Here is a 72,089-nt window from a genome sequence, read left to right on the forward strand (position 1 = left end):
AACTACATCTAGGTGTTAATATGCCTTGTATGGTGGATGAAAGTTCGGTAATCCAGATGCTCACACTCATTAGAGCATGTTTGTCGAATTCGTGATGCATGAAACGTGTACGGAATACAGAGTGTCATATTGAAGGAAACAATGTAAATTACATGTCTATTGTGTAGATCTCGCTTGAAGAGAATTTTTCTACGAAATGTGCCTCATTTTCAAAACTGCCATTAGGAGAACCCTGTGAAATCTGAGAAAATGCTTCTAAGTGTCAATATGCCTTGAATGGTGAATGAAAGTCCGGTAATCCACATGTTAATAACAGTTTAGTAATTATTTTTCTAACCGTGATTCATGTAGCGTTTTTTGAAATGGAATTTCACCGTATTGAAACAATTTAAATTAAAATTCTATTGGGTAGAACTAGCTAGAATAGAATTTTTCTGCGAAAATTGCATGATTATCGAATCTGAAGTTTGGAGAAAGCTTCAAAATGAGAGTAAATATTTCTAGGTGTAAATATGACTTTATGTTGGAAGAAAGTTCGGTAATCCACATTTTCACAACATATTAAAGGATCTTTTTCTAATCCGTGATGCATATACCGTGTTTGGAACGTGGAATTTCACGGTGACTGAAACAATGTAAATTACTTCTCTATTGTGTAGAACTCGCTCCAAGAGAATTTTTCTGCAATAAATTCTTCATTTTTGAAACTGGCGTTTGGAAAACACTGCAAAATCTGAGAAAATACTTCTAAGTATCAATATTCAATCTATTGTGATGAAAGTTCGGTAATCCACATGCTAACAAATCTGTAGTGAATATTTTTCGAATCCATTATGCATGTAGCATGTTCGGAACATGGAATTTCATGGCCAGAGATTTTATGTAAATTACATTTCTCTTGGTTAGAAAACACTCCAAGAGATTTTTCCTGAGAAATCTGCCTGATTTTCGAAACTGGAATTAGGAAACACTGCGAACTCAGATGAATAGATTCTCGATGTACATATGCCTTGTATGGTGGATGAAATTTCGGCAATCCGCATGCTAACAACTCTGTAGTAAATATATGTCGAATCCGAGACACATGAAGCGTGTTCGGAACACAGAATATCACAGTAAGCGAATCTATGTAAAATAGATCTCTCGGGTAGAACTCGTTCCAAGAACTTTTTCTGCGAATTCTGCCTCATTTTCAAAACTGGCATTAGGAAAAAATTTCAAAATATGAGAAAATGCTTCAAAGTGTCAATATGGCTTTTATGGTGGATGAAACTTCGGTAATCCTTATGCTAACAAGTCTGAAGTGAATATTTGTCGAATCCGTGATGCATGTATTTTTTCGTATCACGGAATTTCACGATGATGGGTTCTACATAAATTGCATGTCTATTGGGTAGAACTCGCTCCAAGAGGATTTTTGTGTGAAAACTGCATGATTTAAAAACTGACATTAGGAGAAATATACTAAATCAGAAAATAATTTCCATGTATAAATATGCATTGTAAGGTGGATGAAAGTTCGGTAATATACATGTTCAAAACTCATTAAAGAATGTTTGTCGAATCCGTGATGCATGTAACGTGTTCAGAACACGGAATGTCACGGTGAGTGAAACTAGGTAAATTACATATCTTTGGGTTAGAACTCGCCCCAAGAGCATTTTCCTGCCAAATCTGCCTCATTTTCAAACCTGACATTAAAACTACTCTGTGAAATCTGAGAAAAGTCTTCAAAGTGTCAGTAAGCCATGTATGGCGGATGAAAGTGCTGTAATCCACTTGCTAACAACTCTGTATTGAATATTTGTCGAATCCGAGATGCATGTAGCGTGTTCGGAACATGGAATTTCATGGTGTGCCAATCCATGTAAATTACATGTCTATGGTTTTGAACCGGCTCCAAGAGGTTTTTGCCGTGAAATCTGCCTCAGTTTCGAAACTGGCGTTTGGAAAGCTCTGTGAAATCAGAGAAAATGCTTCTAAGCATCAATATGCGTTGTATTGTGATGAAAGTCCTGTAATCCACATGCAAACAACTCTGTAGTGTATTTGTTTCGAATCCTATCTGCATGTAGCGTGGGCGAAACACGGAATTTCACAGCGGGAGAATCTATGTAATTTACATATGTATTGCGTAAGACACGCTCAAAAAGATTTTTCCTTAGGAAACTGCCTGATTTTTGAAACTGCTATTAGGAAAAAGCTGCAAACTCAGAGTTAATGTTTCTAGGTGTAAATATGCCTTGTATGGTGGATGAAAGATCTGTAATACACATGTACACAACTCATTAAAAATGTTTCTCAAATCCGTGATTTTTGTAGTGTGTTCGGTACACGGAATGTCACGTTGAAGGAAAATATGTAAATTACACATCTATTGGTGAGAACCCGATCCAGGAGCATTTTACTGTAAAATCTACCTCTGTTTGGAAACTGGTGTTATGAAAACATTGCAAAACCTGAGCAAAAGTTTAAGGTGACAATATGTCTTCAATGGTTTATTAAAGATGTGTAATTCACATTCTAACAACTCAGGAGTGAATATTTGTTGAATCCATGGTGCATGTAACTTTTTCGGAACACGGAATGTTACGGTGAAGGTATCTATGGAAATGGGATGTCTATTGGATCGAACATGCAGCAAGAGAATTTTTCTGCGAAAACTGCCTGATTTTCGTAACTGACGTTAGGAAAAATCTGCGAAATTTAAGTAAATATTTCTAGGTGTGAATATGCCTTGTATAGTGGTTGAAACATCGGTAATCCACATGCTCACAGTCATTAAATAATGTTTGTCGAAGCCGTGATTAATGTAACTTTTTCGGAACACGCAATGTTTCGGTGAGTGAAACTCGGGAAATAACAATTCTACTGGATAGAACTGGCTTGAATTGAATTTTTCTGCGAAAATTTCATCATTTTCAAAACTGGATGTTAGGAAAAAACTGCAAAATCAGAATAACTACATCTAGGTGTTAATATGCCTTGTATGGTGGATGAAAGTTCGGTAATCCAGATGCTCACACTCATTAGAGCATGTTTGTCGAATTCGTGATGCATGAAACGTGTACGGAATACAGAGTGTCATATTGAAGGAAACAATGTAAATTACATGTCTAGTGTGTAGATCTCGCTTGAAGAGAATTTTTCTACGAAATGTGCCTCATTTTCAAAACTGCCATTAGGAGAACCCTGTGAAATCTGAGAAAATGCTTCTAAGTGTCAATATGCCTTGAATGGTGAATGAAAGTCCGGTAATCCACATGTTAATAACAGTTTAGTAATTATTTTTCTAACCGTGATTCATGTAGCGTTTTTTGAAATGGAATTTCACCGTATTGAAACAATTTAAATTAAAATTCTATTGGGTAGAACTAGCTAGAATAGAATTTTTCTGCGAAAATTGCATGATTATCGAATCTGAAGTTTGGAGAAAGCTTCAAAATGAGAGTAAATATTTCTAGGTGTAAATATGACTTTATGTTGGAAGAAAGTTCTGTAATCCACATTTTCACAACATATTAAAGGATCATTTTCTAATCCATGATGCATATACCGTGTTTGGAACGTGGAATTTCACGGTGACTGAAACAATGTAAATTACTTCTCTATTGGGTAGAACTCGCTCCAAGAGAATTTTTCTGCAATAAATTCTTCATTTTTGAAACTGGCGTTTGGAAAACACTGCAAAATCTGAGAAAATACTTCTAAGTATCAATATTCAATCTATTGTGATGAAAGTTCGGTAATCCACATGCTAACAAATCTGTAGTGAATATTTTTCGAATCCATTATGCATGTAGCATGTTCGGAACATGGAATTTCATGGCCAGAGATTTTATGTAAATTACATTTCTCTTGGTTAGAAAACACTCCAAGAGATTTTTCCTGAGAAATCTGCCTGATTTTCGAAACTGGAATTAGGAAACACTGCGAACTCAGATGAATAGATTCTCGATGTACATATGCCTTGTATGGTGGATGAAATTTCGGCAATCCGCATGCTAACAACTCTGTAGTAAATATATGTCGAATCCGAGACACATGAAGCGTGTTCGGAACACAGAATATCACAGTAAGCGAATCTATGTAAAATAGATCTCTCGGGTAGAACTCGTTCCAAGAACTTTTTCTGCGAATTCTGCCTCATTTTCAAAACTGGCATTAGGAAAAAATTTCAAAATATGAGAAAATGCTTCAAAGTGTCAATATGGCTTTTATGGTGGATGAAACTTCGGTAATCCTTATGCTAACAAGTCTGAAGTGAATATTTGTCGAATCCGTGATGCATGTATTTTTTCGTATCACGGAATTTCACGATGATGGGTTCTACATAAATTGCATGTCTATTGGGTAGAACTCGCTCCAAGAGGATTTTTGTGTGAAAACTGCATGATTTAAAAACTGACATTAGGAGAAATATACTAAATCAGAAAATAATTTCCATGTATAAATATGCATTGTAAGGTGGATGAAAGTTCGGTAATATACATGTTCAAAACTCATTAAAGAATGTTTGTCGAATCCGTGATGCATGTAACGTGTTCAGAACACGGAATGTCACGGTGAGTGAAACTAGGTAAATTACATATCTTTGGGTTAGAACTCGCCCCAAGAGCATTTTCCTGCCAAATCTGCCTCATTTTCAAACCTGACATTAAAACTACTCTGTGAAATCTGAGAAAAGTCTTCAAAGTGTCAGTAAGCCATGTATGGCGGATGAAAGTGCTGTAATCCACTTGCTAACAACTCTGTATTGAATATTTGTCGAATCCGAGATGCATGTAGCGTGTTCGGAACATGGAATTTCATGGTGTGCCAATCCATGTAAATTACATGTCTATGGTTTTGAACCGGCTCCAAGAGGTTTTTGCCGTGAAATCTGCCTCAGTTTCGAAACTGGCGTTTGGAAAGCTCTGTGAAATCAGAGAAAATGCTTCTAAGCATCAATATGCGTTGTATTGTGATGAAAGTCCTGTAATCCACATGCAAACAACTCTGTAGTGTATTTGTTTCGAATCCTATCTGCATGTAGCGTGGGCGAAACACGGAATTTCACAGCGGGAGAATCTATGTAATTTACATATGTATTGCGTAAGACACGCTCAAAAAGATTTTTCCTTAGGAAACTGCCTGATTTTTGAAACTGCTATTAGGAAAAAGCTGCAAACTCAGAGTTAATGTTTCTAGGTGTAAATATGCCTTGTATGGTGGATGAAAGATCTGTAATACACATGTACACAACTCATTAAAAATGTTTCTCAAATCCGTGATTTTTGTAGTGTGTTCGGTACACGGAATGTCACGTTGAAGGAAAATATGTAAATTACACATCTATTGGTGAGAACCCGATCCAGGAGCATTTTACTGTAAAATCTACCTCTGTTTGGAAACTGGTGTTATGAAAACATTGCAAAACCTGAGCAAAAGTTTAAGGTGACAATATGTCTTCAATGGTTTATTAAAGATGTGTAATTCACATTCTAACAACTCAGGAGTGAATATTTGTTGAATCCATGGTGCATGTAACTTTTTCGGAACACGGAATGTTACGGTGAAGGTATCTATGGAAATGGGATGTCTATTGGATCGAACATGCAGCAAGAGAATTTTTCTGCGAAAACTGCCTGATTTTCGTAACTGACGTTAGGAAAAATCTGCGAAATTTAAGTAAATATTTCTAGGTGTGAATATGCCTTGTATAGTGGTTGAAACATCGGTAATCCACATGCTCACAGTCATTAAATAATGTTTGTCGAAGCCGTGATTAATGTAACTTTTTCGGAACACGCAATGTTTCGGTGAGTGAAACTCGGGAAATAACAATTCTACTGGATAGAACTGGCTTGAATTGAATTTTTCTGCGAAAATTTCATCATTTTCAAAACTGGATGTTAGGAAAAAACTGCGAAATCAGAATAACTACATCTAGGTGTTAATATGCCTTGTATGGTGGATGAAAGTTCGGTAATCCAGATGCTCACACTCATTAGAGCATGTTTGTCGAATTCGTGATGCATGAAACGTGTACGGAATACAGAGTGTCATATTGAAGGAAACAATGTAAATTACATGTCTATTGTGTAGATCTCGCTTGAAGAGAATTTTTCTACGAAATGTGCCTCATTTTCAAAACTGCCATTAGGAGAACCCTGTGAAATCTGAGAAAATGCTTCTAAGTGTCAATATGCCTTGAATGGTGAATGAAAGTCCGGTAATCCACATGTTAATAACAGTTTAGTAATTATTTTTCTAACCGTGATTCATGTAGCGTTTTTTGAAATGGAATTTCACCGTATTGAAACAATTTAAATTAAAATTCTATTGGGTAGAACTAGCTAGAATAGAATTTTTCTGCGAAAATTGCATGATTATCGAATCTGAAGTTTGGAGAAAGCTTCAAAATGAGAGTAAATATTTCTAGGTGTAAATATGACTTTATGTTGGAAGAAAGTTCTGTAATCCACATTTTCACAACATATTAAAGGATCATTTTCTAATCCATGATGCATATACCGTGTTTGGAACGTGGAATTTCACGGTGACTGAAACAATGTAAATTACTTCTCTATTGGGTAGAACTCGCTCCAAGAGAATTTTTCTGCAATAAATTCTTCATTTTTGAAACTGGCGTTTGGAAAACACTGCAAAATCTGAGAAAATACTTCTAAGTATCAATATTCAATCTATTGTGATGAAAGTTCGGTAATCCACATGCTAACAAATCTGTAGTGAATATTTTTCGAATCCATTATGCATGTAGCATGTTCGGAACATGGAATTTCATGGCCAGAGATTTTATGTAAATTACATTTCTCTTGGTTAGAAAACACTCCAAGAGATTTTTCCTGAGAAATCTGCCTGATTTTCGAAACTGGAATTAGGAAACACTGCGAACTCAGATGAATAGATTCTCGATGTACATATGCCTTGTATGGTGGATGAAATTTCGGCAATCCGCATGCTAACAACTCTGTAGTAAATATATGTCGAATCCGAGACACATGAAGCGTGTTCGGAACACAGAATATCACAGTAAGCGAATCTATGTAAAATAGATCTCTCGGGTAGAACTCGTTCCAAGAACTTTTTCTGCGAATTCTGCCTCATTTTCAAAACTGGCATTAGGAAAAAATTTCAAAATATGAGAAAATGCTTCAAAGTGTCAATATGGCTTTTATGGTGGATGAAACTTCGGTAATCCTTATGCTAACAAGTCTGAAGTGAATATTTGTCGAATCCGTGATGCATGTATTTTTTCGTATCACGGAATTTCACGATGATGGGTTCTACATAAATTGCATGTCTATTGGGTAGAACTCGCTCCAAGAGGATTTTTGTGTGAAAACTGCATGATTTAAAAACTGACATTAGGAGAAATATACTAAATCAGAAAATAATTTCCATGTATAAATATGCATTGTAAGGTGGATGAAAGTTCGGTAATATACATGTTCAAAACTCATTAAAGAATGTTTGTCGAATCCGTGATGCATGTAACGTGTTCAGAACACGGAATGTCACGGTGAGTGAAACTAGGTAAATTACATATCTTTGGGTTAGAACTCGCCCCAAGAGCATTTTCCTGCCAAATCTGCCTCATTTTCAAACCTGACATTAAAACTACTCTGTGAAATCTGAGAAAAGTCTTCAAAGTGTCAGTAAGCCATGTATGGCGGATGAAAGTGCTGTAATCCACTTGCTAACAACTCTGTATTGAATATTTGTCGAATCCGAGATGCATGTAGCGTGTTCGGAACATGGAATTTCATGGTGTGCCAATCCATGTAAATTACATGTCTATGGTTTTGAACCGGCTCCAAGAGGTTTTTGCCGTGAAATCTGCCTCAGTTTCGAAACTGGCGTTTGGAAAGCTCTGTGAAATCAGAGAAAATGCTTCTAAGCATCAATATGCGTTGTATTGTGATGAAAGTCCTGTAATCCACATGCAAACAACTCTGTAGTGTATTTGTTTCGAATCCTATCTGCATGTAGCGTGGGCGAAACACGGAATTTCACAGCGGGAGAATCTATGTAATTTACATATGTATTGCGTAAGACACGCTCAAAAAGATTTTTCCTTAGGAAACTGCCTGATTTTTGAAACTGCTATTAGGAAAAAGCTGCAAACTCAGAGTTAATGTTTCTAGGTGTAAATATGCCTTGTATGGTGGATGAAAGATCTGTAATACACATGTACACAACTCATTAAAAATGTTTCTCAAATCCGTGATTTTTGTAGTGTGTTCGGTACACGGAATGTCACGTTGAAGGAAAATATGTAAATTACACATCTATTGGTGAGAACCCGCTCCAGGAGCATTTTACTGTAAAATCTACCTCTGTTTGGAAACTGGTGTTATGAAAACATTGCAAAACCTGAGCAAAAGTTTAAGGTGACAATATGTCTTCAATGGTTTATTAAAGATGTGTAATTCACATTCTAACAACTCAGGAGTGAATATTTGTTGAATCCATGGTGCATGTAACTTTTTCGGAACACGGAATGTTACGGTGAAGGTATCTATGGAAATGGGATGTCTATTGGATCGAACATGCAGCAAGAGAATTTTTCTGCGAAAACTGCCTGATTTTCGTAACTGACGTTAGGAAAAATCTGCGAAATTTAAGTAAATATTTCTAGGTGTGAATATGCCTTGTATAGTGGTTGAAACATCGGTAATCCACATGCTCACAGTCATTAAATAATGTTTGTCGAAGCCGTGATTAATGTAACTTTTTCGGAACACGCAATGTTTCGGTGAGTGAAACTCGGGAAATAACAATTCTACTGGATAGAACTGGCTTGAATTGAATTTTTCTGCGAAAATTTCATCATTTTCAAAACTGGATGTTAGGAAAAAACTGCAAAATCAGAATAACTACATCTAGGTGTTAATATGCCTTGTATGGTGGATGAAAGTTCGGTAATCCAGATGCTCACACTCATTAGAGCATGTTTGTCGAATTCGTGATGCATGAAACGTGTACGGAATACAGAGTGTCATATTGAAGGAAACAATGTAAATTACATGTCTAGTGTGTAGATCTCGCTTGAAGAGAATTTTTCTACGAAATGTGCCTCATTTTCAAAACTGCCATTAGGAGAACCCTGTGAAATCTGAGAAAATGCTTCTAAGTGTCAATATGCCTTGAATGGTGAATGAAAGTCCGGTAATCCACATGTTAATAACAGTTTAGTAATTATTTTTCTAACCGTGATTCATGTAGCGTTTTTTGAAATGGAATTTCACCGTATTGAAACAATTTAAATTAAAATTCTATTGGGTAGAACTAGCTAGAATAGAATTTTTCTGCGAAAATTGCATGATTATCGAATCTGAAGTTTGGAGAAAGCTTCAAAATGAGAGTAAATATTTCTAGGTGTAAATATGACTTTATGTTGGAAGAAAGTTCTGTAATCCACATTTTCACAACATATTAAAGGATCATTTTCTAATCCATGATGCATATACCGTGTTTGGAACGTGGAATTTCACGGTGACTGAAACAATGTAAATTACTTCTCTATTGGGTAGAACTCGCTCCAAGAGAATTTTTCTGCAATAAATTCTTCATTTTTGAAACTGGCGTTTGGAAAACACTGCAAAATCTGAGAAAATACTTCTAAGTATCAATATTCAATCTATTGTGATGAAAGTTCGGTAATCCACATGCTAACAAATCTGTAGTGAATATTTTTCGAATCCATTATGCATGTAGCATGTTCGGAACATGGAATTTCATGGCCAGAGATTTTATGTAAATTACATTTCTCTTGGTTAGAAAACACTCCAAGAGATTTTTCCTGAGAAATCTGCCTGATTTTCGAAACTGGAATTAGGAAACACTGCGAACTCAGATGAATAGATTCTCGATGTACATATGCCTTGTATGGTGGATGAAATTTCGGCAATCCGCATGCTAACAACTCTGTAGTAAATATATGTCGAATCCGAGACACATGAAGCGTGTTCGGAACACAGAATATCACAGTAAGCGAATCTATGTAAAATAGATCTCTCGGGTAGAACTCGTTCCAAGAACTTTTTCTGCGAATTCTGCCTCATTTTCAAAACTGGCATTAGGAAAAAATTTCAAAATATGAGAAAATGCTTCAAAGTGTCAATATGGCTTTTATGGTGGATGAAACTTCGGTAATCCTTATGCTAACAAGTCTGAAGTGAATATTTGTCGAATCCGTGATGCATGTATTTTTTCGTATCACGGAATTTCACGATGATGGGTTCTACATAAATTGCATGTCTATTGGGTAGAACTCGCTCCAAGAGGATTTTTGTGTGAAAACTGCATGATTTAAAAACTGACATTAGGAGAATTATACTAAATCAGAAAATAATTTCCATGTATAAATATGCATTGTAAGGTGGATGAAAGTTCGGTAATATACATGTTCAAAACTCATTAAAGAATGTTTGTCGAATCCGTGATGCATGTAACGTGTTCAGAACACGGAATGTCACGGTGAGTGAAACTAGGTAAATTACATATCTTTGGGTTAGAACTCGCCCCAAGAGCATTTTCCTGCCAAATCTGCCTCATTTTCAAACCTGACATTAAAACTACTCTGTGAAATCTGAGAAAAGTCTTCAAAGTGTCAGTAAGCCATGTATGGCGGATGAAAGTGCTGTAATCCACTTGCTAACAACTCTGTATTGAATATTTGTCGAATCCGAGATGCATGTAGCGTGTTCGGAACATGGAATTTCATGGTGTGCCAATCCATGTAAATTACATGTCTATGGTTTTGAACCGGCTCCAAGAGGTTTTTGCCGTGAAATCTGCCTCAGTTTCGAAACTGGCGTTTGGAAAGCTCTGTGAAATCAGAGAAAATGCTTCTAAGCATCAATATGCGTTGTATTGTGATGAAAGTCCTGTAATCCACATGCAAACAACTCTGTAGTGTATTTGTTTCGAATCCTATCTGCATGTAGCGTGGGCGAAACACGGAATTTCACAGCGGGAGAATCTATGTAATTTACATATGTATTGCGTAAGACACGCTCAAAAAGATTTTTCCTTAGGAAACTGCCTGATTTTTGAAACTGCTATTAGGAAAAAGCTGCAAACTCAGAGTTAATGTTTCTAGGTGTAAATATGCCTTGTATGGTGGATGAAAGATCTGTAATACACATGTACACAACTCATTAAAAATGTTTCTCAAATCCGTGATTTTTGTAGTGTGTTCGGTACACGGAATGTCACGTTGAAGGAAAATATGTAAATTACACATCTATTGGTGAGAACCCGCTCCAGGAGCATTTTACTGTAAAATCTACCTCTGTTTGGAAACTGGTGTTATGAAAACATTGCAAAACCTGAGCAAAAGTTTAAGGTGACAATATGTCTTCAATGGTTTATTAAAGATGTGTAATTCACATTCTAACAACTCAGGAGTGAATATTTGTTGAATCCATGGTGCATGTAACTTTTTCGGAACACGGAATGTTACGGTGAAGGTATCTATGGAAATGGGATGTCTATTGGATCGAACATGCAGCAAGAGAATTTTTCTGCGAAAACTGCCTGATTTTCGTAACTGACGTTAGGAAAAATCTGCGAAATTTAAGTAAATATTTCTAGGTGTGAATATGCCTTGTATAGTGGTTGAAACATCGGTAATCCACATGCTCACAGTCATTAAATAATGTTTGTCGAAGCCGTGATTAATGTAACTTTTTCGGAACACGCAATGTTTCGGTGAGTGAAACTCGGGAAATAACAATTCTACTGGATAGAACTGGCTTGAATTGAATTTTTCTGCGAAAATTTCATCATTTTCAAAACTGGATGTTAGGAAAAAACTGCGAAATCAGAATAACTACATCTAGGTGTTAATATGCCTTGTATGGTGGATGAAAGTTCGGTAATCCAGATGCTCACACTCATTAGAGCATGTTTGTCGAATTCGTGATGCATGAAACGTGTACGGAATACAGAGTGTCATATTGAAGGAAACAATGTAAATTACATGTCTATTGTGTAGATCTCGCTTGAAGAGAATTTTTCTACGAAATGTGCCTCATTTTCAAAACTGCCATTAGGAGAACCCTGTGAAATCTGAGAAAATGCTTCTAAGTGTCAATATGCATTGAATGGTGAATGAAAGTCCGGTAATCCACATGTTAATAACAGTTTAGTAATTATTTTTCTAACCGTGATTCATGTAGCGTTTTTTGAAATGGAATTTCACCGTATTGAAACAATTTAAATTAAAATTCTATTGGGTAGAACTAGCTAGAATAGAATTTTTCTGCGAAAATTGCATGATTATCGAATCTGAAGTTTGGAGAAAGCTTCAAAATGAGAGTAAATATTTCTAGGTGTAAATATGACTTTATGTTGGAAGAAAGTTCTGTAATCCACATTTTCACAACATATTAAAGGATCATTTTCTAATCCATGATGCATATACCGTGTTTGGAACGTGGAATTTCACGGTGACTGAAACAATGTAAATTACTTCTCTATTGGGTAGAACTCGCTCCAAGAGAATTTTTCTGCAATAAATTCTTCATTTTTGAAACTGGCGTTTGGAAAACACTGCAAAATCTGAGAAAATACTTCTAAGTATCAATATTCAATCTATTGTGATGAAAGTTCGGTAATCCACATGCTAACAAATCTGTAGTGAATATTTTTCGAATCCATTATGCATGTAGCATGTTCGGAACATGGAATTTCATGGCCAGAGATTTTATGTAAATTACATTTCTCTTGGTTAGAAAACACTCCAAGAGATTTTTCCTGAGAAATCTGCCTGATTTTCGAAACTGGAATTAGGAAACACTGCGAACTCAGATGAATAGATTCTCGATGTACATATGCCTTGTATGGTGGATGAAATTTCGGCAATCCGCATGCTAACAACTCTGTAGTAAATATATGTCGAATCCGAGACACATGAAGCGTGTTCGGAACACAGAATATCACAGTAAGCGAATCTATGTAAAATAGATCTCTCGGGTAGAACTCGTTCCAAGAACTTTTTCTGCGAATTCTGCCTCATTTTCAAAACTGGCATTAGGAAAAACTTTCGAAATATGAGAAAATGCTTCAAAGTGTCAATATGGCTTTTATGGTGGATGAAACTTCGGTAATCCTTATGCTAACAAGTCTGAAGTGAATATTTGTCGAATCCGTGATGCATGTATTTTTTCGTATCACGGAATTTCACGATGATGGGTTCTACATAAATTGCATGTCTATTGGGTAGAACTCGCTCCAAGAGGATTTTTGTGTGAAAACTGCATGATTTAAAAACTGACATTAGGAGAAATATACTAAATCAGAAAATAATTTCCATGTATAAATATGCATTGTAAGGTGGATGAAAGTTCGGTAATATACATGTTCAAAACTCATTAAAGAATGTTTGTCGAATCCGTGATGCATGTAACGTGTTCAGAACACGGAATGTCACGGTGAGTGAAACTAGGTAAATTACATATCTTTGGGTTAGAACTCGCCCCAAGAGCATTTTCCTGCCAAATCTGCCTCATTTTCAAACCTGACATTAAAACTACTCTGTGAAATCTGAGAAAAGTCTTCAAAGTGTCAGTAAGCCATGTATGGCGGATGAAAGTGCTGTAATCCACTTGCTAACAACTCTGTATTGAATATTTGTCGAATCCGAGATGCATGTAGCGTGTTCGGAACATGGAATTTCATGGTGTGCCAATCCATGTAAATTACATGTCTATGGTTTTCAACCGGCTCCAAGAGGTTTTTGCCGTGAAATCTGCCTCAGTTTCGAAACTGGCGTTTGGAAAGCTCTGTGAAATCAGAGAAAATGCTTCTAAGCATCAATATGCGTTGTATTGTGATGAAAGTCCTGTAATCCACATGCAAACAACTCTGTAGTGTATTTGTTTCGAATCCTATCTGCATGTAGCGTGGGCGAAACACGGAATTTCACAGCGGGAGAATCTATGTAATTTACATATGTATTGCGTAAGACACGCTCAAAAAGATTTTTCCTTAGGAAACTGCCTGATTTTTGAAACTGCTATTAGGAAAAAGCTGCAAACTCAGAGTTAATGTTTCTAGGTGTAAATATGCCTTGTATGGTGGATGAAAGATCTGTAATACACATGTACACAACTCATTAAAAATGTTTCTCAAATCCGTGATTTTTGTAGTGTGTTCGGTACACGGAATGTCACGTTGAAGGAAAATATGTAAATTACACATCTATTGGTGAGAACCCGCTCCAGGAGCATTTTACTGTAAAATCTACCTCTGTTTGGAAACTGGTGTTATGAAAACATTGCAAAACCTGAGCAAAAGCTTTAAGGTGACAATATGTCTTCAATGGTTTATTAAAGATGTGTAATTCACATTCTAACAACTCAGGAGTGAATATTTGTTGAATCCATGGTGCATGTAACTTTTTCGGAACACGGAATGTTACGGTGAAGGTATCTATGGAAATGGGATGTCTATTGGATCGAACATGCAGCAAGAGAATTTTTCTGCGAAAACTGCCTGATTTTCGTAACTGACGTTAGGAAAAATCTGCGAAATTTAAGTAAATAATTCTAGGTGTGAATATGCCTTGTATAGTGGTTGAAACATCGGTAATCCACATGCTCACAGTCATTAAATAATGTTTGTTGAAGCCGTGATTAATGTAACTTTTTCGGAACACGCAATGTTTCGGTGAGTGAAACTCGGGAAATAACAATTCTACTGGATAGAACTGGCTTGAATTGAATTTTTCTGCGAAAATTTCATCATTTTCAAAACTGGATGTTAGGAAAAAACTGAGAAATCAGAATAACTACATCTAGGTGTTAATATGCCTTGTATGGTGGATGAAAGTTCGGTAATCCAGATGCTCACACTCATTAGAGCATGTTTGTCGAATTCGTGATGCATGAAACGTGTACGGAATACAGAGTGTCATATTGAAGGAAACAATGTAAATTACATGTCTATTGTGTAGATCTCGCTTGAAGAGAATTTTTCTAGAAATGTGCCTCATTTTCAAAACTGCCATTAGGAGAACCCTGTGAAATCTGAGAAAATGCTTCTAAGTGTCAATATGCCTTGAATGGTGAATGAAAGTCCGGTAATCCACATGTTAATAACAGTTTAGTAATTATTTTTCTAACCGTGATTCATGTAGCGTTTTTTGAAATGGAATTTCACCGTATTGAAACAATTTAAATTAAAATTCTATTGGGTAGAACTAGCTAGAATAGAATTTTTCTGCGAAAATTGCATGATTATCGAATCTGAAGTTTGGAGAAAGCTTCAAAATGAGAGTAAATATTTCTAGGTGTAAATATGACTTTATGTTGGAAGAAAGTTCTGTAATCCACATTTTCACAACATATTAAAGGATCATTTTCTAATCCATGATGCATATACCGTGTTTGGAACGTGGAATTTCACGGTGACTGAAACAATGTAAATTACTTCTCTATTGGGTAGAACTCGCTCCAAGAGAATTTTTCTGCAATAAATTCTTCATTTTTGAAACTGGCGTTTGGAAAACACTGCAAAATCTGAGAAAATACTTCTAAGTATCAATATTCAATCTATTGTGATGAAAGTTCGGTAATCCACATGCTAACAAATCTGTAGTGAATATTTTTCGAATCCATTATGCATGTAGCATGTTCGGAACATGGAATTTCATGGCCAGAGATTTTATGTAAATTACATTTCTCTTGGTTAGAAAACACTCCAAGAGATTTTTCCTGAGAAATCTGCCTGATTTTCGAAACTGGAATTAGGAAACACTGCGAACTCAGATGAATAGATTCTCGATGTACATATGCCTTGTATGGTGGATGAAATTTCGGCAATCCGCATGCTAACAACTCTGTAGTAAATATATGTCGAATCCGAGACACATGAAGCGTGTTCGGAACACAGAATATCACAGTAAGCGAATCTATGTAAAATAGATCTCTCGGGTAGAACTCGTTCCAAGAACTTTTTTTGCGAATTCTGCCTCATTTTCAAAACTGGCATTAGGAAAAACTTTCGAAATATGAGAAAATGCTTCAAAGTGTCAATATGGCTTTTATGGTGGATGAAACTTCGGTAATCCTTATGCTAACAAGTCTGAAGTGAATATTTGTCGAATCCGTGATGCATGTATTTTTTCGTATCACGGAATTTCACGATGATGGGTTCTACATAAATTGCATGTCTATTGGGTAGAACTCGCTCCAAGAGGATTTTTGTGTGAAAACTGCATGATTTAAAAACTGACATTAGGAGAAATATACTAAATCAGAAAATAATTTCCATGTATAAATATGCATTGTAAGGTGGATGAAAGTTCGGTAATATACATGTTCAAAACTCATTAAAGAATGTTTGTCGAATCCGTGATGCATGTAACGTGTTCAGAACACGGAATGTCACGGTGAGTGAAACTAGGTAAATTACATATCTTTGGGTTAGAACTCGCCCCAAGAGCATTTTCCTGCCAAATCTGCCTCATTTTCAAACCTGACATTAAAACTACTCTGTGAAATCTGAGAAAAGTCTTCAAAGTGTCAGTAAGCCATGTATGGCGGATGAAAGTGCTGTAATCCACTTGCTAACAACTCTGTATTGAATATTTGTCGAATCCGAGATGCATGTAGCGTGTTCGGAACATGGAATTTCATGGTGTGCCAATCCATGTAAATTACATGTCTATGGTTTTCAACCGGCTCCAAGAGGTTTTTGCCGTGAAATCTGCCTCAGTTTCGAAACTGGCGTTTGGAAAGCTCTGTGAAATCAGAGAAAATGCTTCTAAGCATCAATATGCGTTGTATTGTGATGAAAGTCCTGTAATCCACATGCAAACAACTCTGTAGTGTATTTGTTTCGAATCCTATCTGCATGTAGCGTGGGCGAAACACGGAATTTCACAGCGGGAGAATCTATGTAATTTACATATGTATTGCGTAAGACACGCTCAAAAAGATTTTTCCTTAGGAAACTGCCTGATTTTTGAAACTGCTATTAGGAAAAAGCTGCAAACTCAGAGTTAATGTTTCTAGGTGTAAATATGCCTTGTATGGTGGATGAAAGATCTGTAATACACATGTACACAACTCATTAAAAATGTTTCTCAAATCCGTGATTTTTGTAGTGTGTTCGGTACACGGAATGTCACGTTGAAGGAAAATATGTAAATTACACATCTATTGGTGAGAACCCGCTCCAGGAGCATTTTACTGTAAAATCTACCTCTGTTTGGAAACTGGTGTTATGAAAACATTGCAAAACCTGAGCAAAAGTTTAAGGTGACAATATGTCTTCAATGGTTTATTAAAGATGTGTAATTCACATTCTAACAACTCAGGAGTGAATATTTGTTGAATCCATGGTGCATGTAACTTTTTCGGAACACGGAATGTTACGGTGAAGGTATCTATGGAAATGGGATGTCTATTGGATCGAACATGCAGCAAGAGAATTTTTCTGCGAAAACTGCCTGATTTTCGTAACTGACGTTAGGAAAAATCTGCGAAATTTAAGTAAATATTTCTAGGTGTGAATATGCCTTGTATAGTGGTTGAAACATCGGTAATCCACATGCTCACAGTCATTAAATAATGTTTGTCGAAGCCGTGATTAATGTAACTTTTTCGGAACACGCAATGTTTCGGTGAGTGAAACTCGGGAAATAACAATTCTACTGGATAGAACTGGCTTGAATTGAATTTTTCTGCGAAAATTTCATCATTTTCAAAACTGGATGTTAGGAAAAAACTGCGAAATCAGAATAACTACATCTAGGTGTTAATATGCCTTGTATGGTGGATGAAAGTTCGGTAATCCAGAAGCTCACACTCATTAGAGCATGTTTGTCGAATTCGTGATGCATGAAACGTGTACGGAATACAGAGTGTCATATTGAAGGAAACAATGTAAATTACATGTCTATTGTGTAGATCTCGCTTGAAGAGAATTTTTCTACGAAATGTGCCTCATTTTCAAAACTGCCATTAGGAGAACCCTGTGAAATCTGAGAAAATGCTTCTAAGTGTCAATATGCATTGAATGGTGAATGAAAGTCCGGTAATCCACATGTTAATAACAGTGTAGTAATGATTTTTCAAACCGTGATTCATGTAGCGCTTTTTGAAATGGAATTTCACTGTATTGAAACAATTTAAATTAAAATTCTATTGGGTAGAACTAGCTAGAATAGAATTTTTCTGCGAAAATTGCATGATTATCGAATCTGAAGTTTGGAGAAAGCTTCAAAATGAGAGTAAATATTTCTAGGTGTAAATATGCCTTTATGTTGGAAGAAAGTTCTGTAATCCACATTTTCACAACATATTAAAGGATCATTTTCTAATCCATGATGAATATACCGTGTTTGGATCGTGGAATTTCACGGTGACTGAAACAATGTAAATTACTTCTCTATTGGGTTGAACTCGCTCCAAGAGAATTTTTCTGCAATAAATGCTTCATTTTTGAAACTGGCGTTTGGAAAACACTGCAAAATCTGAGAAAATACTTCTAAGTATCAATATTCAATCTATTGTGATGAAAGTTCGGTAATCCACATGCTAACAAATCTTTAGTGAATATTTTTCGAATCCATTATGCATGTAGCATGTTCGGAACATGGAATTTCATGGCCAGAGATTTTATGTAAATTACATTTCTCTTGGTTAGAAAACACTCCAAGAGATTTTTCCTGAGAAATCTGCCTGATTTTCGAAACTGGAATTAGGAAACACTGCGAACTCAGATGAATAGATTCTCGATGTACATATGCCTTGTATGGTGGATGAAATTTCGGCAATCCGCATGCTAACAACTCTGTAGTAAATATATGTCGAATCCGAGATACATGAAGCGTGTTCGGAACACAGAATATCACAGTAAGCGAATCTATGTAAAATAGATCTCTCGGGTAGAACTCGTTCCAAGAACTTTTTCTGCGAATTCTGCCTCATTTTCAAAACTGGCATTAGGAAAAACTTTTGAAATATGAGAAAATGCTTCAAAGTGTCAATATGGCTTTTATGGTGGATGAAACTTCGGTAATCCTTATGCTAACAAGTCTGAAGTGAATATTTGTCGAATCCGTGATGCATGTATTTTTTCGTATCACGGAATTTCACGATGATGGGTTCTACATAAATTGCATGTCTATTGGGTAGAACTCGCTCCAAGAGGATTTTTATGTGAAAACTGCATGATTTAAAAACTGACATTAGGAGAAATATACTAAATCAGAAAATAATTTCCATGTATAAATATGCATTGTAAGGTGGATGAAAGTTCGGTAATATACATGTTCAAAACTCATTAAAGAATGTTTGTCGAATCCGTGATGCATGTAACGTGTTCAGAACATGGAATGTCACGGTGAGTGAAACTAGGTAAATTACATATCTTTGGGTTAGAACTCGCTCCAAGAGCATTTTCCTGCCAAATCTGCCTCATTTTCAAACCTGACATTAAAACAAATCTGTGAAATCTGAGAAAAGTCTTCAAAGTTTCTGTAAGCCATGTATGGTGGATGAAAGGGCTGTAATCCACTTGCTAACAACTCTGTATTGAATATTTGTCGAATCCGAGATGCATGTAGCGTGTTCGGAACATGGAATTTCATGGTGTGATAATCCATGTAAATTACATATCTATGGTTTTGAACTGGCTCCAAGAGGTTTTTGCCGTGAAATCTGCCTCAGTTTCGAAACTGGCGTTTGGAAAGCTCTGTGAAATCAGAGAAAATGCTTCTAAGCATCAATATGCGTTGTATTGTGATGAAAGTCCTGTAATCCACATGCAAACAACTCTGTAGTGTATTTGTTTCGAATCCTATCTGCATGTAGCGTGTGCGAAACACGGAATTTCACAGCGGGAGAATCTATGTAATTTACATATGTATTGCGTAAGACACGCTCAAAAAGATTTTTCCTTAGGAAACTGCCTGATTTTTGAAACTGCTATTAGGAAAAAGCTGCAAACTCAGAGTTAATGTTTCTAGGTGTAAATATGCCTTGTATGGTGGATGAAAGATCTGTAATACACATGTACACAACTCATTAAAAATGTTTCTCAAATCCGTGATTTTTGTAGTGTGTTCAGTACACGGAATGTCACGTTGAAGGAAAATATGTAAATTACACATCTATTGGTGAGAACCCGCTCCAGGAGCATTTTACTGTAAAATCTACCTCTGTTTGGAAACTGGTGTTATGAAAACATTGCAAAACCTGAGCAAAAGCTTTAAGGTGACAATATGTCTTCAATGGTTTATTAAAGATGTGTAATTCACATTCTAACAACTCAGGAGTGAATATTTGTTGAATCCATGGTGCATGTAAATTTTTCGGAACACGGAATGTTACGGTGAAGGTATCTATGGAAATGGGATGTCTATTGGATCGAACATGCAGCAAGAGAATTTTTCTGTGAAAACTGCCTGATTTTCGTAACTGACGTTAGGAAAAATCTGCGAAATTTAAGTAAATAATTCTAGGTGTGAATATGCCTTGTATAGTGGTTGAAACATCGGTAATCCACATGCTCACAGTCATTAAATAATGTTTGTCGAAGCCGTGATTAATGTAACTTTTTCGGAACACGCAATGTTTCGGTGAGTGAAACTCGGGAAATAACAATTCTACTGGATAGAACTAGCTTGAATTGAATTTTTCTGCGAAAATTTCATCATTTTCAAAACTGGATGTTAGGAAAAAACTGCGAAATCAGAATAACTACATCTAGGTGTTAATATGCCTTGTATGGTGGATGAAAGTTCGGTAATCCAGATGCTCACACTCATTAGAGCATGTTTGTCGAATTCGTGATGCATGAAACGTGTACGGAATACAGTGTGTCATATTGAAGGAAACAATGTAAATTACATGTTTATTGTGTAGATCTCGCTTGAAGAGAATTTTTCTGCGAAATGTGCCTCATTTTCAAAACTGCCATTAGGAGAACCCTGTGAAATCTGAGAAAATGCTTCTAAGTGTCAATATGCCTTCAATGGTGAATGAAAGTCCGGTAATCCACATGTTAATAACAGTGTAGTAATGATTTTTCAAACCGTGATTCATGTAGCACTTTTTGAAATGGAATTTCACCGTATTGAAACAATTTAAATTAAAATTCTATTATGTAGAACTAGCTAGAATAGAATTTTTCTGCGAAAATTGCATGATTATCGAATCAGAAGATTGGAGAAAGCTTCAAAATGAGAGTAAATATTTCTAGGTGTAAATATGCCTTTATGTTGGAAGAAAGTTCGGTAATCCACATTTTCACAACATATTAAAGAAGCTTTTTCTAATCCGTGATGCATATACCGTGTTTTTAACATGGAATTTCACGGTGACTGAAACAATGTAAATTACTTCTCTATTGGGTAGAACTCTCTCCAAGAGAATTTTTCTGCAGTAAATGCTTCATTTTTTAAATTGGCGTTTGGAAAACGCAGCAAAATCTGAAAAAATACTTCTAAGTATCAATATTCAAACTATTGTGATGAAAGTTCGGTAATCCACATGCTAACAAATCTGTAGAGAATATTTTTCGAATCCATTATGCATGTAGCATGTTCGGAACACGGAATTTCATGGTCAGGGATTTTATGTAAATTACATTTCTCTTGGTTAGAAATCACTCCAAGAGATTTTTCCTGAGAAATCTGCCTGATTTTCGAAACTGCATTTAGGAAACACTGCGAACACAGATGAATAGATTCTCGGTGTAAATATGCCTTGTAGGGTGGATGAAAGTTCGGTAATCTGCATGCTAACAACTCTGTAGTGAATATTTGTCGAATCCGAGATACATGAAGCGTGTTTGGGACACAGAATATCACGGTGAGCGAATCTATGTAAAATGCATGTCACTTGGGTAGAACACGCTCCAAGAGCTTTTTCTGTGAATTCTGCCTCATTTTCAAAACTGGCATTAGGAAAAACTTTCGAAATATGAGAAAATGCTTCAAAGTGTCAATATGGCTTTTATGGTGGATGAAACTTCGGTAATCCTTATGCTAACAACTCTGTAGTGAATATTTGTCGAATCCGTGATGCATGTATTTTTCGGATCACGGAATTTCACGATGATGTGTTCTACGTAAATTGCATGTCTATTGGGTAGAACTCGCTCCAAGAGGATTTTTATGTGAAAACTGCATGATTTAAAAACTGACACTAGGAGAAATATACTAAATCAGAATATAATTTCCATGTATAAATATGCATTGTAAGGTGGATGAAAGTTCGGTAATACACATATTCACAACTCATTAATGAATGTTTTTCGCATCCTTGATGCATGTAACGTGTTCAGAACACGGAATATCACGGTGAGTGAAACTAGGTATATTACATATCTTTTGGTTAGAACTCGCTCCAAGAGCATTTTCCTGCCAAATCTGCCTCATTTTCAAACCTGGCATTTAAACTAAACTGTGAAATCTGAGAAAAGTATTCAAAGAGTCAGTAAGCAATCTATGGTCAATGAAAGTGATGTATTCCACTTGCTAACAACTTTGTAGTGAAAATTTTTGAATCCGAGATGCATGAAACGTGTTCGGAACACGGAATTTCATTGTGTGCGAATCCATGTAAATTAAATGTCTATTGTTTTGAACCGGCTCCAAGAGGTTTTTGCCGTGAAATCTGCCTCAGTTTCGAAACTGGCGTTTGGAAAGCACTGTGAAATCAGAGAAAATGCTTCTCAGCATCAATATGCCTTGTATTGTGATGAAAGTCCTGTAATCCACATGCAAACATCTCTGTAGTGTATTTTTGTCGAATCCTATCTGCAAGTATCGTGTGCGAAACACGGAATTTCACAGCGGGAGAATCTATGTAATTTACATATGTGTTGCGTAAGACACGCTCAAAAAGATTTTTCCTTAGGAAACTGCCTGATTTTTGAAACTGCTATTAGGAAAAAGCTGCAAACTCAGAGTTAATGTTTCTAGGTGTAAATATGCCTTGTATGGTGGATGAAAGATCTGTAATACACATGTACACAACTCATTAAAAATGTTTCTCAAATCAGTGATGTTTGTAGTGTGTTCTATACACGGAATGTCACGTTGAAGGAAAATATGTAAATTACACATCTATTGGTGAGAAACCGCTCCAGGAGCATTTTACTGTAAAATCTACCTCTGTTTGGAAACTGGTGTTATGAAAACACTGCAAAACCTGAGCAAATGCTTTAAGGTGACAATATGTCTTCAATGGTTTATTAAAGATGTGTAATTCACATTCTCACAACTCAGGAGTGAATATTTGTTGAATCCATGGTGCATGTATCTTTTTCGTAACACGGAATGTTACGGTGATGGTATCTATGGAAATTTGATGTGTATTGGATCGAACATGCAGCAAGAGAATTTTTCTGCGAAAACTGCCTGATTTTCGTAACTGACGTTAGGAAAAATCTGCGAAATCTAAGTAAATATTTCTAGGTGTGAATATGCCTTGTATTGTGGTTGAAACATCGGTAATCCACATGCTCACGTTCATTAAATAATGTTTGTCGAAGCCGTGATTAATGTAACTTTTTCGGAACACGCAATGTTTCGGTGAGTGAAACTCGGGAAATAACAATTCTACTGGATAGAACTGGCTTGAATTGAATTTTTCTGCGAAAATTTCATCATTTTCAAAACTGGATGTTAGGAAAAAACTGCGAAATCAGAATAACTACATCTAGGTGTTAATATGCCTTGTATGGTGGATGAAAGTTCGGTAATCCAGATGCTCACACTCATTAGAGCATGTTTGTCGAATTCGTGATGCATGAAACGTGTACGGAATACAGAGTGTCATATTGAAGGAAACAATGTAAATTACATGTCTAATGTGTAGATCTCGCTTGAAGAGAATTTTTCTACGAAATGTGCCTCATTTTCAAAACTGCCATTAGGAGAACCCTGTGAAATCTGAGAAAATGCTTCTAAGTGTCAATATGCATTGAATGGTGAATGAAAGTCCGGTAATCCACATGTTAATAACAGTGTAGTAATGATTTTTCAAACCGTGATTCATGTAGCGCTTTTTGAAATGGAATTTCACCGTATTGAAACAATTTAAATTAAAATTCTATTATGTAGAACTAGCTAGAATAGAATTTTTCTGCGAAAATTGCATGATTATCGAATCTGAAGTTTGGAGAAAGCTTCAAAATGAGAGTAAATATTTCTAGGTGTAAATATGACTTTATGTTGGAAGAAAGTTCTGTAATCCACATTTTCACAACATATTAAAGGATCATTTTCTAATCCATGATGCATATTCCGTGTTTGGAACGTGGAATTTCACGGTGACTGAAACAATGTAAATTACTTCTCTATTGGGTAGAACTCGCTCCAAGAGAATTTTTCTGCAATAAATGCTTCATTTTTGAAACTGGCGTTTGGAAAACACTGCAAAATCTGAGAAAATACTTCTAAGTATCAATATTCAATCTATTGTGATGAAAGTTCGGTAATCCACATGCTAACAAATCTGTAGTGAATATTTTTCGAATCCATTATGCATGTAGCATGTTCGGAACATGGAATTTCATGGCCAGAGATTTTATGTAAATTACATTTCTCTTGGTTAGAAAACACTCCAAGAGATTTTTCCTGAGAAATCTGCCTGATTTTCGAAACTGGAATTAGGAAACACTGCGAACTCAGATGAATAGATTCTCGATGTACATATGCCTTGTATGGTGGATGAAATTTCGGCAATCCGCATGCTAACAACTCTGTAGTAAATATATGTCGAATCCGAGATACATGAAGCGTGTTCGGAACACAGAATATCACAGTAAGCGAATCTATGTAAAATAGATCTCTCGGGTAGAACTCGTTCCAAGAACTTTTTCTGCGAATTCTGCCTCATTTTCAAAACTGGCATTAGGAAAAACTTTCGAAATATGAGAAAATGCTTCAAAGTGTCAATATGGCTTTTATGGTGGATGAAACTTCGGTAATCCTTATGCTAACAAGTCTGAAGTGAATATTTGTCGAATCCGTGATGCATGTATTTTTTCGTATCACGGAATTTCACGATGATGGGTTCTACATAAATTGCATGTCTATTGGGTAGAACTCGCTCCAAGAGGATTTTTGTGTGAAAACTGCATGATTTAAAAACTGACATTAGGAGAAATATACTAAATCAGAAAATAATTTCCATGTATAAATATGCATTGTAAGGTGGATGAAAGTTCGGTAATATACATGTTCAAAACTCATTAAAGAATGTTTGTCGAATCCGTGATGCATGTAACGTGTTCAGAACACGGAATGTCACGGTGAGTGAAACTAGGTAAATTACATATCTTTGGGTTAGAACTCGCTCCAAGAGCATTTTCCTGCCAAATCTGCCTCATTTTCAAACCTGACATTAAAACAAATCTGTGAAATCTGAGAAAAGTCTTCAAAGTTTCTGTAAGCCATGTATGGTGGATGAAAGTGCTGTAATCCACTTGCTAACAACTCTGTATTGAATATTTGTCGAATCCGAGATGCATGTAGCGTGTTCGGAACATGGAATTTCATGGTGTGCCAATCCATGTAAATTGCATGTCTATGGTTTTGAACCGGCTCCAAGAGGTTTTTGCCGTGAAATCTGCCTCAGTTTCGAAACTGGCGTTTGGAAAGCTCTGTGAAATCAGAGAAAATGCTTCTAAGCATCAATATGCGTTGTATTGTGATGAAAGTCCTGTAATCCACATGCAAACAACTCTGTAGTGTATTTGTTTCGAATCCTATCTGCATGTAGCGTGTGCGAAACACGGAATTTCACAGCGGGAGAATCTATGTAATTTACATATGTATTGCGTAAGACACGCTCAAAAAGATTTTTCCTTAGGAAACTGCCTGATTTTTGAAACTGCTATTAGGAAAAAGCTGCAAACTCAGAGTTAATGTTTCTAGGTGTAAATATGCCTTGTATGGTGGATGAAAGATCTGTAATACACATGTACACAACTCATTAAAAATGTTTCTCAAATCCGTGATTTTTGTAGTGTGTTCGGTACACGGAATGTCACGTTGAAGGAAAATATGTAAATTACACATCTATTGGTGAGAACCCGCTCCAGGAGCATTTTACTGTAAAATCTACCTCTGTTTGGAAACTGGTGTTATGAAAACATTGCAAAACCTGAGCAAAAGCTTTAAGGTGACAATATGTCTTCAATGGTTTATTAAAGATGTGTAATTCACATTCTAACAACTCAGGAGTGAATATTTGTTGAATCCATGGTGCATGTAAATTTTTCGGAACACGGAATGTTACGGTGAAGGTATCTATGGAAATGGGATGTCTATTGGATCGAACATGCAGCAAGAGAATTTTTCTGCGAAAACTGCCTGATTTTCGTAACTGACGTTAGGAAAAATCTGCGAAATTTAAGTAAATAATTCTAGGTGTGAATATGCCTTGTATAGTGGTTGAAACATCGGTAATCCACATGCTCACAGTCATTAAATAATGTTTGTCGAAGCCGTGATTAATGTAACTTTTTCGGAACACGCAATGTTTCGGTGAGTGAAACTCGGGAAATAACAATTCTACTGGATAGAACTGGCTTGAATTGAATTTTTCTGCGAAAATTTCATCATTTTCAAAACTGGATGTTAGGAAAAAACTGCGAAATCAGAATAACTACATCTAGGTGTTAATATGCCTTGTATGGTGGATGAAAGTTCGGTAATCCAGATGCTCACACTCATTAGAGCATGTTTGTCGAATTCGTGATGCATGAAACGTGTACGGAATACAGAGTGTCATATTGAAGGAAACAATGTAAATTACATGTCTATTGTGTAGATCTCGCTTGAAGAGAATTTTTCTGCGAAATGTGCCTCATTTTCAAAACTGCCATTAGGAGAACCCTGTGAAATCTGAGAAAATGCTTCTAAGTGTCAATATGCATTGAATGGTGAATGAAAGTCCGGTAATCCACATGTTAATAATAGTGTAGTAATAATTTTTCTAACCGTGATTCATGTAGCGTTTTTTGAAATGGAATTTCACCGTATTGAAACAATTTAAATTAAAATTCTATTATGTACAACTAGCTAGAATAGAATTTTTCTGCGAAAATTGCATGATTATCGAATCAGAAGATTGGAGAAAGCTTCAAAATGAGAGTAAATATTTCTAGGTGTAAATATGACTTTATGTTGGAAGAAAGTTCTGTAATCCACATTTTCACAACATATTAAAGGATCATTTTCTAATCCATGATGCATATACCGTGTTTGGAACGTGGAATTTCACGGTGACTGAAACAATGTAAATTACTTCTCTATTGGGTAGAACTCGCTCCAAGAGAATTTTTCTGCAATAAATGCTTCATTTTTGAAACTGGCGTTTGGAAAACACTGCAAAATCTGAGAAAATACTTCTAAGTATCAATATTCAATCTATTGTGATGAAAGTTCGGTAATCCACATGCTAACAAATCTGTAGTGAATATTTTTCGAATCCATTATGCATGTAGCATGTTCGGAACATGGAATTTCATGGCCAGAGATTTTATGTAAATTACATTTCTCTTGGTTAGAAAACACTCCAAGAGATTTTTCCTGAGAAATCTGCCTGATTTTCGAAACTGGAATTAGGAAACACTGCGAACTCAGATGAATAGATTCTCGATGTACATATGCCTTGTATGGTGGATGAAATTTCGGCAATCCGCATGCTAACAACTCTGTAGTAAATATATGTCGAATCCGAGATACATGAAGCGTGTTCGGAACACAGAATATCACAGTAAGCGAATCTATGTAAAATAGATCTCTCGGGTAGAACTCGTTCCAAGAACTTTTTCTGCGAATTCTGCCTCATTTTCAAAACTGGCATTAGGAAAAACTTTCGAAATATGAGAAAATGCTTCAAAGTGTCAATATGGCTTTTATGGTGGATGAAACTTCGGTAATCCTTATGCTAACAAGTCTGAAGTGAATATTTGTCGAATCCGTGATGCATGTATTTTTTCGTATCACGGAATTTCACGATGATGGGTTCTACATAAATTGCATGTCTATTGGGTAGAACTCGCTCCAAGAGGATTTTTGTGTGAAAACTGCATGATTTAAAAACTGACATTAGGAGAAATATACTAAATCAGAAAATAAATTCCATGTATAAATATGCATTGTAAGGTGGATGAAAGTTCGGTAATATACATGTTCAAAACTCATTAAAGAATGTTTGTCGAATCCGTGATGCATGTAACGTGTTCAGAACACGGAATGTCACGGTGAGTGAAACTAGGTAAATTACATATCTTTGGGTTAGAACTCGCTCCAAGAGCATTTTCCTGCCAAATCTGCCTCATTTTCAAACCTGACATTAAAACAAATCTGTGAAATCTGAGAAAAGTCTTCAAAGTTTCTGTAAGCCATGTATGGTGGATGAAAGTGCTGTAATCCACTTGCTAACAACTCTGTATTGAATACTTGTCGAATCCGAGATGCATGTAGCGTGTTCGGAACATGGAATTTCATGGTGTGCCAATCCATGTAAATTACATGTCTATGGTTTTGAACCGGCTCCAAGAGGTTTTTGCCGTGAAATCTGCCTCAGTTTCGAAACTGGCGTTTGGAAAGCTCTGTGAAATCAGAGAAAATGCTTCTAAGCTTCAATATGCGTTGTATTGTGATGAAAGTCCTGTAATCCACATGCAAACAACTCTGTAGTGTATTTGTTTCGAATCCTATCTGCATGTAGCGTGGGCGAAACACGGAATTTCACAGCGGGAGAATCTATGTAATTTACATATGTATTGCGTAAGACACGCTCAAAAAGATTTTTCCTTAGGAAACTGCCTGATTTTTGAAACTGCTATTAGGAAAAAGCTGCAAACTCAGAGTTAATGTTTCTAGGTGTAAATATGCCTTGTATGGTGGATGAAAGATCTGTAATACACATGTACACAACTCATTAAAAATGTTTCTCAAATCCGTGATTTTTGTAGTGTGTTCGGTACACGGAATGTCACGTTGAAGGAAAATATGTAAATTACACATCTATTGGTGAGAACCCGCTCCAGGAGCATTTTACTGTAAAATCTACCTCTGTTTGGAAACTGGTGTTATGAAAACATTGCAAAACCTGAGCAAAAGCTTTAAGGTGACAATATGTCTTCAATGGTTTATTAAAGATGTGTAATTCACATTCTAACAACTCAGGAGTGAATATTTGTTGAATCCATGGTGCATGTAAATTTTTCGGAACACGGAATGTTACGGTGAAGGTATCTATGGAAATGGGATGTCTATTGGATCGAACATGCAGCAAGAGAATTTTTCTGTGAAAACTGCCTGATTTTCGTAACTGACGTTAGGAAAAATCTGCGAAATTTAAGTAAATAATTCTAGGTGTGAATATGCCTTGTATAGTGGTTGAAACATCGGTAATCCACATGCTCACAGTCATTAAATAATGTTTGTCGAAGCCGTGATTAATGTAACTTTTTCGGAACACGCAATGTTTCGGTGAGTGAAACTCGGGAAATAACAATTCTACTGGATTGAACTAGCTTGAATTGAATTTTTCTGCGAAAATTTCATCATTTTCAAAACTGGATGTTAGGAAAAAACTGCGAAATCAGAATAACTACATCTAGGTGTTAATATGCCTTGTATGGTGGATGAAAGTTCGGTAATCCAGATGCTCACACTCATTAGAGCATGTTTGTCGAATTCGTGATGCATGAAACGTGTACGGAATACAGTGTGTCATATTGAAGGAAACAATGTAAATTACATGTCTATTGTGTAGATCTCGCTTGAAGAGAATTTTTCTGCGAAATGTGCCTCATTTTCAAAACTGCCATTAGGAGAACCCTGTGAAATCTGAGAAAATGCTTCTAAGTGTCAATATGCCTTGAATGGTGAATGAAAGTCCGGTAATCCACATGTTAATAACAGTGTAGTAATGATTTTTCAAACCGTGATTCATGTAGCGCTTTTTGAAATGGAATTTCACCGTATTGAAACAATTTAAATTAAAATTCTATTATGTAGAACTAGCTAGAATAGAATTTTTCTGCGAAAATTGCATGATTATCGAATCAGAAGATTGGAGAAAGCTTCAAAATGAGAGTAAATATTTCTAGGTGTAAATATGCCTTTATGTTGGAAGAAAGTTCGGTAATCCACATTTTCACAACATATTAAAGAAGCTTTTTCTAATCCGTGATGCATATACCGTGTTTTTAACATGGAATTTCACGGTGACTGAAACAATGTAAATTACTTCTCTATTGGGTAGAACTCTCTCCAAGAGAATTTTTCTGCAGTAAATGCTTCATTTTTTAAATTGGCGTTTGGAAAATGCAGCAAAATCTGAAAAAATACTTCTAAGTATCAATATTCAAACTATTGTGATGAAAGTTCGGTAATCCACATGCTAACAAATCTGTAGAGAATATTTTTCGAATCCATTATGCATGTAGCATGTTCGGAACACGGAATTTCATGGTCAGGGATTTTATGTAAATTACATTTCTCTTGGTTAGAAATCACTCCAAGAGATTTTTCCTGAGAAATCTGCCTGATTTTCGAAACTGCATTTAGGAAACACTGCGAACACAGATGAATAGATTCTCGGTGTAAATATGCCTTGTAGGGTGGATGAAAGTTCGGTAATCTGCATGCTAACAACTCTGTAGTGAATATTTGTCGAATCCGAGATACATGAAGCGTGTTTGGGACACAGAATATCACGGTGAGCGAATCTATGTAAAATGCATGTCACTTGGGTAGAACACGCTCCAAGAGCTTTTTCTGTGAATTCTGCCTCATTTTCAAAACTGGCATTAGGAAAAACTTTCGAAATATGAGAAAATGCTTCAAAGTGTCAATATGGCTTTTATGGTGGATGAAAGTTCGTTAATCCTTATGCTAACAACTCTGTAGTGAATATTTGTCGAATCCGTGATGCATGTATTTTTTCGGATCACGGAATTTCACGATGATGTGTTCTACGTAAATTGCATGTCTATTGGGTAGAACTCGCTCCAAGAGGATTTTTATGTGAAAACTGCATGATTTAAAAACTGACACTAGGAGAAATATACTAAATCAGAATATAATTTCCATGTATAAATATGCATTGTAAGGTGGATGAAAGTTCGGTAATACACATATTCACAACTCATTAATGAATGTTTTTCGCATCCGTGATGCATGTAACGTGTTCAGAACACGGAATATCACGGTGAGTGAAACTAGGTATATTACATATCTTTTGGTTAGAACTCGCTCCAAGAGCATTTTCCTGCCAAATCTGCCTCATTTTCAAACCTGGCATTTAAACTAAACTGTGAAATCTGAGAAAAGTATTCAAAGAGTCAGTAAGCAATCTATGGTCAATGAAAGTGATGTATTCCACTTGCTAACAACTTTGTAGTGAAAATTTTTGAATCCGAGATGCATGAAACTTGTTCGGAACACGGAATTTCATTGTGTGCGAATCCATGTAAATTAAATGTCTATTGTTTTGAACCGGCTCCAAGAGGTTTTTGCCGTGAAATCTGCCTCAGTTTCGAAACTGGCGTTTGGAAAGCACTGTGAAATCAGAGAAAATGCTTCTAAGCATCAATATGCCTTGTATTGTGATGAAAGTCCTGTAATCCACATGCAAACAACTCTGTAGTGTATTTTTGTCGAATCCTATCTGCAAGTAGCGTGTGCGAAACACGGAATTTCACAGCGGGAGAATCTATGTAATTTACATATGTATTGCGTAAGACACGATCAAAAAGATTTTTCCTTAGGAAACTGCCTGAATTTTTAACTGCTATTAGGAAAATGCTGAAAACTCAGAGTTAATGTTTCTAGGTGTAAATATGCCTTGTATGGTGGATGAAAGATCTGTAATACACATGTACACAACTCATTAAAAATGTTTCTCAAATCAGTGATGTTTGTAGTGTGTTCTATACACGGAATGTCACGTTGAAGGAAAATATGTAAATTACACATCTATTGGTGAGAAACTGCTCCAGGAGCATTTTACTGTAGAATCTACCTCTGTTTGGAAACTGGTGTTATGAAAACACTGCAAAACCTGAGCAAATGCTTTAAGGTGACAATATGTCTTCAATGGTTTATTAAAGATGTGTAATTCACATTCTCACAACTCAGGAGTGAATATTTGTTGAATCCATGGTGCATGTATCTTTTTCGTAACACGGAATGTTACGGTGATGGTATCTATGGAAATTGGATGTGTATTGGATCGAACATGCAGCAAGAGAATTTTTCTGCGAAAACTGCCTGATTTTCGTAACTGACGTTAGGAAAAATCTGCGAAATCTAAGTAAATATTTCTAGGTGTGAATATGCCTTGTATTGTGGTTGAAACATCGGTAATCCACATGCTCACGTTCATTAAATAATGTTTGTCGAAGCCGTGATTAATGTAACTTTTTCGGAACACGCAATGTTTCGGTGAGTGAAACTCGGGAAATAACAATTCTACTGGATAGAACTGGCTTGAATTGAATTTTTCTGCGAAAATTTCATCATTTTCAAAACTGGATGTTAGGAAAAAACTGCGAAATCAGAATAACTACATCTAGGTGTTAATATGCCTTGTATGGTGGATGAAAGTTCGGTAATCCAGATGCTCACACTCATTAGAGCATGTTTGTCGAATTCGTGATGCATGAAACGTGTACGGAATACAGAGTGTCATATTGAAGGAAACAATGTAAATTACATGTCTATTGTGTAGATCTCGCTTGAGGAGAATTTTTCTACGAAATGTGCCTCATTTTCAAAACTGCCATTAGGAGAACCCTGTGAAATCTGAGAAAATGCTTCTAAGTGTCAATATGCATTGAATGGTGAATGAAAGTCCGGTAATCCACATGTTAATAACAGTGTAGTAATGATTTTTCAAACCGTGATTCATGTAGCACTTTTTGAAATGGAATTTCACCGTATTGAAACAATTTAAATTAAAATTCTATTATGTAGAACTAGCTAGAATAGAATTTTTCTGCGAAAATTGCATGATTATCGAATCTGAAGTTTGGAGAAAGCTTCAAAATGAGAGTAAATATTTCTAGGTGTAAATATGACTTTATGTTGGAAGAAAGTTCTGTAATCCACATTTTCACAACATATTAAAGGATCATTTTCTAATCCATGATGCATATTCCGTGTTTGGAACGTGGAATTTCACGGTGACTGAAACAATGTAAATTACTTCTCTATTGGGTAGAACTCGCTCCAAGAGAATTTTTCTGCAATAAATGCTTCATTTTTGAAACTGGCGTTTGGAAAACACTGCAAAATCTGAGAAAATACTTCTAAGTATCAATATTCAATCTATTGTGATGAAAGTTCGGTAATCCACATGCTAACAAATCTGTAGTGAATATTTTTCGAATCCATTATGCATGTAGCATGTTCGGAACATGGAATTTCATGGCCAGAGATTTTATGTAAATTACATTTCTCTTGGTTAGAAAACACTCCAAGAGATTTTTCCTGAGAAATCTGCCTGATTTTCGAAACTGGAATTAGGAAACACTGCGAACTCAGATGAATAGATTCTCGATGTACATATGCCTTGTATGGTGGATGAAATTTCGGCAATCCGCATGCTAACAACTCTGTAGTAAATATATGTCGAATCCGAGATACATGAAGCGTGTTCGGAACACAGAATATCACAGTAAGCGAATCTATGTAAAATAGATCTCTCGGGTAGAACTCGTTCCAAGAACTTTTTCTGCGAATTCTGCCTCATTTTCAAAACTGGCATTAGGAAAAAATTTCAAAATATGAGAAAATGCTTCAAAGTGTCAATATGGCTTTTATGGTGGATGAAACTTCGGTAATCCTTATGCTAACAAGTCTGAAGTGAATATTTGTCGAATCCGTGATGCATGTATTTTTTCGTATCACGGAATTTCACGATGATGGGTTCTACATAAATTGCATGTCTATTGGGTAGAACTCGCTCCAAGAGGATTTTTATGTGAAAACTGCATGATTTAAAAACTGACATTAGGAGAAATATACTAAATCAGAAAATAATTTCCATGTATAAATATGCATTGTAAGGTGGATGAAAGTTCGGTAATATACATGTTCAAAACTCATTAAAGAATGTTTGTCGAATCCGTGATGCATGTAACGTGTTCAGAACATGGAATGTCACGGTGAGTGAAACTAGGTAAATTACATATCTTTGGGTTAGAACTCGCTCCAAGAGCATTTTCCTGCCAAATCTGCCTCATTTTCAAACCTGACATTAAAACAAATCTGTGAAATCTGAGAAAAGTCTTCAAAGTTTCTGTAAGCCATGTATGGTGGATGAAAGGGCTGTAATCCACTTGCTAACAACTCTGTATTGAATATTTGTCGAATCCGAGATGCATGTAGCGTGTTCGGAACATGGAATTTCATGGTGTGATAATCCATGTAAATTACATATCTATGGTTTTGAACTGGCTCCAAGAGGTTTTTGCCGTGAAATCTGCCTCAGTTTCGAAACTGGCGTTTGGAAAGCTCTGTGAAATCAGAGAAAATGCTTCTAAGCATCAATATGCGTTGTATTGTGATGAAAGTCCTGTAATCCACATGCAAACAACTCTGTAGTGTATTTGTTTCGAATCCTATCTGCATGTAGCGTGTGCGAAACACGGAATTTCACAGCGGGAGAATCTATGTAATTTACATATGTATTGCGTAAGACACGCTCAAAAAGATTTTTCCTTAGGAAACTGCCTGATTTTTGAAACTGCTATTAGGAAAAAGCTGCAAACTCAGAGTTAATGTTTCTAGGTGTAAATATGCCTTGTATGGTGGATGAAAGATCTGTAATACACATGTACACAACTCATTAAAAATGTTTCTCAAATCCGTGATTTTTGTAGTGTGTTCGGTACACGGAATGTCACGTTGAAGGAAAATATGTAAATTACACATCTATTGGTGAGAACCCGCTCCAGGAGCATTTTACTGTAAAATCTACCTCTGTTTGGAAACTGGTGTTATGAAAACATTGCAAAACCTGAGCAAAAGCTTTAAGGTGACAATATGTCTTCAATGGTTTATTAAAGATGTGTAATTCACATTCTAACAACTCAGGAGTGAATATTTGTTGAATCCATGGTGCATGTAAATTTTTCGGAACACGGAATGTTACGGTGAAGGTATCTATGGAAATGGGATGTCTATTGGATCGAACATGCAGCAAGAGAATTTTTCTGTGAAAACTGCCTGATTTTCGTAACTGACGTTAGGAAAAATCTGCGAAATTTAAGTAAATAATTCTAGGTGTGAATATGCCTTGTATAGTGGTTGAAACATCGGTAATCCACATGCTCACAGTCATTAAATAATGTTTGTCGAAGCCGTGATTAATGTAACTTTTTCGGAACACGCAATGTTTCGGTGAGTGAAACTCGGGAAATAACAATTCTACTGGATAGAACTAGCTTGAATTGAATTTTTCTGCGAAAATTTCATCATTTTCAAAACTGGATGTTAGGAAAAAACTGCGAAATCAGAATAACTACATCTAGGTGTTAATATGCCTTGTATGGTGGATGAAAGTTCGGTAATCCAGATGCTCACACTCATTAGAGCATGTTTGTCGAATTCGTGATGCATGAAACGTGTACGGAATACAGTGTGTCATATTGAAGGAAACAATGTAAATTACATGTTTATTGTGTAGATCTCGCTTGAAGAGATTTTTTCTGCGAAATGTGCCTCATTTTCAAAACTGCCATTAGGAGAACCCTGTGAAATCTGAGAAAATGCTTCTAAGTGTCAATATGCCTTCAATGGTGAATGAAAGTCCGGTAATCCACATGTTAATAACAGTGTAGTAATGATTTTTCAAACCGTGATTCATGTAGCGCTTTTTGAAATGGAATTTCACCGTATTGAAACAATTTAAATTAAAATTCTATTATGTAGAACTAGCTAGAATAGAATTTTTCTGCGAAAATTGCATGATTATCGAATCAGAAGATTGGAGAAAGCTTCAAAATGAGAGTAAATATTTCTAGGTGTAAATATGCCTTTATGTTGGAAGAAAGTTCGGTAATCCACATTTTCACAACATATTAAAGAAGCTTTTTCTAATCCGTGATGCATATACCGTGTTTTTAACATGGAATTTCACGGTGACTGAAACAATGTAAATTACTTCTCTATTGGGTAGAACTCTCTCCAAGAGAATTTTTCTGCAGTAAATGCTTCATTTTTTAAATTGGCGTTTGGAAAACGCAGCAAAATCTGAAAAAATACTTCTAAGTATCAATATTCAAACTATTGTGATGAAAGTTCGGTAATCCACATGCTAACAAATCTGTAGAGAATATTTTTCGAATCCATTATGCATGTAGCATGTTCGGAACACGGAATTTCATGGTCAGGGATTTTATGTAAATTACATTTCTCTTGGTTAGAAATCACTCCAAGAGATTTTTCCTGAGAAATCTGCCTGATTTTCGAAACTGCATTTAGGAAACACTGCGAACACAGATGAATAGATTCTCGGTGTAAATATGCCTTGTAGGGTGGATGAAAGTTCGGTAATCTGCATGCTAACAACTCTGTAGTGAATATTTGTCGAATCCGAGATACATGAAGCGTGTTTGGGACACAGAATATCACGGTGAGCGAATCTATGTAAAATGCATGTCACTTGGGTAGAACACGCTCCAAGAGCTTTTTCTGTGAATTCTGCCTCATTTTCAAAACTGGCATTAGGAAAAACTTTCGAAATATGAGAAAATGCTTCAAAGTGTCAATATGGCTTTTATGGTGGATGAAAGTTCGTTAATCCTTATGCTAACAACTCTGTAGTGAATATTTGTCGAATCCGTGATGCATGTAGCTTTTTCGGAACACGGAATTTCACGATGATGTGTTCTACGTAAATTGCATGTCTATTGGGTAGAACTCGCTCCAAGAGGATTTTTATGTGAAAACTGCATGATTTAAAAACTGACACTAGGAGAAATATAATAAATCAGAATATAATTTCCATGTATAAATATGCATTGTAAGGTGGATGAAAGTTCGGTAATACACATATTCACAACTCATTAATGAATGTTTTTCGCATCCGTGATGCATGTAACGTGTTCAGAACACGGAATATCACGGTGAGTGAAACTAGGTATATTACATATCTTTTGGTTAGAACTCGCTCCAAGAGCATTTTCCTGCCAAATCTGCCTCATTTTCAAACCTGGCATTTAAACTAAACTGTGAAATCTGAGAAAAGTATTCAAAGAGTCAGTAAGCAATCTATGGTCAATGAAAGTGATGTATTCCACTTGCTAACAACTTTGTAGTGAAAATTTTTGAATCCGAGATGCATGAAACGTGTTCGGAACACGGAATTTCATTGTGTGCGAATCCATGTAAATTAAATGTCTATTGTTTTGAACCGGCTCCAAGAGGTTTTTGCCGTGAAATCTGCCTCAGTTTCGAAACTGGCGTTTGGAAAGCACTGTGAAATCAGAGAAAATGCTTCTAAGCATCAATATGCCTTGTATTGTGATGAAAGTCCTGTAATCCACATGCAAACAACTCTGTAGTGTATTTTTGTCGAATCCTACCTGCATGTAGCGTGTGCGAAACACGGAATTTCACAGCGGGAGAATCTATGTAATTTACATATGTATTGCGTAAGACACGCTCAAAAAGATTTTTCCTTAGGAAACTGCCTGATTTTTGAAACTGCTATTAGGAAAAAACTGCAAACTCAGAGTTAATGTTTCTAGGTGTAAATATGCCTTGTATGGTGGATGAAAGATCTGTAATACACATATACACAACTCATTAAAAATGTTTCTCAAATCCGTGATTTTTGTAGTGTGTTCGGTACACGGAATGTCACGTTGAAGGAAAATATGTAAATTACACATCTATTGGTGAGAACCCGCTCCAGGAGCATTTTACTGTAAAATCTACCTCTGTTTGGAAACTGGTGTTATGAAAACATTGCAAAACCTGAGCAAAAGTTTAAGGTGACAATATGTCTTCAATGGTTTATTAAAGATGTGTAATTCACATTCTAACAACTCAGGAGTGAATATTTGTTGAATCCATGGTGCATGTAACTTTTTCGGAACACGGAATGTTACGATGAAGGTATCTATGGAAATGGGATGTCTATTGGATCGAACATGCAGCAAGAGAATTTTTCTGCGAAAACTGCCTGATTTTCGTAACTGACGTTAGGAAAAATCTGCGAAATTTAAGTAAATATTTCTAGGTGTGAATATGCCTTGTATAGTGGTTGAAACATCGGTAATCCACATGCTCACAGTCATTAAATAATGTTTGTCGAAGCCGTGATTAATGTAACTTTTTCGGAACACGCAATGTTTCGGTGAGTGAAACACGGGAAATAACAATTCTACTGGATAGAACTGGCTTGAATTGAATTTTTCTGCGAAAATTTCATCATTTTTAAAACTGGATGTTAGGAAAAAACTGCGAAATCAGAATAACTACATCTAGGTGTTAATATGCCTTGTATGGTGGATGAAAGTTCGGTAATCCAGATGCTCACACTCATTAGAGCATGTTTGTCGAATTCGTGATGCATGAAACGTGTACGGAATACAGAGTGTCATATTGAAGGAAACAATGTAAATTAAATGTCTATTGTGTAGATCTCGCTTGAAGAGAATTTTTCTGCGAAATGTGCCTCATTTTCAAAACTGCCATTAGGAGAACCCTGTGAAATCTGAGAAAATGCTTCTAAGTGTCAATATGCATTGAATGGTGAATGAAAGTCCGGTAATCCACATGTTAATAATAGTGTAGTAATAATTTTTCTAACAGTGATTCATGTAGCGTTTTTTGAAATGGAATTTCACCGTATTGAAACAATTTAAATTAAAATTCTATTATGTAGAACTAGCTAGAATAGAATTTTTCTGCGAAAATTGCATGATTATCGAATCTGAAGTTTGGAGAAAGCTTCAAAATGAGAGTAAATATTTCTAGGTGTAAATATGACTTTATGTTGGAAGAAAGTTCTGTAATCCACATTTTCACAACATATTAAAGGATCATTTTCTAATCCATGATGCATATACCGTGTTTGGAACGTGGAATTTCACGGTGACTGAAACAATGTAAATTACTTCTCTATTGGGTAGAACTCGCTCCAAGAGAATTTTTCTGCAATAAATGCTTCATTTTTGAAACTGGCGTTTGGAAAACACTGCAAAATCTGAGAAAATACTTCTAAGTATCAATATTCAATCTATTGTGATGAAAGTTCGGTAATCCACATGCTAACAAATCTGTAGTGAATATTTTTCGAATCCATTATGCATGTAGCATGTTCGGAACATGGAATTTCATGGCCAGAGATTTTATGTAAATTACATTTCTCTTGGTTAGAAAACACTCCAAGAGATTTTTCCTGAGAAATCTGCCTGATTTTCGAAACTGGAATTAGGAAACACTGCGAACTCAGATGAATAGATTCTCGATGTACATATGCCTTGTATGGTGGATGAAATTTCGGCAATCCGCATGCTAACAACTCTGTAGTAAATATATGTCGAATCCGAGATACATGAAGCGTGTTCGGAACACAGAATATCACAGTAAGCGAATCTATGTAAAATAGATCTCTCGGGTAGAACTCGTTCCAAGAACTTTTTCTGCGAATTCTGCCTTATTTTCAAAACTGGCATTAGGAAAAACTTTCGAAATATGAGAAAATGCTTCAAAGTGTCAATATGGCTTTTATGGTGGATGAAAGTTCGTTAATCCTTATGCTAACAAGTCTGAAGTGAATATTTGTCGAATCCGTGATGCATGTATTTTTTCGTATCACGGAATTTCACGATGATGGGTTCTACATAAATTGCATGTCTATTGGGTAGAACTCGCTCCAAGAGGATTTTTATGTGAAAACTGCATGATTTAAAAACTGACATTAGGAGAAATATACTAAATCAGAAAATAATTTCCATGTATAAATATGCATTGTAAGGTGGATGAAAGTTCGGTAATATACATGTTCAAAACTCATTAAAGAATGTTTGTCGAATCCGTGATGCATGTAACGTGTTCAGAACACGGAATGTCACGGTGATTGAAACTAGGTAAATTACATATCTTTGGGTTAGAACTCGCTCCAAGAGCATTTTCCTGCCAAATCTGCCTCATTTTCAAACCTGACATTAAAACAAATCTGTGAAATCTGAGAAAAGTCTTCAAAGTTTCTGTAAGCCATGTATGGTGGATGAAAGTGCTGTAATCCACTTGCTAACAACTCTGTATTGAATATTTGTCGAATCCGAGATGCATGTAGCGTGTTCGGAACATGGAATTTCATGGTGTGCCAATCCATGTAAATTACATATCTATGGTTTTGAACTGGCTCCAAGAGGTTTTTGCCGTGAAATCTGCCTCAGTTTCGAAACTGGCGTTTGGAAAGCTCTGTGAAATCAGAGAAAATGCTTCTAAGCATCAATATGCGTTGTATTGTGATGAAAGTCCTGTAATCCACATGCAAACAACTCTGTAGTGTATTTGTTTCGAATCCTATCTGCATGTAGCGTGTGCGAAACACGGAATTTCACAGCGGGAGAATCTATGTAATTTACATATGTATTGCGTAAGACACGCTCAAAAAGATTTTTCCTTAGGAAACTGCCTGATTTTTGAAACTGCTATTAGGAAAAAGCTGCAAACTCAGAGTTAATGTTTCTAGGTGTAAATATGCCTTGTATGGTGGATGAAAGATCTGTAATACACATATACACAACTCATTAAAAATGTTTCTCAAATCCGTGATTTTTGTAGTGTGTTCGGTACACGGAATGTCACGTTGAAGGAAAATATGTAAATTACACATCTATTGGTGAGAACCCGCTCCAGGAGCATTTTACTGTAAAATCTACCTCTGTTTGGAAACTGGTGTTATGAAAACATTGCAAAACCTGAGCAAAAGCTTTAAGGTGACAATATGTCTTCAATGGTTTATTAAAGATGTGTAATTCACATTCTAACAACTCAGGAGTGAATATTTGTTGAATCCATGGTGCATGTAAATTTTTCGGAACACGGAATGTTACGGTGAAGGTATCTATGGAAATGGGATGTCTATTGGATCGAACATGCAGCAAGAGAATTTTTCTGCGAAAACTGCCTGATTTTCGTAACTGACGTTAGGAAAAATCTGCGAAATTTAAGTAAATAATTCTAGGTGTGAATATGCCTTGTATAGTGGTTGAAACATCGGTAATCCACATGCTCACAGTCATTAAATAATGTTTGTCGAAGCCGTGATTAATGTAACTTTTTCGGAACACGCAATGTTTCGGTGAGTGAAACTCGGGAAATAACAATTCTACTGGATAGAACTGGCTTGAATTGAATTTTTCTGCGAAAATTTCATCATTTTCAAAACTGGATGTTAGGAAAAAACTGCGAAATCAGAATAACTACATCTAGGTGTTAATATGCCTTGTATGGTGGATGAAAGTTCGGTAATCCAGATGCTCACACTCATTAGAGCATGTTTGTCGAATTCGTGATGCATGAAACGTGTACGGAATACAGTGTGTCATACTGAAGGAAACAATGTAAATTACATGTCTATTGTGTAGATCTCGCTTGAAGAGAATTTTTCTGCGAAATGTGCCTCATTTTCAAAACTGCCATTAGGAGAACCCTGTGAAATCTGAGAAAATGCTTCTAAGTGTCAATATGCCTTGAATGGTGAATGAAAGTCCGGTAATCCACATGTTAATAACAGTGTAGTAATGATTTTTCAAACCGTGATTCATGTAGCGCTTTTTGAAATGGAATTTCACCGTATTGAAACAATTTAAATTAAAATTCTATTATGTAGAACTAGCTAGAATAGAATTTTTCTGCGAAAATTGCATGATTATCGAATCAGAAGATTGGAGAAAGCTTCAAATTGAGAGTAAATATTTCTAGGTGTAAATATGCCTTTATGTTGGGAGAAAGTTCGGTAATCCACATTTTCACAACATATTAAAGAATCTTTTTCTAATCCGTGATGCATATACCGTGTTTTTAACATGGAATTTCACGGTGACTGAAACAATGTAAATTACTTCTCTATTGGGTAGAACTCTCTCCAAGAGAATTTTTCTGCAGTAAATGCTTCATTTTTTAAACTGGCGTTTGGAAAACGCAGCAAAATCTGAGAAAATACTTCTAAGTATCAATATTCAAACTATTGTGATGAAAGTTCGGTAATCCACATGCTAACAAATCTGTAGAGAATATTTTTCGAATCCATTATGCATGTAGCATGTTCGGAACACGGAATTTCATGGTCAGGGATTTTATGTAAATTACATTTCTCTTGGTTAGAAATCACTCCAAGAGATTTTTCCTGAGAAATCTGCCTGATTTTCGAAACTGCATTTAGGAAACACTGCGAACACAGATGAATCGATTCTCGGTGTAAATATGCCTTGTAGGGTGGATGAAAGTTCGGTAATCTGCATGCTAACAAATCTGTAGTGAATATTTGTCGAATCCGAGATACATGAAGCGTGTTTGGGACACAGAATATCACGGTGAGCGAATCTATGTAAAATGCATGTCACTTGGGTAGAACACGCTCCAAGAGCTTTTTCTGTGAATTCTGCATCATTTTCAAAACTGGCATTAGGAAAAACTTTCGAAATATGAGAAAATGCTTCAAAGTGTCAATATGGCTTTTATGGTGGATGAAAGTTCGTTAATCCTTATGCTAACAACTCTGTAGTGAATATTTGTCGAATCCGTGATGCATGTATTTTTTCGGATCACGGAATTTCACGATGATGTGTTCTACGTAAATTGCATGTCTATTGGGTAGAACTCGCTCCAAGAGGATTTTTATGTGAAAACTGCATGATTTAAAAACTGACACTAGGAGAAATATAATAAATCAGAATATAATTTCCATGTATAAATATGCATTGTAAGGTGGATGAAAGTTCGGTAATACACATATTCACAACTCATTAATGAATGTTTTTCGCATCCGTGATGCATGTAACGTGTTCAGAACACGGAATATCACGGTGAGTGAAACTAGGTATATTACATATCTTTTGGTTAGAACTCGCTCCAAGAGCATTTTCCTGCCAAATCTGCCTCATTTTCAAACCTGGCATTTAAACTAACCTGTGAAATCTGAGAAAAGTATTCAAAGGTTCAGTAAGCAATCTATGGTCAATGAAAGTGATGTATTCCACTTGCTAACAACTTTGTAGTGAAAATTTTTGAATCCGAGATGCATGAAACGTGTTCGGGACACGGAATTTCATTGTGTGCGAATCCATGTAAATTAAATGTCTATTGTTTTGAACCGGCTCCAAGAGGTTTTTGCCGTGAAATCTGCCTCAGTTTCGAAACTGGCGTTTGGAAAGCACTGTGAAATCAGAGAAAATGCTTCTAAGCATCAATATGCCTTGTATTGTGATGAAAGTCCTGTAATCCACATGCAAACAACTCTGTAGTGTATTTTTGTCGAATCCTATCTGCAAGTAGCGTGTGCGAAACACGGAATTTCACAGCGGGAGAATGTATGTAATTTACATATGTATTGCGTAAGACATGCTCAAAAAGATTTTTCCTTAGGAAACTGCCTGATTTTGAAACTGCTATTAGGAAAAAGCTGCAAACTCAGAGTTAATGTTTCTAGGTGTAAATATGCCTTGTATGGTGGATGAAAGATCTGTAATACACATGTACACAACTCATTAAAAATATTTCTCAAATCAGTGATGTTTTTAGTGTGTTCTATACACGGAATGTCACGTTGAAGGAAAATATGTAAATTACACATCTATTGGTGAGAAACCGCTCCAGGAGCATTTTACTGTAAAATCTACCTCTGTTTGGAAACTGGTGTTATGAAAACACTGCAAAACCTGAGCAAATGCTTTAAGGTGACAATATGTCTTCAATAGTTTATTAAAGATGTGTAATTCACATTCTCACAACTCAGGAGTGAATATTTGTTGAATCCATGGTGCATGTATCTTTTTCGTAACACGGAATGTTACGGTGATCGTATCTATGGAAATTGGTTGTGTATTGGATCGAACATGCAGCAAGAGAATTTTTCTGCGAAAACTGCCTGATTTTCGTAACTGACGTTAGGAAAAATCTGCGAAATCTAAGTAAATATTTCTAGGTGTGAATATGCCATGTATTTTGGTTGAAACATCGGTAATCCACATGCTCACAGTCATTAAATAATGTTTGCCGAAGCCGTGATTAATGTAACTTTTTCGGAACACGCAATGTTTCGGTGAGTGAAACTCGGGAAATAAAATTCTACTGGATAGAACTGGCTTGAATTGAAGTTTTCTGCGAAAATTTCATGTTTTTCGAAATTGGATGTTAGAAAAAATCTGCGAAATCAGAATAACTACATCTAGGTGTAAATATGCCTTGTATGGTGGATGAAAGTTTGGTAATCCAGATGCTCACACTCATTAGAGCATGTTTCTCGAATTCGTGATGCATGAAACGTGTACGGAATACAGAGTGTCATATTGAAGGAAACAATGTAAATTACATGTCTATTGGGTAGAACACGCTTGAAGAGAATTTTTCTGCGAAATGTGCCTCATTTTCCAAACTGCCATTAGGAGAACACTGTGAAATCTGAGAAAATGCTTCTAAGGGTCAATATGCCTTGAATGGTGAATGAAAGTCCGGTAATCCACATGTTAATAACAGTGTAGTAATTATTTTTCAAACCGTGATTCATGTAGTGTTTTTTGAAATGGAATTTCACCGTAATGAAACAATTTAAAATAAATTCTATTGGGTAGAACTAGCTAGAATAGAATTTTTCTGCGAAAATTGCATGATTATCGAATCTGAAGTTTGGAGAAAACTTCAAAATAAGAGTAAATATTTCTTGGTGTAAATTTGACTTTATGTGGAAGAAAGTTTTGTAATCCATATTTTCACAACATATTAAAGAATCTTTTTCTAAACCGTGATGCATATACCGTGTTTGGAACGTGGAATTTCACGGTGACTGAAACAATGTAAATTACTTCTCTATTTGGTAGAACTCGCTCCAAGAGAATTTTTCTGTGAAAACTGCATTATTTTTTAAACTGGCGTTTGGAAAACGCGGCAAAATCTGAGAAAATACTTCTAAGTATCAATATTCAAACTATTGTGATGAAAGTTTGGTAATCCACATGCTAACAATTCTGTAGAGAATATTTTTAGAATCCATTATGCATGTAGCATGTTCGGAACACGGAATTTCATGGTCAGGGATTTTATGTAAATTACATTTCTCTTGGTTAGAAATCACTCCAAGAGATTTTTCCTGAGAAATCTGCCTGATTTTCGAAACTGGATTTAGGAAACACTGCGAACTCAGATGAATACATTCTCGGTGTAAATATGCCCTGTAGGGTGGATGAAAGTTCGGTAATCTGCATGCTAACAACTCTGTAGTGAATATTTGTCAAATCTGAGATACATGAAGCGTGTTTGGGACACAGAATATCACGGTGAGCAAATCTATGTAAAATGCATGTCACTAGGGTAGAACACGCTCCAAGAGCTTTTTCTGCGAATTCTGCCTCATTTTCAAAACTGGCATTAGGAAAAACTTTCGAAATATGAGAAAATGATTCAAAGTGTCAATATGGCTTTTATGGTGGATGAAAGTTCGTTAATCCTTATGCTAACAACTCTGTAGTGAATATTTGTCGAATCCGTGATGCATGTAGCTTTTTCGGAACACGGAATTTCACGATGACAGGTTCTATGTAAATTTAATGTCTATTGCGTAGAACTCGCTCCAAGAGGATTTTTCTGCGAAAACTGCATGATTTAAATACTGACATTAGGTGAAACATACTAAATCAGAAAAAACATTCTATGTATAAATATGCATTGTAAGGTGGATGAAAGTTCGGTAATACACATGTTCACAACTCATTAAAGAATTTTTTTCGAATCCATGATGCATGTAACTTGTTCAGAACACGGAATGTCACGGTGAGTGAAACTAGGTATATTACATATCTTTTGGTTAGAACTCGCTCCAAGAGCATTTTCCTGCCAAATCTGCCTCATTTTCCAACCTGGCATCTAAACTAACCTGTGAAATCAGAGAAAAGTATTCAAAGAGTCAGTAAGCAATCTATGGTCAATGAAAGTGATGTATTCCACTTGCTAACAACCCTGTAGTGAAAATTTTTGAATCCGAGATGCATGAAGCGTTTTCGGAACACGGAATTTCATGGTGTGCGAATCCATGTAAATTAAATGTCTATTGTTTTGAACCCGCTCCAAGAGGTTTTTGCCGTGAAATCTGCCTCAGTTCCGAAACTGGCGTTTGGAAAGCTCTGTGAAATCAGAAAAAATGCTTCTAAGCATCAATATGCCTTGTATTGTGATGAAAGTCCTGTAATCCACATGCAAACAACTCTGTAGTGTATTTTTGTCGAATCCTATCTGCATGTAGCGTGTGCGAAACACGGAATTTCACAGCGGGAGAATCTATGTAATTTACATATCTATTGGGTAGAACACGCTCCAACAATTTTTTCCTTAGGAAACTCCCTGATTTTGAAACTGCTATTATGAAAAATCTGCAAACTCAGAGTTAATGTTTCTAGGTGTAAATATGCCTTGTATGGTGGATGAAAGTTCTGTAATACACATGTACACAACTCATTAAAAATGTTTCTCAAATCCGTGATGAATGTAGTGTATTCAGTATACGGAATGTCACGTTGATGGAAACTATGTAAATTACATATCTATTGGTGAGAAACACTCCAGGAGCATTTTACTGTAAAATCTACCTCTGTTTGGAAACTGGTGTTATGAAAACACTGCAAAATCTGAGCAAAATTTTAAGGTGACAATATTTCTTCAATGGTATATTAAATATGTGTAATTCACATTCTAACAACTCAGGAGTGAATATTTGTTGAATCCATGGTGCATGTAACTTTTTCGGAACACGGGATGTTACGGTGACGGTATCTATGAAAATGGGGTGTCTATTGGATCGAACATGCAGCAAGAGAATTTTTCTGCGAAAACTGCCTGATTTTCATAACTAAATTTAGGAAAAATCTGCGAAATTTAAGTCAATGTTTCTAGGTGTCAATATGCCTTGTATTGTGGTTGAAACATCGGTAATCCACATGGTCATGGTCATTAAATAATGTTTGTCAAAGCCGTGATTAATGTAACGTTTTTTGAACACGGAATGTCTCGGTGAGTGAAACTCGGAAAATAACAATTCTACTGGATAGAACTCGCTTGAATTGAATTTTTCTGCGAAAATTTCATGATTTTCGGAAGTGGATGTTAGGGAAAACCTGCGAAATCAGAATAACTACATCTAGGGTTAAATATGCCTTGTATGTTGAATGAAACTTTGGTAATCCACATGCTCACACTCATTAGAGAATGTTTGTCGAATTCATGATGCATGTAACGTGTACGGAATACAGTGTGTCATATTGAAGAAAACAATATAAATTACATGTCTATTGGGTAGAACTCGCTTGAAGAGTTTTTTTCTGCGAAATGTGCCTCATTTTCAAAACTGCCATTAGGAGAACCCTGTGAAATCTTAGAAAATGCTTCTAAGTGTCAATATGCATTGAATGGTGAATGAAAGTCCGGTAATCCACATGTTAATAACAGTGTAGTAATGATTTTTCAAACCGTGATTCATGTAGCGCTTTTTGAAATGGAATTTCACCGTAATGACACAATTTAAATTAAAATTCTATTGGGTAGAACTAGCTAGAATAGAATTTTTCTGCGAAAATTGCATGATTATCGAATCTGAAATTTGGAGAATGCTTCAAAATGAGAGTAAATATTTCTAGGTGTAAATATGCCTTTATGTTGGAAGAAAGTTTGGTAATCCACATTTTCACAACATATTAAAGAAGCTTTTTCTAATCCGTGATGCATATACCGTGTTTTTAACATGGAATTTCACGGTGACTGAAACAATGTAAATTACTTCTCTATTGGGTAGAACTCTCTCCAAGAGAATTTTTCTGCAGTAAATGCTTCATTTTTTAAACTGGCGTTTGGAAAACGCAGCAAAATCTGAGAAAATACTTCTAAGTATCAATATTCAAACTATTGTGATGAAAGTTTGGTAATCCACATGCTAACAAATCTGTAGAGAATATTTTTCGAATCCATTATGCATGTAGCATGTTCGGAACACGGAATTTCATGGTCAGGGATTTTATGTAAATTACATTTCTCTTGGTTAGAAATCACTCCAAGAGATTTTTCCTGAGAAATCTGCCTGATTTTCGAAACTGCATTTAGGAAACACTGCGAACACAGATGAATAGATTCTCGGTGTAAATATGCCTTGTAGGGTGGATGAAAGTTCGGCAATCTGCATGCTAACAACTCTGTAGTGAATATTTGTCGAATCCGAGATACATAAAGCATGTTTGGGACACAGAATATCACGGTGAGGGAATCTATGTAAAATGCATGTCACTTGGGTAGAACACGCTCCAAGAGCTTTTTCTGCGAATTCTGCCTCATTTTCAAAACTGGCATTAGGAAAAACTTTCGAAATATGAGAAAATGCTTCAAAGTGTCAATATGGCTTTTATGGTGGATGAAAGTTCGTTAATCCTTATGCTAACAACTCTGTAGTGAATATTTGTCGAATCCGTGATGCATGTAGCTTTTTCGGAACACGGAATTTCACGATGACAGGTTCTATGTAAATTGAATGTCTATTGGGTAGAACTCGCTCCAAGAGGATTTTCTGCGAAAACTGCATGATTTAAAAACTGACATTAGGTGAAATCTACTAAATCAGAAAAAACATTCTATGTATAAATATGCATTGTAAGGTGGATGAAAGTATGGTAATACACATGTTCACAACTAATTAAAGAATGTTTTTCGAATCCGTGATGCATGTAACTTATTCAGAACACGGAATGTCACGGTGAGTGAAACTAGGTATATTACATATCTTTTGGTTAGAACTCGCTCCAAGAGCATTTTCCTGCCAAATCTGCCTCATTTTCCAACCTGGCATTTAAACTAACCTGTGAAATCTGAGGAAAGTATTCAAAGAGTCAGTAAGCAATCTATGGTCAATGAAAGTGATGTATTCCACTTGCTAACAACCCTGTAGTGAAAATTTTTGAATCCGAGATGCATGAAGCGTGTTCGGAACACGGAATTTCATGGTGTGCGAATCCATTTAAATTAAATGTCTATTGTTTTGAACCCGCTCCAAGAAGTTTTTGCCGTGAAATCTGCCTCAGTTCCGAAACTGGCGTTTGGAAAGCTCTGTGAAATCAGAGAAAATGCTTCTAATCATCAATATGCCTTGTATTGTGATGAAAGTCCTGTAATCCACATGCAAACAACTCTGTAGTGTATTTTTGTCGAATCCTATCTGCATGTAGCGTGTGCGAAACACGGAATTTCACAGCGGGAGAATCTATGTAATTTACATATCTATTGGGTAGAACACGCTCCAACAGTTTTTTCCTTAGGAAACTCCCTGATTTTGAAACTGCTATTAGGAAAAAGCTGCAAACTCAGAGTTAATGTTTCTAGGTGTAAATATGCCTTGTATGGTGGATGAAAGTTCTGTAATACACATGTACACAACTCATTAAAAATGTTTCTCAAATCCGTGATGAATGTAGTGTATTCAGTATACGGAATGTCACGTTGATGGAAACTATGTAAATTACATATCTATTGGTGAGAAACCGCTCCAGGAGCATTTTACTGTAAAATTTACCTCTGTTTGGAAATTGGTGTTATGAAAACACTTCAAAATCTGAGCAAAATTTAAAGGTGACAATATATCTTCAAGGGTTTATTAAAGATGTGTAATTCACATTCTAACAACTCAGCAGTGAATATTTGTTGAATCCATGGTGCATGTACATTTTTCGGATCACGGGAAGTTACGGTGACGGTATCTATGAAAATGGGGTGTCTATTGGATCGAACATGCAGCAAGAGAATTTTTCTGCGAAAACTGCCTGATTTTCATAACTGAATTTAGGAAAAATCTGCGAAATCTAAGTAAATGTTTCTAAGTGTCAATATGCCTTGTACTGTGGTTGAAACATCGGTAATCCACATGGTCACGGTCATTAAATAATGTTTGTCAAAGCCGTGATTAATGTAACATTTTTTGTACACGGAATGTCTCGGTGAGTGAAACTCGGAAAATAACAATTCTACTGGATAGAACTCGCTTGAATTGAATTTTTCTGCGAAAATTTCATGATTTTCGGAAGTGGATGTTAGGGAAAACCTGCGAAATCAGAATAACTACATCTAGGTGTAAATATGGCTTGTATGGTGAATGAAATTTTGGTAATCCACATGCTCACACTCATTAGAGAATGTTTGTCAAATTCGTGATGCATGTAACGTGTACGGAATACAGTGTGTCATATTGAAGGAAACAATGCAAATTACATGTCTATTGGGTAGAACTCGCTTGAAGAGTTTTTTTCTGCGAAATGTGCCTCATTTTCAAAACTGCCATTAGGAGAACCCTGTGAAATCTGAGAAAATGCTTCTAAGTGTCAATATGCATTGAATGGTGAATGAAAGTCCGGTAATCCACATGTTAATAACAGTGTAGTAATGATTTTTCAAACCGTGATTCATGTAGCGCTTTTTGAAATGGAATTTCACCGTAATGACACAATTTAAATTAAAATTCTATTGGGTAGAACTAGCTAGAATAGAATTTTTCTGCGAAAATTGCATGATTATCGAATCTGAAATTTGGAGAATGCTTCAAAATGAGAGTAAATATTTCTAGGTGTAAATATGCCTTTATGTTGGAAGAAAGTTTGGTAATCCACATTTTCACAACATATTAAAGAAGCTTTTTCTAATCCGTGATGCATATACCGTGTTTTTAACATGGAATTTCACGGTGACTGAAACAATGTAAATTACTTCTCTATTGGGTAGAACTCTCTCCAAGAGAATTTTTCTGCAGTAAATGCTTCATTTTTTAAACTGGCGTTTGGAAAACGCAGCAAAATCTGAGAAAATACTTCTAAGTATCAATATTCAAACTATTGTGATGAAAGTTCGGTAATCCACATGCTAACAATTCTGTAGTGAATATTTTTCGAATTCATTATGCAAGTAGCATGTTCGGAACACGGAATTTCATGGCCAGAGAGTTTATGTAAATTACATTTCTCTTGGTTAGAAAACACTCCAAGAGATTTTTCCTGAGAAATCTGCCTGATTTTCCAAACTGGAATTAGGAAACACTGCGAACTCAGATGAATAGATTCTCGGTGTATTTATGCCTTGTATGGTGGATGAAAGATCGTTAATCCACATGCTAACAACTCTGTAGTGAATATTTGTCGAATCTGAGACACATGAAGCGTGTTCGGAACACAGAATATCACAGTAAGCGAATCTATGTAAAATAGATCTCTCGGGTAGAACTCGTTCCAAGAACTTTTTCTGCGAATTCTGCCTCATTTTCAAAACTGGCATTAGGAAAATCTTTTGAAATATGAGAAAATGATTCAAAGTGTCAATATGGCTTTTATGGTGGATGAAAGTTCGGTAATCTTTATGCTAACAAGTCTGAAGTGAATATTTTTTGAAACCGTGATGCATGTATCTTTTTTGGATCACGGAATTTCACGATGACGGGTTCTACGTAAATTGCATGTCTATTGGGTAGAACTCGCTCCAAGAGGATTTTTCTGTGAAAACTGCATGATTTAAAAACTGACACTAGGAGAAATATACTAAATCACAAAATAATTTTTATGTATAAATATGCATTGTAAGGTGGATGAAAGTTCGGTAATACACATGTTCACAACTCATTAAAGAATGTTTGTCGAATCCGTGATGCATGTAACGTGTTCAGAACATGGAATATCACGGTGAGTGAAACAAGGTAAATTACATATCTTTGGGTTAGAACTCGCTCCAAGAGCATTTTCCTGCCAAATCTGCCTCATTTTCAAACCTGACATTAAAACTCATCTGTGAAATCTGAGAAAAGTCTTCAAAGTGTCAGTAAGCCATGTATGGTGGATGAAAGTGCTGTAATCCACTTGCTATCAACTCTGTAGTGAAAATTTTTGAATCAGAGATGCATGAAGCGTGTTCGGAACACGGAATTTCACGGTGAGCGAATCCATGTAAATTACATGTCTATTGTTTTGAACACGCTCCAAGAGTTTTTGCCGTGAAAACTGCCTCAGTTTCGAAACTGGCGTTTGGAAAGCTCTGTGAAATCAGAGAAAATGTTTCTAAGCATCAATATGCCTTGTATTGTGATGAAAGTCCTGTAATCCACATGCAAAAGACTCTGTAGTGTATTTTTGTCGAATCCTAACTGCATGTAGCGTGGGCGAAACACGGAATTTCACAGCGGGATAATCTATTTAATTTACATATCTATTGCGTAAGACACGCTCAAAAAATTTTTCCTTAGTAAACTGACTGATTTTTGAAACTGCTATTAGGAAAAAGCTGCAAACTCAGAGTTAATGTTTCTAGGTGTAAATATGCCTTGTATGGTGGATGAAAGATCTGTAATACACATGTACACAACTCATTAAAAATGTTTATCAAATCCGTGATGTATGTAGTTTGTTCGGTACACGGAATGTCACGTTGAAGGAAAATAGGTAAATTACATATCTATTGGTGAGAACCCGCTCCAGGAGCATTTTACTGTAAAATCTACCTCTGTTTGGAAACTGGTGTTATGAAAACACTGCAAAACCTGAACAAAAGCTTTAAGGTGACAATATGTCTTCAATGGTTTATTAAAGATGTGTAATTCACATTCTAACAACTCAGGAGTGAATATTTGTTGAATCCATGGTGCATGTACTTTTTTCGGAACACGGAATGTTACGGTAACGGTATCTATGGAAATGGGATGTGTATTGGATCGAAAATGCAGCAAGAGAATTGTTCTGCGAAAACTGCCTGATTTTCGTAACAGACGTTAGGAAAAATCTGTGAAATCTAAGTAAATATTTCTAGTTGTAAATATGCCTTGTATTGTGGTTGAAACATCGGTAATCCACATGCTCACGGTTTATAAATAATGTTTGTCGAATCCGTGATTAATGTAACATTTTCGGAACACGGAATGTCTCGGTGAGTGAAACTCGGATAATAAAAATTCTACTGGATAGAACTGGCTTGAATTTAATTTTTCTGCGAAAATTTCATGATTTTTGGAAGTGGATGTTAGGAAAAACCTGCGAAATCAGAATAACTACATCTAGGTGTAAATATGCCTTGTATGGTGAATGAAATTTTGGTAATCCAGATGCTCACACTCATTAGAGAATGTTTGTCGAATTCGTGATGCATGTAACGTGTACGGAATACAGTGTGTCATATTGAAGGAAACAACGTAAATTATATGTCTATTGGTTAGAACTCGCTTGAAGAGAATTTTTCTGCGAAATGTGCCTCATTTTCAAATCTGCCAGTAGGAGAAACACGTGAAATCTTAGAAAATGCTTCTAAGTGTCAATATGCCTTGAATGGTGAATGAAAGTCCGGTAATCCACATGTTAATAACAGTGTAGTTATTATTTTTCAAACCGTGATTCATGTAGCGTTTTTTGAAGTGGATTTTCACCATAATGAAACAATTTAAATTAAAATTCTATTGGGTAGAACTAGCTAGAATAGAATTTTTCTGCGAAAATTGCATGATTATCGAATCTGAAGTTTGGAGAAAGTTTCAAAATGAGAGTAAATATTTCTAGGTGTAAATATGCCTTTATGTTGGAAGAAAGTTCTGTAATCCATATTTTCACAACATATTAAAGAATCTTTTTCTAATCCGTGATGCATATACAGTGTTTGGAACGTGGAATTTCACGGTAACTGAAAAAATGTAAATTACTACTCTATTGGGTAGAACTCGCCCCAAGAGTATTTTTCTGTGAAAACTGCATTATTTTTTAAACTGGCGTTTGGAATACACAGCAAAATCTGAGAAAATACTTCTAAGTATCAATATTCAAACTATTGTGATGAAAGTTCGGTAATCCACATGCTAACAAATCTGTAGAGAATATTTGTCGAATCCGTGATGCATGTAGCTTTTTCGGAACACGGAATTTCACGATGACAGGTTCTATGTAAATTGAATGTTTATTGGGTAGAACTCGCTCCAAGAGGATTTTCTGAGAAAACTGCATGATTTAAAAACTGACATTAGGTGAAATCTACTAAATCAGAAAAAACATTCTATGTATAAATATGCATTGTAAGGTGGATGAAAGTACGGTAATACACATGTTCACAACTCATTAAAGAATGTTTTTCGAATCCATGATGCATGTAACTTGTTCAGAACACGGAATGTCATGGTGAGTGAAACTAGGTATATTACATATCTTTTGGTTAGAACTCGCTCCAAGAGCATTTTCCTGCCAAATCTGCCTCATTTTCAAACCTGGCATTTAAACTAACCTGTGAAATCTGAGAAAAGTATTCAAAGAGTCAGTAAGCAATCTATGGTCAATGAAAGTGATGTATTCCACTTGCTAACAACCCTGTAGTGAAAATTTTTGAATCCGAGATGCATGAAGCGTGTTCGGAACACGGAATTTCATGGTGTGCTAATCCATGTAAATTAAATGTCTATTGTTTTGAACCCGCTCCAAGAGGTTTCTGCCTTGAAATCTGCCTCAGTTCCGAAACTGGCGTTTGGAAAGCTCTGTGAAATCAGAGAAAATGCTTCTAATCATCAATATGCCTTGTATTGTGATGAAAGTCCTGTAATCCACATGCAAACAACTCTGTAGTGTATTTTTGTCGAATCCTATCTGCATGTAGCGTGTGCGAAACACGGAATTTCACAGCGGGAGAATCTATGTAATTTACATATCTATTGGGTAGAACATGCTCCAACAGTTTTTTCCTTAGGAAACTCCCTGATTTTGAAACTGCTATTAGGAAAAAGCTGCAAACTCAGAGTTAATGTTTCTAGGTGTAAATATGCCTTGTATGGTGGATGAAAGTTCTGTAATACACATGTACACAACTCATTAAAAATGTTTCTCAAATCCGTGATGAATGTAGTGTATTCAGTATACGGAATGTCACGTTGATGGAAACTATGTAAATTACATATCTATTGGTGAGAAACCGCTCCAGGAGCATTTTACTGTAAAATCTACCTCTGTTTGGAAACTGGTGTTATGAAAACACTTCAAAATCTGAGCAAAATTTAAAGGTGACAATATGTCTTCAAGGGTTTATTAAAGATGTGTAATTCACATTCTAACAACTCAGCAGTGAATATTTGTTGAATCCATGGTGCATGTAACTTTTTCGGAACACGGGATGTTACGGTGACGGTATCTATGAAAATGGGGTGTCTATTGGATCGAACATGCAGCAAGAGAATTTTTCTGCGAAAACTGCCTGATTTTCATAACTGAATTTAGGAAAAATCTGCGAAATCTAAGTAAATGTTTCTAAATGTCAATATGCCTTGTACTGTGGTTGAAACATCGGTAATCCACATGGTCACGGTCATTAAATAATGTTTGTCAAAGCCGTGATTAATGTAACATTTTTTGAACACGGAATGTCTCGGTGAGTGAAACTCGGAAAATAACAATTCTACTGGATAGAACTCGCTTGAATTGAATTTTTCTGCGAAAATTTCATGATTATCGGAAGTGGATGTTAGGGAAAACCTGCGAAATCAGAATAACTACATCTAGGTGTAAATATGCCTTGTATGGTGAATGAAATTTTGGTAATCCACATGCTCACACTCATTAGAGAATGTTTGTCAAATTCGTGATGCATGTAACGTGTACGGAATACAGTGTGTCATATTGAAGGAAACAATGCAAATTACATGTCTATTGGGTAGAACTCGCTTGAAGAGTTTTTTTCTGCGAAATGTGCCTCATTTTCAAAACTGCCATAAGGAGAACCCTGTGAAATCTTAGAAAATGCTTCTAAGTGTCAATATGCATTGAATGGTGAATGAAAGTCCGGTAATCCACATGTTAATAACAGTGTAGTAATGATTTTTCAAACCGTGATTCATGTAGCGCTTTTTGAAATGGAATTTCACCGTAATGACACAATTTAAATTAAAATTCTATTGGGTAGAACTAGCTAGAATAGAATTTTTCTGTGAAAATTGCATGATTATCGAATCTGAAATTTGGAGAATGCTTCAAAATGAGAGTAAATATTTCTAGGTGTAAATATGCCTTTATGTTGGAAGAAAGTTCGGTAATCCACATTTTCACAACATATTAAAGAAGCTTTTTCTAATCCGTGATGCATATACCGTGTTTTTAACATGGAATTTCACGGTGACTGAAACAATGTAAATTACTTCTCTATTGGGTAGAACTCTCTCCAAGAGAATTTTTCTGCAGTAAATGCTTCATTTTTTAAACTGGCGTTTGGAAAACGCAGCAAAATCTGAGAAAATACTTCTAAGTATCAATATTCAAACTATTGTGATGAAAGTTTGGTAATCCACATGCTAACAAATCTGTAGAGAATATTTTTCGAATCCATTATGCATGTAGCATGTTCGGAACACGGAATTTCATGGTCAGGGATTTTATGTAAATTACATTTCTCTTGGTTAGAAATCACTCCAAGAGATTTTTCCTGAGAAATCTGCCTGATTTTCGAAACTGCATTTAGGAAACACTGCGAACTCAGATGAATAGATTCTCGGTGTAAATATGCCTTGTAGGGTGGATGAAAGTTCGGTAATCTGCATGCTAACAAATCTGTAGTGAATATTTGTCGAATCCGAGATACATGAAGCGTGTTTGGGACACAGAATATCACGGTGAGCGAATCTATGTAAAATGCATGTCACTTGGGTAGAACACGCTCCAAGAGCTTTTTCTGCGAATTCTGCCTCATTTTCAAAACTGGCATTAGGAAAAACTTTCGAAATATGAGAAAATGATTCAAAGTGTCAATATGGCTTTTATGGTGGATGAAAGTTCGTTAATCCTTATGCTAACAACTCTGTAGTGAATATTTGTCGAATCCGTGATGCATGTATCTTTTTCGGAACACGGAATTTCACGATGACAGGTTCTATGTAAATTGAATGTCTATTGGGTAGAACTCACCCCAAGAGGATTTTTCTGCGAAAACTGCATGATTTAAAAACTGACATTAGGTGAAATCTACTAAATCAGAAAAAACTTTCTATGTATAATTATGCATTGTAAGGTGGATGAAAGTTCGGTAATACACATGTTCACAACTCATTAAAGAATGTTTTTCGAATCCGTGATGCATGTAACTTGTTCAGAACACGGAATGTCACGGTGAGTGAAACTAGGTATATTACATATCTTTTGGTTAGAACTCGCTCCAAGAGCATTTTCCTGCCAAATCTGCCTCATTTTCAAACCTGGCATTTAAACTAATCTGTGAAATCTGAGAAAAGTATTCAAAGAGTCAGTAAGCAATCTATGGTCAATGAAAGGGATGTATTCCACTTGCTAACAACCCTGTAGTGAAAATTTTTGAATCCGAGATGCATGAAGCGTGTTCGGAACACGGAATTTCATGGTGTGCTAATCCATGTAAATTAAATGTCTATTGTTTTGAACCCGCTCCAAGAGGTTTTTGCCGTGAAATCTGCCTCAGTTCCGAAACTGGCGTTTGGAAAGCTCTGTGAAATCAGAGAAAATGCTTCTAATCATCAATATGCCTTGTATTGTGATGAAAGTCCTGTAATCCACATGCAAACAACTCTGTAGTGTATTTTTGTCGAATCCTATCTGCATGTAGCGTGTGCGAAACACGGAATTTCACAGCGGGAGAATCTATGTAATTTACATATCTATTGGGTAGAACACGCTCCAACAGTTTTTTCCTTAGGAAACTCCCTGATTTTGAAACTGCTAGTAGGAAAAAGCTGCAAACTCAGAGTTAATGTTTCTAGGTGTAAATATGCCTTGTATGGTGGATGAAAGTTCTGTAATACACATGTACACAACTCATTAAAAATGTTTCTCAAATCCGTGATGAATGTAGTGTATTCAGTATACGGAATGTCACGTTGATGGAAACTATGTAAATTACATATCTATTGGTGAGAAACACTCCAGGAGCATTTTACTGTAAAATCTACCTCTGTTTGGAAACTGGTGTTATGAAAACACTGCAAAATCTGAGCAAAATTTTAAGGTGACAATATGTCTTCAATGGTTTATTAAAGATGTGTAATTCACATTCTAACAACTCAGCAGTGAATATTTGTTGAATCCATGGTGCATGTAACTTTTTCGGATCACGGGATGTTACGGTGACGGTATCTATGAAAATGGGGTGTCTATTGGATCGAACATGCAGCAAGAGAATTTTTCTGCGAAAACTGCCTGATTTTCATAACTGAATTTAGGAAAAATCTGCGAAATATAAGTAAATGTTTCTAGGTGTCAATATGCCTTGTATTGTGGTTGAAACATCGGTAATCCACATGGTCATGGTCATTAAATAATGTTTGTCAAAGCCGTGATTAATGTAACGTTTTTTGAACACGGAATGTCTCGGTGAGTGAAACTCGGAAAATAACAATTCTACTGGATAGAACTCGCTTGAATTGAATTTTTTTGCGAAAATTTCATGATTTTCGGAAGTGGATGTTAGGGAAAACCTGCGAAATCAGAATAACTACATCTAGGTGTAAATATGCCTTGTATGGTGAATGAAATTTTGGTAATCCACATGCTCACACTCATTAGAGAATGTTTGTCGAATTCGTGATGCATGTAACGTGTACCGAATACAGTGTGTCATATTGAAGGAAACAATGTAAATTACATGTCTATTGGGTAGAACTCGCTTGAAGAGTATTTTTCTGCGAAATGTGCCTCATTTTCAAAACTGCCATTAGGAGAACCCTGTGAAATCTTAGAAAATGCTTCTAAGTGTCAATATGCATTGAATGGTGAATGAAAGTCCGGTAATCCACATGTTAATAACAGTTTAGTAATGATTTTTCAAACCGTGATTCATGTAGCGCTTTTTGAAATGGAATTTCACCGTAATGACACAATTTAAATTAAAATTCTATTGGGTAGAACTAGCTAGAATAGAATTTTTCTGTGAAAATTGCATGATTATCGAATCTGAAATTTTGAGAATGCTTCAAAATGAGAGTAAATATTTCTAGGTGTAAATATGCCTTTATGTTGGAAGAAAGTTCAGTAATCCACATTTTCACAACATATTAAAGAAGCTTTTTCTAATCCGTGATGCATATACCGTGTTTTTAACATGGAATTTCACGGTGACTGAAACAATGTAAATTACTTCTCTATTGGGTAGAACTCTCTCCAAGAGAATTTTTCTGAGTAAATGCTTCATTTTTTAAACTGGCGTTTGGAAAACGCAGCAAAATCTGAGAAAATACTTCTAAGTATCAATATTCAAACTATTGTGATGAAAGTTTGGTAATCCACATGCTAACAAATCTGTAGAGAATATTTTTCGAATCCATTATGCATGTAGCATGTTCGGAACACGGAATTTCATGGTCAGGGATTTTATGTAAATTACATTTCTCTTGGTTAGAAATCACTCCAAGAGATTTTTCCTGAGAAATCTGCCTGATTTTCGAAACTGCATTTAGGAAACACTGCGAACTCAGATGAATAGATTCTCGGTGTAAATATGCCTTGTAGGGTGGATGAAAGTTCGGTAATCTGCATGCTAACAACTCTGTAGTGAATATTTGTCGAATCCGAGATACATGAAGCGTGTTTGGGACACAGAATATCACGGTGAGCGAATCTATGTAAAATGCATGTCACTTGGGTAGAACACGCTCCAAGAGCTTTTTCTGCGAATTCTGCCTCATTTTCAAAACTGGCATTAGGAAAAACTTTCGAAATATGAGAAAATGCTTCAAAGTGTCAATATGGCTTTTATGGTGGATGAAAGTTCGTTAATCCTTATGCTAACAACTCTGTAGTGAATATTTGTCGAATCCGTGATGCATGTAACTTTTTCGGAACACGGAATTTCACGATGACAGGTTCTATGTAAATTGAATGTCTATTGGGTAGAACTCACCCCAAGAGGATTTTTCTGCGAAAACTGCATGATTTAAAAACTGACATTAGGTGAAATCTACTAAATCAGAAAAAACTTTCTATGTATAATTATGCATTGTAAGGTGGATGAAAGTTCGGTAATACACATGTTCACAACTCATTAAAGAATGTTTTTCGAATCCGTGATGCATGTAACTTGTTCAGAACACGGAATGTCACGGTGAGTGAAACTAGGTATATTACATATCTTTTGGTTAGAACTCGCTCCAAGAGCATTTTCCTGCCAAATCTGCCTCATTTTCAAACCTGGCATTTAAACTAATCTGTGAAATCTGAGAAAAGTATTCAAAGAGTCAGTAAGCAATTTATGGTCAATGAAAGGGATGTATTCCACTTGCTAACAACCCTGTAGTGAAAATTTTTGAATCCGAGATGCATGAAGCGTGTTCGGAACACGGAATTTCATGGTGTGCTAATCCATGTAAATTAAATGTCTATTGTTTTGAACCCGCTCCAAGAGGTTTTTGCCGTGAAATCTGCCTCAGTTCCGAAACTGGCGTTTGGAAAGCTCTGTGAAATCAGAGAAAATGCTTCTAATCATCAATATGCCTTGTATTGTGATGAAAGTCCTGTAATCCACATGCAAACAACTCTGTAGTGTATTTTTGTCGAATCCTATCTGCATGTAGCGTGTGCGAAACACGGAATTTCACAGCGGGAGAATCTATGTAATTTACATATCTATTGGGTAGAACACGCTCCAACAGTTTTTTCCTTAGGAAACTCCCTGATTTTGAAACTGCTAGTAGGAAAAAGCTGCAAACTCAGAGTTAATGTTTCTAGGTGTAAATATGCCTTGTATGGTGGATGAAAGTTCTGTAATACACATGTACACAACTCATTAAAAATGTTTCTCAAATCCGTGATGAATGTAGTGTATTCAGTATACGGAATGTCACGTTGATGGAAACTATGTAAATTACATATCTATTGGTGAGAAACACTCCAGGAGCATTTTACTGTAAAATCTACCTCTGTTTGGAAACTGGTGTTATGAAAACACTGCAAAATCTGAGCAAAATTTTAAGGTGACAAAATGTCTTCAATGGTTTATTAAAGATGTGTAATTCACATTCTAACAACTCAGCAGTGAATATTTGTTGAATCCATGGTGCATGTAACTTTTTCGGAACACGGGATGTTACGGTGACGGTATCTATGAAAATGGGGTGTCTATTGGATCGAACATGCAGCAAGAGAATTTTTCTGCGAAAACTGCCTGATTTTCATAACTGAATTTAGGAAAAATCTGCGAAATCTAAGTCAATGTTTCTAGGTGTCAATATGCCTTGTATTGTGGTTGAAACATCGGTAATCCACATGGTCACGGTCATTAAATAATGTTTGTCAAAGCCGTGATTAATGTAACGTTTTTTGAACACGGAATGTCTCGGTGAGTGAAACTCGGAAAATAACAATTCTACTGGATAGAACTCGCTTGAATTGAATTTTTCTGCGAAAATTTCATGATTTTCGGAAGTGGATGTTAGGGAAAACCTGCGAAATCAGAATAACTACATCTAGGTTTAAATATGCCTTATATGGTGAATGAAACTTTGGTAATCCACATGCTCACACTCATTAGAGAATGTTTGTCGAATTCGTGATGCATGTAACGTGTACGGAATACAGTGTGTCATATTGAAGGAAACAATGTAAATTACATGTCTATTGGGTAGAACTCGCTTGAAGAGTTTTTTTCTGTGAAATGTGCCTCATTTTCAAAACTGCCATTAGGAGAACCCTGTGAAATCTTAGAAAATGCTTCTAAGTGTCAATATGCATTGAATGGTGAATGAAAGTCCGGTAATCCACATGTTAATAACAGTGTAGTAATGATTTTTCAAACCGTGATTCATGTAGCACTTTTTGAAATGGAATTTCACCGTAATGACACAATTTAAATTAAAATTCTATTGGGTAGAACTAGCTAGAATAGAATTTTTCTGCGAAAATTGCATGATTATCGAATCTGAAATTTTGAGAATGCTTCAAAATGAGAGTAAATATTTCTAGGTGTAAATATGAATTTATGTGGTAGAAATTTCTGTAATCCACATTTTCACAACATATTAAAGAATCTTTTTCTATTCCATGATGCATATACCGTGTTAGGAATGTGGAATTTCACGGTGACTGAAACAATTTAAATTACTCCTCTATTGGGTAGAACTCGCTCCAAGAGTATTTTTCTCTGAAAACTGCATTATTTTTTAAACTGCCGTTTGGAAAACGCAGCAAAATCTGAGAAAATACTTCTAAGTATCAATATTCAAACTATTGTGATGAAAGTTCGGTAATCCACATGCTAACAAATCTGTAGAGTATATTTTTCGAATCCATTATGCATGTAGCATGTTCGGAACACGGAATTTCATGGCCAGGTATATTATGTAAATTACATTTCTCTTGGTTAGAAATCACTCCAAGAGATTTTTCCTGAGAAATCTGCCTGATTTTCGAAACTGTCTTTAGGAAAACACTGCAAACTCAGATGAATAGATTCTCGGTGTAAATATGCCTTGTAGGGTGGATGAAAGTTCGGTAATCTGCATGCTAACAACTCTGTAGTGAATATTTGTCGAATCCGAGATACATGAAGCGTGTTTGGGACACAGAATATCACGGTGAGCGAATCTATTTAAAATGCATGTCACTTGGGTAGAACACGCTCCAAGAGCTTTTTCTGCGAATTCTGCCTCATTTTCAAAACTGGCATTAGGAAAACCTTTCCAAATATGAGAAAATGATTCAAAGTGTCAATATGGCTTTTATGGTGGATGAAAGTTCGGTAATCTTTATGCTAACAAGTCTGAAGTGAATATTTTTCGAAACCGTGATGCATGTATATTTTTTGGATCACAGAATTTCACGATGACGGGTTCTACGTAAATTGCATGTCTATTGGGTAGAACTCGCTCCAAGAGGATTTTTCTGCGAAAATTGCATGATTTAAAAACTGACATTAGGTGAAATCTACTAAATCAGAAAAAACATTCTATGTATAAATTTGCATTGTAAGGTGGATGAAAGTTCGGTAATACACATGTTCACAACTCATTAAAGAATATTTTTCGAATCCGTGATGCATGTAACTTGTTCAGAACACGGAATGTCACGGTGAGTGAAACTAGGTATATTACATATCTTTTGGTTAGAACTCGCCCCAAGAGCATTTTCCTGCCAAATCTGCCTCATTATCAAACCTGGCATTTAAACTAATCTGTGAAATCTGAGAAAAGTATTCAAAGAGTCAGTAAGCAATCTATGGTCAATGAAAGTGATGTAATCCACTTGCTAACAACCCTGCAGTGAAAATTTTTGAATCCGAGATGCATGAAGCGTGTTCGGAACACGGAATTTCATGGTGAGCGAATCCATGTAAATTAAATGTCTATTGTTTTGAACCCGCTCCAAGAGGTTTTTGCCGTGAAATCTGCCTCAGTTCCGAAACTGGCGTTTGGAAAGCTCTGTGAAATCAGAGAAAATGCTTCTAAGCATCAATGTGCCTTGTATTGTGATGAAAGTCCTGTAATCCACATGCAAACAACTCTGTAGTGTATTTGTTTCGAATCCTATCTGCATGTAGCGTGTGCGAAACACGGAATTTCACAGCGGGAGAATTTATGTAATTTACATATCTATTGGGTAGAACACGCTCCAACATTTTTTTCCTTAGGAAACTGCCTGATTTTGAAACTGCTATTAGGAAAAATCTGCAAACTCAGAGATAATGTTTCTAGGTGTAAATATGCCTTGTATGGTGGATGAAAGTTCTGTAATACACATGTACACAACTCATTAAAAATGTTTCTCAAATCCGTGATGAATGTAGTGTATTCAGTATACGAAATGTCACGTTGAAGGAAACTATGTAAATTACATATCTATTGGTGAGAAACACTCCAGGAGCATTTTACTGTAAAATCTACCTCTGTTTCGAAACTGGTGTTATGAAAATACTGCAAAATCTGAGCAAAATTTTAAGGTGACAATATGTCTCAATTGTTTATTAAAGATGTGTAATTCACATTCTAACAACTCAGCAGTGAATATTTGTTGAATCCATGGTGCATGTAACTTTTTCGGAACACGGGATGTTACGGTGACGGTATCTATGAAAATGGGGTGTCTATTGGATCGAACATGCAGCAAGAGAATTTTTCTGCGAAAACTGCCTGATTTTCATAACTGAATTTAGGAAAAATCTGCGAAATCTAAGTCAATGTTTCTAGGTGTCAATATGCCTTGTATTGTGGTTGAAACATCGGTAATCCACATGGTCAAGGTCATTAAATAATGTTTGTCAAAGCCGTGATTAATGTAACGTTTTTTGAACACGGAATGTCTCGGTGAGTGAACCTCGGAAAATAACAATTCTACTGTATAGAACTAGATTGAATTGAATTTTTCTGCGAAAATTTCATGATTTTCAGAAGTGGATGTTAGGGAAAACCTGCGAAATCAGAATAACTACATCTAGGTGTAAATATGCATTGTATGGTGAATGAAATTTTGGTAATCCACATGCTCACACTCATTAGAGAATGTTTGTCGAATTCGTGATGCATGTAACGTGTACGGAATACAGAGTGTCATATTGAAGGAAACAATGTAAGTTATATGTCTATTGGGTAGAACTCGCTTGAAGAGTTTTTTTCTGCGAAATGTGCCTCATTTTCAAAACTGCCATTAGGAGAACCCTGTGAAATCTTAGAAAATGCTTCTAAGTGTCAATATGCATTGAATGGTGAATGAAAGTCTGGTAATCCACATGTTAATAACAGTGTAGTAATGATTTTTCAAACCGTGATTCATGTAGCGCTTTTTGAAATGGAATTTCACCGTAATGACACAATTTAAATTAAAATTCTATTGGGTAGAACTAGCTAGAATAGAATTTTTCTGCGAAAATTGCATGATTATCGAATCTGAAATTTGGAGAATGCTTCAAAATGAGAGTAAATATTTCTAGGTGTAAATATGCCTTTATGTTGGAAGAAAGTTCGGTAATCCACATTTTCACAACATATTAAAGAAGTTTTTTCTAATCCGTGATGCATATACCGTGTTTTTAACATGGAATTTCACGGTGACTGAAACAATGTAAATTACTTCTCTATTGGGTAGAACTCTCTCCAAGAGAATTTTTCTGCAGTAAATGCTTCATTTTTTAAACTGGCTTTTGGAAAACGCAACAAAATCTGAGTAAATACTTCTAAGTATCAATATTCAAACTATTGTGATGAAAGTACGGTAATACACATGCTAACAAATCTGTAGAGAATATTTTTAGAATCCATTATGCATGTAGCATGTTCGGAACACGGAATTTCATGGTCAGGGATTTTATGTAAATTACATTTCTCTTGGTTAGAAATCACTCCAAGAGATTTTTCCTGAGAAATCTGCCTGATATTCGAAACTGGATTTAGGAAACACTGCGAACTCAGATGAATAGATTCTCGGTGTAAATATGCCTTGTAGGGTGGATGAAAGTTCGTTAATCCACATGCTAACAACTCTGTAGTGAATATTTGTCGAATCCGAGATACATGAAGCGTGTTTGGGACACAGAATATCACGGTGAGCGAATCTATGTAAAATGCATGTCACTTGGGTAGAACACGCTCCAAGAGCTTTTTCTGCGAATTCTGCCTCATTTTCAAATCTGTCATTAGGAAAAACTTTTGAAATATGAGAAAATGATTCAAAGTGTCAATATGGCTTTTATGGTGGATGAAAGTTCGTTAATCCTTATTCTAACAACTCTGTAGTGAATATTTGTCGAATCCGTGATGCATGTAGCTTTTTCGGAACACGGAATTTCACGATGACAGGTTCTATGTAAATTGAATGTCTATTGGGTAGAACTCGCTCCAAGAGGATTTTCTGCGAAAACTGCATGATTTAAAAACTGACATTAGGTGAAATCTACTAAATCAGAAAAAACATTCTATGTATAAATATGCATTGTAAGGTGGATGAAAGTACGGTAATACACATGTTCACAACTCATTAAAGAATGTTTTTCTAATCCGTGATGCATGTAACTTGTTCAGAACACGGAATGTCACGGTGAGTGAAACTAGGTATATTACATATCTTTTGGTTAGAACTCGCTCCAAGAGCATTTTCCTGCCAAATCTGCCTCATTTTCAAACCTGGCATTTAAACTAATCTGTGAAATCTGAGAAAAGTATTCAAAGAGTCAGTAAGCAATCTATGGTCAATGAAAGTGATGTATTCCACTTGCTAACAACCCTGTAGTGAAAATTTTGAATCCGAGATGCATGAAGAGTGTTCGGAACACGGAATTTCATGGTTTGCGAATCCATGTAAATTAAATGTCTATTGTTTTGAACCCTCTCCAAGAGGTTTTTGCCGTGAAATCTGCCTCAGTTCCGAAACTGGCGTTGGAAAGCTCTGTGAAATCAGAGAAAATGCTTCTAATCATCAATATGCCTTGTATTGTGATGAAAGTCCTGTAATCCACATGCAAACAACTCTGTAGTGTATTTTTGTCGAATCCTATCTGCATGTAGCGTGTGCGAAACACGGAATTTCACAGCGGGAGAATCTATGTAATTTACATATCTATTGGGTAGAACACGCTCCAACAGTTTTTTCCTTACGAAACTGCCTGATTTTGAAACTGCTATTAGGAAAAAGCTGCAAACTCTGAGTTAATGTTTCTAGGTGTAAATATGCCTTGTATGGTGGATGAAAGTTCTGTAATACACATGTACACAACTCATTAAAAATGTTTCTCAAATCCGTGATGAATGTAGTGTATTCAGTATACGGAATGTCACGTTGATGGAAACTATGTGAATTACATATCTATTGGTGAGAAACACTCCAGGAGCATTTTACTGTAAAATCTACCTCTGTTTGGAAACTGGTGTTATGAAAACACTGCAAAATCTGAGCAAAATTTTAAGGTGACAATATGTCTCAATTGTTTATTAAAGATGTGTAATTCACATTCTAACAACTCAGCAGTGAATATTTGTTGAATCCATGGTGCATGTAACTTTTTCGGAACACGGGATGTTACGGTGACGGTATCTATGAAAATGGGGTGTCTATTGGATCGAACATGCAGCAAGAGAATTTTTCTGCGAAAACTGCCTGATTTTCATAACTGAATTTAGGAAAAATCTGCGAAATCTAAGTCAATGTTTCTAGGTGTCAATATGCCTTGTATTGTGGTTGAAACATTGGTAATCCACATGGTCACGGTCATTAAATAATGTTTGTCAAAGCCGTGATTAATGTAACGTTTTTTGAACACGGAATGTCTCGGTGAGTGAAACTCGGAAAATAACAATTCTACTGTATAGAACTCGATTGAATTGAATTTTTCTGCGAAAATTTCATGATTTTCAGAAGTGGATGTTAGGGAAAACCTGCGAAATCAGAATAACTACATCTAGGTGTAAATATGCATTGTATGGTGAATGAAATTTTGGTAATCCACATGCTCACACTCATTAGAGAATGTTTGTCGAATTCGTGATGCATGTAACGTGTACGGAATACAGAGTGTCATATTGAAGGAAACAATGTAAGTTATATGTCTATTGGGTAGAACTCGCTTGAAGAGTTTTTTTCTGCGAAATGTGCCTCATTTTCAAAACTGCCATTAGGAGAACCCTGTGAAATCTTAGAAAATGCTTCTAAGTGTCAATATGCATTGAATGGTGAATGAAAGTCCGGTAATCCACATGTTAATAACAGTGTAGTAATGATTTTTCAAACCGTGATTCATGTAGCGCTTTTTGAAATGGAATTTCACCGTAATGACACAATTTAAATTAAAATTCTATTGGGTAGAACTAGCTAGAATAGAATTTTTCTGCGAAAATTGCATGATTATCGAATCTGAAATTTGGAGAATGCTTCAAAATGAGAGTAAATATTTCTAGGTGTAAATATGCCTTTATGTTGGAAGAAAGTTCGGTAATCCACATTTTCACAACATATTAAAGAAGCTTTTTCTAATCCGTGATGCATATACCGTGTTTTTAACATGGAATTTCACGGTGACTGAAACAATGTAAATTACTACTCTATTGGGTAGAACTCTCTCCAAGAGAATTTTTCTGCAGTAAATGCTTCATTTTTTAAACTGGCTTTTGGAAAACGCAACAAAATCTGAGAAAATACTTCTAAGTATCAATATTCAAACTATTGTGATGAAAGTACGGTAATAAACATGCTAACAAATCTGTAGAGAATATTTTTAGAATCCATTTTGCATGTAGCATGTTCGGAACACGGAATTTCATGGTCAGGGATTTTATGTAAATTACATTTCTCTTGGTTAGAAATCACTCCAAGAGATTTTTCCTGAGAAATCTGCCTGATATTCGAAACTGGATTTAGGAAACACTGCGAACTCAGATGAATAGATTCTCGGTGTAAATATGCCTTGTAGGGTGGATGAAAGTTCGTTAATCCACATGCTAACAACTCTGTAGTGAATATTTGTCGAATCCGAGATACATGAAGCGTGTTCGGGACACAGAATATCACGGTGAGCGAATCTATGTAAAATGCATGTCACTTGGGTAGAACACGCTCCAAGAGCTTTTTCTGCGAATTCTGCCTCATTTTCAAATCTGGCATTAGGAAAAACTTTTGAAATATGAGAAAATGATTGAAAGTGTCAATATGGCTTTTATGGTGGATAAAAGTTCGGTAATCTTTATGCTAACAAGTCTGAAGTGAATATTTTTCGAAACCGTGATGCATGTATATTTTTCGGATCACAGAATTTCACGATGACGGGTTCTACGTAAATTGCATGTCTATTCGGTAGAACTCGCTCCAAGAGGATTTTTCTGTGAAAACTGCATGATTAAAAAACTGACACTAGGAGAAATATACTAAATCAGAAAATAATTTCTATGTATAAATATGCATTGTAAGGTGGATGAAAGTTCGGTAATACACATGTTCACAACTCATTAAAGAATGTTTGTCGAATCCGTGATGCATGTAACGTGTTCAGAACACGGAATATCACGGTGAGTGAAACTAATTAAATTACATATCTTTGGGTTAGAACTCGCTCCAAGAGCATTTTCCTGCCAAATCTGCCTCATTTTCAAACCTGACATTAAAACTACTCTGTGAAATCTGAGAAAAGTCTTCAAAGTGTCAGTAAGCCATGTATGGTGGATGAAAGTGCAGTAATCCACTTGCTAACAACTCTGTAGTGAAAATTTTTGAATCCGAGATGCATGAAGCGTGTTCGGAACATGAAATTTCACGGTGAGCGAATCCATGTAAATTACATGTCTATTGTTTTGAACACGCTCCAAGAGGTTTTTGCCGTGAAAACTGCCTCAGTTTCGAAACTGGCGTTTGGAAAGCTCTGTGAAATCAGAGAAAATGTTTCTAAGCATCAATATGCCTTGTATTGTGATGAAAGTCCTGTAATCCACATGCAAACAACTCTGTAGTGTATTTTTGTCGAATCCTATCTGCATGTAGCGTGGGCGAAACACGGAATTTCACAGCGGGAGAATCTATGTAATTTAAATATCTATTGCATAAGACACGCTCAAAAAGGTTTTTCCTTAGTAATCTGCCTGATTTTTGAAACTGCTATTAGGAAAAAGCTGCAAACTCAGAGTTAATGTTTCTAGGTGTAAATATGCCTTGTATGGTGGATGAAAGATCTGTAATACACATGTACACAACTCATTAAAAATGTTTCTCAAATCCGTGATGTATGTAGTTTGTTCGGTACACGGAATGTCACGTTGAAGGAAAATAGGTAGATTACATATCTATTGTTGAGAACCCGCTCCTGGAGCATTTTACTGTAAAATCTACCTCTGTTTGGAAACTGGTGTTATGAAAACACTGCAAAACCTGAGCAAAAGCTTTAAGGTGACAATATGTCTTCAATGGTTTATTAAAGATGTGTAATTCACATTCTAACAACTCAGGAGTGAATATTTGTTGAATCCATGGTGCATGTACCTTTTTCGGAACACGGAATGTTACGGTGACGGTATCTATGGAAATGGGATGTGTATTGGATCGAACATGCAGCAAGAGAATTTTTCTGCGAAAACTGCCTGATTTTCGTAAGAGACGTTAGGAAAAATCTGTGAAATCTAATATTTCTAGGTGTAAATATGCCTTGTATTGTGGTTGAAACATCGGTAATCCACATGCTCACGGTTAATAAATAATGTTTGTCGAAGCCGTGATTAATGTAACGTTTTTTGAACACGGAATGTCTCAGTGAGTGAAACTCGGAAAATAACAATTCTACTGGATAGAACTCGCTTGAATTGAATTTTTCTGCGAAAATTTCATGATTTTCGGAAGTGGATGTTAGGGAAAACCTGCGAAATCAGAATAACTACATCTAGAGATAAATATGCCTTGTATGGTGAATGAAATTTTGGTAATCCACATGCTCACACTCATTAGAGAATGTTTGTCGAATTCGTGATGCATGTAACGTGTACGGAATACAGTGTGTCATACTGAAGGAAACAATGTAAATTACATGTCTATTGGGTAGAACTCGCTTGAAGAGAATTTTTCTGCGAAATGTGCCTCATTTTCAAAACTGCCCTTAGGAGAACCCTGTGAAATCTTAGAAAATGCTTCTAAGTGTCAATATGCATTGAATGGTGAATGAAAGTCCTGTAATCCACATGTTAATAACAGTGTAGTAATGATTTTTGAAACCGTGATTCATGTAGCGCTTTTTGAAATGGAATTTCACCGTAATGACAAAATTTAAATTAAAATTCTATTGGGTAGAACTAGCTAGAATAGAATTTTTCTGCGAAAATTGCATGATTATCGAATCTGAAGTTTGGAGAAAGCTTCAAAATGAGAGTAAATATTTCTAGGTGTAAATATGACTTTATGTGGAAGAAATTTCTGTAATCCACATTTTCACAACATATTAAAGAATCTTTATCTATTCCATGATGCATATACCGTGTTAGGAATGTGGAATTTCACGGTGACTGAAACAATGTAAATTACTCCTCTATTGGGTAGAACTCGCTCCAAGAGTATTTTTCTCTGAAATCTGCATTATTTTTTAAACTGCCGTTTGGAAAACGCAGCAAAATCTGAGAAAATACTTCTAAGTATCAATATTCAAACTATTGTGATGAAAGTTCGGTAATCCACATGCTAACAAATCTGTAGAGAATATTTTTCGAATCCATTATGCATGTAGCATGTTCGGAACACGGAATTTCATGGCCAGGTATATTATGTAAATTACATTTCTCTTGGTTAGAAATCACTCCAAGAGATTTTTCCTGAGAAATCTGCCTGATTTTCGAAACTGTCTTTAGGAAAACACTGCGAACTCAGATGAATAGATTCTCGGTGTAAATATGCCTTGTAGGGTGGATGAAAGTTCGGTAATCTGCATGCTAACAACTCTGTAGTGAATATTTGTCGAATCCGAGATACATGAAGCGTGTTTGGGACACAGAATATCACGGTGAGCGAATCTATGTAAAATGCATGTCACTTGGTTAGAACACGCTCCAAGAGTTTTTCTGCGAATTCTGCCTCATTTTCAAAACTGGCATTAGGAAAAACTTTCGAAATATGAGAAAATGATTCAAAGTGTCAATATGGCTTTTATGGTGGATGAAAGTTCGGTAATCTTTATGCTAACAAGTCTGAAGTGAATATTTTTCGAAACAGTGATGCATGTATATTTTTTGGATCACAGAATTTCACGATGACGGGTTCTACGTAAATTGCATGTCTATTGGGTAGAACTCGCTCCAAGAGGATTTTTCTGCGAAAACTGCATGATTTAAAAACTGACATTAGGTGAAATCTACTAAATCAGAAAAAACATTCTATGTATAAATTTGCATTGTAAGGTGGATGAAAGTTCGGTAATACACATGTTCACAACT

This window comes from Camelus bactrianus, chromosome 6 (assembly GCF_048773025.1).
Source record: "Camelus bactrianus isolate YW-2024 breed Bactrian camel chromosome 6, ASM4877302v1, whole genome shotgun sequence".
NCBI classification, from domain to species: Eukaryota; Metazoa; Chordata; class Mammalia; order Artiodactyla; family Camelidae; genus Camelus; species Camelus bactrianus.